At 45.9% G+C, this 72,089-nt stretch overlaps 3 protein-coding genes across 3 annotated transcripts in view; 2 read left to right on the top strand and 1 right to left on the bottom strand.

Annotated features, from left to right (window-relative positions):
- The first annotated feature begins 14,994 nt into the window (after positions 1-14,994).
- Positions 14,995-20,980, top strand: LOC132390515 (gastrula zinc finger protein XlCGF8.2DB-like). The gene has a single exon (XM_059963132.1). The coding sequence runs from the start codon at positions 15,376-15,378 to the stop codon at positions 16,198-16,200; it is 825 nt and encodes a 274-aa protein (XP_059819115.1). The 5' UTR covers positions 14,995-15,375; the 3' UTR covers positions 16,201-20,980.
- Positions 20,981-27,303: 6,323 nt separating this feature from the next.
- On the bottom strand, positions 27,304-46,982 carry LOC132390514 (probable G-protein coupled receptor 139). Its single transcript, XM_059963130.1, has 5 exons — positions 46,368-46,982; positions 32,731-35,809; positions 30,050-30,144; positions 29,571-29,720; positions 27,304-28,479 (listed from the first exon to the last, which is right to left on the bottom strand). Exons 3-5 carry the CDS (start codon positions 30,132-30,134, stop codon positions 27,704-27,706), a joined length of 1,011 nt encoding a protein of 336 aa, XP_059819113.1. The 5' UTR covers positions 30,135-30,144; positions 32,731-35,809; positions 46,368-46,982; the 3' UTR covers positions 27,304-27,703.
- Positions 46,983-61,462: 14,480 nt separating this feature from the next.
- LOC132390512 (nuclear factor 7, brain-like) overlaps positions 61,463-72,089 on the top strand; it is a 14,017-nt gene continuing 3,390 nt past the window's right edge. Inside the window, exons 1-5 of the mRNA XM_059963124.1 lie at positions 61,463-61,917; positions 62,608-62,703; positions 63,119-63,352; positions 64,625-64,647; positions 64,735-64,853. Of these exons, the coding sequence (XP_059819107.1) occupies positions 61,507-61,917; positions 62,608-62,703; positions 63,119-63,352; positions 64,625-64,647; positions 64,735-64,853 (883 nt within the window). The 5' untranslated portion in view covers positions 61,463-61,506. The remainder of the gene's footprint in view (positions 61,918-62,607; positions 62,704-63,118; positions 63,353-64,624; positions 64,648-64,734; positions 64,854-72,089) is intronic.

Genomic DNA, 72,089 nt, shown 5'->3' on the forward strand with positions numbered 1-72,089 from the left:
ACACCTGAACCCAAAGGGGTCCAATATCCTAGCCAGCACATTTAATAGAGCTGTTAGGGAGGGTTTAAACTGATTTGGCGTGGGGATGGGAATCAGAGTGATGGGGCTGAGGAAACGGGAAACAGAAATAAATCGAAGATAGTGTGCAACAGGGCAACAGAGATGTGGGGCAGTGAAAATAGAAAGCAACAAATCCTGGGCTGAGAGTGTTATTTGAATGTACAGAGCATGAGGATTAAAATGGACGATCTTGAAATTCAGCTGCAAATTGGCAAATTGGTCAATCTCTGAAACTTGGATAAAAGGTGGCTGCCGATGGGAGTTGAATGTCCAAGAATACACGGTGTATCAGAATGATAGGTGACTGGGCAGAGAGGGTGGTGTGGCTCTCTGGATAAAAAAATATTAAATCATTGGAAAGAGATGACATAGGATTGTGAGGTGTGACCGTCTAACCATATAACAATTACAGCACGGAAACAGGCCATCTCGGCCCTTCTAGTCCATGCGAACGCTTACACTCACCTAGTCCCACTGGCCCGCACTCAGCCCATAACCCTCCATTCCTTTCCTGTCCATATACCTATCCAATTTTACTTTAAATGACAATACCGAACCTACCTCTACCACTTCTACTGGAAGCTCATTCCATACAGCTACCACTCTCTGAGTAAAGAATTTCCCTCCTTAAGCTTTTGCCCCCAACTCTCAAATCATGTCCACTTGTTTGAATCTCCCCTATTCACAATGGAAAAAGCCTATCCACGTCAACTCAATATATCCCCCTCATTATTTTAAATACCTCTATCAAGTCCCCCCTCAACCTTCTATGCTCCAAAGAATAAAGACCTAACTTGTTCAGCCTTTCCCTATGACTTAGGTGCTGAAACCCAGGTAACATTCTAGTAAATCTTCTCTGTACTCTCTCTATTTTGTTGATATCGTTCCTATAATTCAGTGACCGGAACTGTTCACAATACTCCAAATTCAGCCTTACGAATGCCATGTACAGTTTTAACACTACATCCCAACTCAATGCTCTTATTTATAAAGGCCAGCATAACAAAAGCTTTCTTCACCACCCTATCCACATGATGGGGTCATGGGTCTCTACGGGTTGAGTTACGAAATGGGGAGGGGAATGGCAGTTGTATACAGATCTCCATACAGCAGTCGGGATGTGGATTACAAATTACAGCAGGAGATAGAAAAGGCCTGTCAGAAAGGCAATGATAACATTGATAATCATTGGCAATTTTAACATGAAAGTGAATTGGGAGGACCTCGAGAGAAAGAATTTGTAGAATATCTAAGGGATTTCTTTTTAGAACAGCTGGTTGTTGAGCCCACGAGGGGATCGGCTATGCTGGACTGGGTGATCCCAATATGATCAAATTCACATTGAAATTTGAGAGGGAAAAAATAAAACCAATGTGTCAGTATTTCAGTGGAATAAAGGAAATTGCAATGGATGGGAGGGGAACTGGCTGAAGTCGACTGAAAAGGGACATTTGCAGGAAGGACAGCAGAGCAGAATGGGTGGATTTTCTGCAAATAATGAGGGAAATACAAGACAGATATATTCCAAATAAGAAGAAATTTTCAAAGGGAAGAAGGACACTACTGTGGCTGACAAGTGAAGTCAGAGCCAAAGTAAAAGCAAAAGAGAGGGCAAACAAGGAAGTTCGAGCTAGTGGGAAGACAGCTTCACCAGCTTTTTAAAACTTGCAAAAGAAAACTCAGAAGGTCATTCGGAAGGAAAAGATGAATTATGAGAGGAAGCTGGTGACTAATATCAAAGAAGATACTGAAAGCTTTTTTAAATATATATATATATATAAAGGGTAAAAAGAGTCGAGGGTAGATTTAGGACCAATACAATATATCGCTGGACTTATTGTAATGAGAGTTGCTGAGAAGTAAGAGGAACTGAATGCGTAGCAGACATTCAAGGGTATCAGGGAAGTGAAGTTTGTGCACTGACAATTACGACTCAGAAGGTGCTCTGGAAGTTTAATGGTCTGAGGGTGGATAAATCTCCAGGACCTGATGCAATGCACCCTCCGGTTCTGAAGAAAATAGCTGGAAAGATTGTGGAGGCATTAACAATGATCTTTGAAGAATCAATAAATTCTGGCATTGTACCAGATGACTGGAAAATAGCAAATGTTACTCCGCTATTTAAGAAGGGTCAGAGGCAACAGAAAGGGAACTATAGACCTGTTAGCATGACATCAATGGTTGGCAGTTGATGGAATCGATTGTTAGGGATGAGATTATGGAGTACCTGGAGGCGCATGACAAGATAGGCCAAAGCCAGCATGGTTTCTTGAAAGGAAAATCCTGCCTGGCAAAACTACTGCAATTCTTTGAGGAAATTACAAGCAGGGTAGACAAAGGAGATGCAGTAGACGTGGTGTACTTGGATGTTCAGAAGGCCTTTGACAATGTGCTGCACATGAGGCTGCTGAGCAAGATAAAAGCCCATGGTATGACAGGGAAGTTATTAAAGTGGGTGGAGCATTGGCTGGTCGGCAGAAAACAGAGAGTGGGAATAAAGGGATCCTATTCTGGCTGGCTTCTGTTACCAGTGGAGTTCCACAGGGGTCAGAGTTGGGACCAATGCTTTTTACGATACATGTCAATGATTTTGACTATGATATGAAAGGATTTATGGCTAAATTTGCCGATGATAAAAAGATAGGTGGAGGAGCGGGTAGTGTTGAGGAAACAGAGAGCCTGCAAAGAGACATAGATAGTTTAGGGGAATAGCAAAGAAGTGGTAAATGTAATACGATGTTGGAAAGTGTGTGGTCATGCACTTTGGTGGAAGAAATAAATGGACAGACTATGATTTCAATGGGGAGAGAATTCAAAATGCAGAAATGCAAAGAGACTTGGGAATCCTTGTGCTAGATGCACTAAAGGTGAACCTCCAGGTTGAGCCGGTTGTGAATAAGGCAAAATTCTAGAGGTATAGGATATAAGAGCAGTGATGTGATGTTGTGGCTTTATAAGGCACTCGGGAGACCACACTTGGAGTATTGTGTACAGGATTGGGCTCCTCACTTTGGGTGAATGCTCAGCGAAGATTCACGAGAATGATCCCAGGTATGAAATGGTTATTGCGATGAAATCTTAAGTTTTATTCATTATGGACTGTGCCTTTAAGAATCATGCCTGTAAGAGAGAGAGAGAAGTTCAGTGCAAGTAGAGGGAGTGAGGGGGGAGAGAGAGGGGGAAAGGGGAGAGAGAGAGAGAGAGGGAAAGAACGAGAACACTACATGATACACAGCTGTTGTTCAGTACACCAGCATTTAAACAAGTGTAACTGTCTCTTTCGTGGTACACGCAGATGCACAAAGGTTGGTGGCGTAATTGCCACTGAATTTTTAAGTGCCCACAAGGATGGGGCTGAGGATCGATTAGAAGAATCGACCCATGATTATTAGTGCGTTTGAGGACAACCCTGTGGAATCTACCGGTGTGTCTAACCCTTGCCTGGGTTGGTAGATTATCACTTGAAGATGGCGCTCTTAAGCTGGTCACGTTTGGCTAACTTGGAAGATTTGGAGGACATCGAGGAGGATTGACAACATCTGTTTACTTGGATTACACATCTCTCTCTCTCTCTCTCACTTCAATCCCGTGGACCAAATTGAATTTCCTTACCACACCATCGTAAGACTGTATCATTTACCACCTAAGCTTGAAGAAGTTCGGGGATTTATGCATTTATACCTATATATGCATAACAGCATTACCTCTTGATTTACCTGGTTTAAGTTACTAAATGACGTAGTTACTAATAAAATAGCGTTTTGTTAACAGCAAAACCAGACTCCAGGCATTCCACTGCTGCTGAGACTTTTGTGTTCGTAACAGTTACCGCATGAGGAACGTCCGGCAGCTCTTGAGCTGTATTCCCTGGAGTTCAGGAGAATGACGGAGTTCTCATAGAAACACTCCGAACATTAAAAGGCCTGAACAGATGAGATATGGAAAAGTTATTTCCCATGGTAGGGGAGTCTAGGACAAGAGGGCACGACTTCAGGATTGAAGGACGACCTTTCGGAACTGAGATGCGGAGAAATTACTTTAGTCTGAGGGTTGTAAATCTGTGGAATTTGTTGCCACAAGTGGCTGTGGAGGCCTAGTCATTGGGTGTTTTTAAGGCAGAGATAGATAGTTTCTTGATTAGCCAGGGCATCGAAGGGTATTGAGTGAAAGCAGGGGAATGCGGATGACTGGAAGAATTGGATCAGCCCATGATTGAATGGCGGTGCAGTCTCGATGGGCCAAATGGCCTACTTCTGCTCCTGTATCTTATGGTCTTATGAAGTCTTGCTTCAGTGGTGGGCAAGTGGTTGGAGAAGATCCGGGGAGGCAGGACTTCAAACATTTGGAGAGACATAATCCGATCACGGATAGTCAGCATGGCTTTGTTAAGGGCAGGTCATGCCTTCCGAACCGGATTGAATTCTTTGAAGATGCAACAAAGCACAGTGATGAAGGTAGAGCATTGGATGTAGTGGACGTGGCTTTCAGTAAGACTTTTGATAGGGTTCCTCAAGCAAAGCTCATTGAGAAATGAATGAGGCAAGGATCCAAGGTGACCTTGCTTTGTGGATCCAGAATTGGCTTGCCCACAGAAGGCAAAGGGTGGATGTAGATGTTGTATGAAGGACGGTGACCAGTGCAGTTCAGCAGGGATCTTTTCCGGGACCCCTCCTCTTTGTAACTTTTACAAATGACCTTGATGAGGAAGTAGTGTATAAGATGATGAGAGGCATGATAGTGTGGATAGTCAGAGGCTTTTTCCCAGGTCGGAAATGGTTGCCACAAGAGGACACAGGTCTAAGGTGCTGGGGAGTAGGAACAGAGGAGTTTGTCAGTCATAAGTCTTTTACTCAGAGAGTGGTGAGTGAGTGGAATGGGCTGCTGGCAACGGTGGTGGAGGCAGATATGATAGTGTCTTTTAAGAGACTTTTGGATAGGTACATGGAGCTTAGTAAAATAGAGGGCTAAGTGGGCCGAAAGGCCTGTATCTTGTTGTAGTTTCCTATGTTTCTAGAAGGGTGGGTTTGTAAGTTTGTCGATTACACAAATGTTGGGGTTGTTGTGGATAGTCTGGAGGTTACAGCCGGACATCAATAGGATGCAGAACTGGGCTGGGAAGTGACAGATGGAGTTCAACCCAGTGGTTCCTTTCAGTAGGTGACATTTGAAGACAGAATACAACAATAATGTTAGGACTCTTGACAGGGTGGAGGATCAGTGAGATCTTGGGGTCCGTCTCAATCGTGCACACAAAGCTGCTGGGCAGGTTGACAGTGTTGTTAAGAAGGCCTTCATCAACAATGGGACCGAGTTCAAATGCCAGAGGTAACTTTACAGATATAAGGCCTTAGTTAGACCTCACTTTTGGTACTGTGTTCAGTTCTGGTCCCCTCAATACAGGAAGGACGTGGATACTAGAGACAGAGGGCAGAGGAGATTTACAGAAATAAGGACTGAGTTAGACCTGACTTTTGGTACCGTGTTCAGTTCTGGTCCCTCAATACAGAAAGGATGTTGATACTATAGACAGAGGGCAGAGGAGATTTACAGATATAAGGACTGAGTTAGACCTCACCTTTGGTACTGTGTTCAGTTCTGGTCCCCTCAATACAGGAAGGATGTGGATACTATAGACAGAGTGCAGAGGAGATTTACAAGGATGTTGCATGGATTGAAGAATATGCCTCATGTGAATAGGTTGAGTGAACTTCGGAGCGAAGGAAGATGAGAGGTGACCTGATAGAGGTGAATAAGATGATGAGGGGCATTGATCGTGTGGATAGCAAGAAGCTTTTTCCCAAGAGTGAAATGGCTGAGATGGGTGGGGGGCATAGTTTTATGGTGCTTGGAAGTAGGTACAAGGGTGATGTCAGAGGTATGTTTTTCACACAAAGGGTGGGTACAATAGGAACTTTTCAGAGACTTTTAGATAGGTACATGGGCTATGTGGTAGGGAAATTGTAATTACACTGTGGATTTCTGTCTCTATATGAACTCCTCATCTTCTAACAAGGCATGGATCAGTTATCCTGGCTGACCATTAAATTCTCTGTATTCCTGTCTGTATGAGGATGTTTCTGCGTTCAATCAACCTATGACTTGGCTCAATTTGTCTCTGTCCTTTGGGATTATTTCAAGTCCTGGCCATGCTCCACAACACTACCAAGATCACTTGTCACAACATATAGAATCCCAGAGATTACCTAATTACTCGGATCCCCACCCCAGCTGATTGATAGTGATGAATCCATTAATGTCAATGCCAGCAATCCTGAATGGGAGGGCAGCAGTTATTCTCATTGGAATGTGGCACTTTTGTGATGTGAAAGCCACAAGTCACTTGTCCTCGAGGACAAAGGGGTTACTTACCCAGCGGGAACTAAATCTGACGGAAGGATTTTTTTTGCCATACAGCACTAATTGACAATTTAATTGATTGGAAGGCAGGCTTTTCATCCAAGATTAACTAGAAAATATATTTTTGTTCCGAATTACTAATCCTTGCATGTATACAGCTGGACCTCGGCAGAGTTTGAGAGAGACATTCGCTCTCATTTCCTCCGACTGTAGGGACAACGCTGGCAGAGTCACGCATGGCTGCCGCTTTACCCAGAAGGCCGCACGAACGAGAAACCGGTCTGTCAGCCACCGAACGTTCTCGCGATGCGCATGCGCCGCAGAAATGGCGGCGGCTCCAGCGCTCGTCAGCTCCCCGAGGCCCGGGTACGGATCGTGGGGCTGAGGAAGAGGGACCGGACCGGGGCTGTCCTGGGATGCAGGACCAGTGCGGCAAGAGCTCACAGTAATAGCCCTTCAATCGCGTCTCAGACACCGGAGATTAATTCCCTCCCGGAGACCCCTCCTACCTGCAGCCGGTCCTTGTGAGCCTCACGCCGACTGAGCGCATGCGCGATAGGTAGTACCGCCTCAGACCTCTGCGCATGCGCATTTGAGCAAACGAGAAAATCTGCAGATGCGGAAATCCAAAGCAAAAGAGGGGAAATGCTGGAGGAAATTAAAAGGGGCCGGCAGCAACTATGGAGAGGAGAGAACAGTCGGCGTTTCAGACCGAGACCCTTCTTCAGGACTGGAAAGGAAGGGAGGGAGTAAGAATCTGGGGGAAGGTGAGGTGATAGGGTAAACAGGGAGACGGGGAGGAGTGAAGAGCTGAGAAGTTGATTGGTGAGAGTGATAAAGGGGTGGAGAATTATTATTATTAAATACTATTAATCCAGAGTGGGGAATTCTTTCGTTACAGCAGCAACATTTAAAAACATACTTAGCACTGTGCAGACTTTACTAAAAATAAAGATTTACAATATACACAATAATTATATATTAAATAATAACGCAGAGACTATTGAACTACGATGTGTGTTCTCCTGTTGCAGTAAATGAACGGTTGTATTCTGATTACATTTGGTGGGAAAGAGTTTCTGTAACAATCCTTGTGATGTCGTGGTTTTTCGTGCCTCACAAGTGACCAGGAGACGCAGAAGATTCTTCAAGAAGGGTTAAACTTTAATTTGCAAATCAAAGCTGAGACAGTCATTGAGCTAGTCGCTGATTGCCCACCGATCCCCGGACACAGCATTTTTATATCAATCCCCTGGTCCAGTTTCACACGTACTAAACGTACGTCCCATTGACCCAATCGTGTTCTAATCTACATCTCTTAGCTGCCTCTCGTTAACACACCATTGTCTTCTACATTCTTAAGATTTCATTCTCCTACTAAATTGGGTACATGTGTAGCAAATAGCAAACTCAGAACGGACCAATGTTCTAATCTACATCTCTTTAGCTACCTCTCATTAACACACCATTGTCTTCTGCATTTTTAGGATACATGCATAGCAATTAGTCGTCCTAGGATTATGTGACTTAATTATGTTCGAATCTACATCTCTTTAGCTACTTCTCATTAACACACCATTGTCTTCTACATTCTTAAGATTTCATTCTACTAGGAGAATAGCAAATAGCAAGTTTCAAAACTGACTTCATAGTTTTGGTTACACAGCAAAATTTATACTTTTATACTCCAATAGTGACATCGGAGCTGAGTACATGTACCCAATTTAGTAGGAGAATGAAATCTTAAGAATGTAGAAGACAATGGTGTGTTAATGAGAGGCGAGCGAAGAGATGTAGCTTAGAACATGATTAAATCAATGGGTAGAAACAATAGTGGTGGACGTACTTGTGATACGCAACTGTAGACCGATCGGATATGCTAATGCAACTAAACCAAGAGATTGCTATAAAAATGTTATGTACAAGGATCGGTGGGCAATCAGAGACTAGCTCAATGACTGTCTCAGCTTTGATTTGCAAATTAAAGTTTAACCCTTCTTGAAGAATCTTCTGCGTCTCTTGGTCATTTCTGGGGCAGGAGAAACCACGACATCTCCTACCCTGAACTGCGGTCACTGTCAGACGGGTCAGCAGATGAAGTCTCTCCGGCTGTCTCCTACCCTGACCTGCGGTCACTGTCAGACGGGTCAGCAGATGTGGTCTCTCCGGCTGTCTCCTACCCTGACCAGTCACTGTCAGTCGGGTCAGCAGATGTAGTCTCTCCGGCTGTCTCCCACCCTGACCAGTCACTGTCAGACGGGTCAGCAGATGTGGTCTCTCCGGCTGTCTCCTACCCTGACCAGTCACTGTCAGACAGGACAGCAGATGTAGTCTCTCCGGCTGTCTCCTACCCTGACCAGTCACTGTCAGACGGGTCAGCAGATGTGGTCTCTCCGGCTGTCTCCTACCCTGACCAGTCACTGTCAGACGGGTCAGCAGATGTAGTCTCTCTGGCTGTCTCCTACCCTGACCAGTCACTGTCAGACGGGTCAGCAGATGTGGTCTCTCCGGCTGTCTCCTACCCTGACCAGTCACTGTCAGACGGGTCAGCAGATGTAGTCTCTCTGGCTGTCTCCTACCCTGACCAGTCACTGTCAGACGGGTCAGCAGATGTGGTCTCTCCGGCTGTCTCCTACCCTGACCAGTCACTGTCAGACGGGTCAGCAGATGTGGTCTCTCCGGCTGTCTCCTACCCTGACCAGTCACTGTCAGACATGTCAGCAGATGTATTCTCTCCGGCTGTCTCCTACCCTGACCAGTCACTGTCAGACGGGTCAGCAGATGTAGTCTCTCCGGCTGTCTCCTACCCTGACCAGTCACTGTCAGACGGGTCAGCAGATGTAGTCTCTCCGGCTGTCTCCTACCCTGACCAGTCACTGTCAGACGGGTCAGCAGATGTAGTCTCTCCGGCTGTCTCCTACCCTGACCAGTCACTGTCAGACGGGTCAGCAGATGTAGTCTCTCCGGCTGTCTCCTACCCTGACCAGTCACTGTCAGACGGGTCAGCAGATGTCGTCTCTCCGGCTGTCTCCTACCCTGACCAGTCACTGTCAGACGGGTCAGCAGATGTAGACTCTCCGGCTGTCTCCTACCCTGACCAGTCACTGTCAGACGGGACACTCCAGGCTACTCACACTCTAAGATGGTGCTGCGCTTGTGACAGCTTGTTGCTGCAGCTCCTACGTTTCGCCGTTTTTTTCTGTGTTCTGTGTGTCATTCTGGATTACTGTGTGTCAGGAGTGGACAATCCCATGTGCTGGAGCTTTTGGAAAGCATCTGTTGGACAAGCCACCGGCACCCAATGGGATGTACCCCAGGACACTGTGGGAAGTGAGGGAGCAGATTGCTGAGCCTCTGGCGATGATCTTTACATCATCAATGAGGACGGGAGACGTTTCAGACGATTGGAGGGATGCAGATGCTGTTCCCTTTTCCAAGAAAGAGAGTAGAGATCGCCCAGGAATGTCACAGCTTACAATGGGACATTGATCGGATGCAAAACTGGGCTGAGAAGAGGCAGATGAAGTTCAACCCAGAGAAGTGTGAGGTAGTTCATCTGGTAGGTCAAACATGATGGCAGAACGTAGTATCAATGGTAAGACTCTAGGCAGTGTGGAGGATCAGAGGGATCTTGGGGTCCGGGTTCACAGGACACTCAAAGCTGCTACACAGGTTGTATTTGTGGTAAAGAAGGCACGCGGTGCATGGGTTTAAGAGCTGAGAGGTAATGTTGCACCTATATATGACCCTGGTCAGACCTCACTCTGATTACTCTGCTCATTTCTGGTCGCCTCACTACAGGAAGGATGTGAAAACCATAGAAAGGGTGCAGAGGAGATTTACAAGGATGTTGCCTGGATTGGGGAGCATGCCTTATGAGAATCGGTTGAGTGAACCTGGCTTTTCTCCTTGGAGCGACGGAGGATGAGAGGTGACCTGATGGAGGTGTACAAGATAATGAGAGGCATTGATCATGTGGATAGTCAGAGGCTTTTTCCCAGGGCTGAACTGGCGAGCACGAATGGAGGTATTCTGAAGGTGCTTGGAAGTAGATACAGAGGAGATGTCAGGGACCTGTGTGTTTTTACGCAGAGAGTGGTGAGTGCGTGGAATGGGCTGCCGGCGACCGTGGTGGAGGTGGAAACGGTAGGGTCTTTTCAGAGACTCCTGGACCGGTACATGGAGCTATGGGCAAGCCTAGGACATGTTGGGCTCAGCTTTGTGGGCCGGAGGGCCTGTGTTGTGCTGCAGATTCTCTTTGCTTCTGTGATCTATCATCCACCTGTTGCTGCGAGCTTACCCCTACCGGAATGATGCTGGTGGCATTGTGAGAATCATAATTTTAAATCGCTCTAGTGCCTTCAGTGTAATCCATCCAGTCTTCTGAGCAAGAAATTGCAAAGAATGGGTGCAGACAAATCCACTCTCTCCTGGATCACCGCCTTCCTGACTGATAGAGACCAGTTTGTACCGCCGGGTGGTTCTGTGCCTGAGGTGGAGGTGAGTGTCACTGGAGCCCCACAAGGGACTGTCCTGTCTCCGTTTCTGTACACACTGTACTCCTCAGACTTTCAGTCCAACTCTGAGTCTGGCCAGTTGCAGAAGTTCTTTGATGACTCTGCGGTAGTTGGGTGCATTAGAGATGGGCAGGAGTCGGGATACAGAGGACTGGTGGACAGGATTGTGGAATAGTGAGGGAGGAATCATCTGCTCCTGAATGTGGCCGAAACCAGGGAAATGGTGATTGATTTTAGGGGGAAGAGGACAGTGATGAGTCCTGTACACATTCTGGGAGAAGAGGTCACTGTGGTGGAGGACAATTAGTTGGGTGTTCACCTCGGGTAAAGACATGACTGAAAAACCAACAGAAAGGTTGTTTTCAAGAAGGGGATGAGTAGACTTTGTCTTCTATGAAGCCGAGATGCTTGAATGTGTGAGGCAGGTTGGTGCAGATCGTTTACAAGTCTGTTGTAGCGAGTGCAGTCTTCTTTGCTGCTTTATGTTGGGGGAGCAGCATCGGTGCAAAAAGACAAAATAAACTCATCAGGAGACCTGGATCCATTCTTTGATAAACTTACCGATTATGGACAATCGGTCATATCCTCTCCTTGACTTACCCGACAGGCAGCAGAGTCCCCATCCCTCTTTCCAACAGACTCACTCATTCCCGCCCTCTCAAGCATAGTTAGAGAAATTGTTTCTTACCAAATGCAAGAGTTCATCTTTCTGCGATAGGTGAACACACATCTTAGTTCAATAATCCCTGCATTATTATTTTATGCAATATTATTGCACATTGGTACAGTATTACTGTATATATTACTATTCTCTACTTTCTTATTAGTAAAGTCTGCTCACTGTTAAGTGTATTTCTAAATGTTGCTGCTGTAACGGAATGAATTTCCCACTCAGGGTCAATAAAATATTATTATTTTCCAGCCCTTTATCTCTCTCACTCATTAACTTCTCAGCTCTTTACTCTCCCCGTCTCCCGGTTTACCCGATCACTTCATCTCCCCCCACATTCTGACTCCCTCCCTTCCTTTCCAGTCCTGAAGAAGGGTGTGGGTCTGAAACGCCGACTGTTCTCTCCTCTCCATAGTTGCTTTCTGCCCCCCTGAGTTCCTCCAGGTGTTGCTTTGGATTTCCGCGTCTGCAGATTTTTTATCCGGTTTAAACAAATGCGCATGCGTGGGCGGCACAGCCCGTCATGAACGTTGCGCATGCGCTGAGCAGACGAGAGGCTCTCGGGGATCGGACGCAGGTAGGAGCGGGGCCGCGGGTGGGAGCTTAATCACCGGCGTCTGAACCGCGATTAAAGGAAAATTACTATAAGCTCCGTCCACACTGGTCCCGCACCTCAGGACAGTCCCAGTCCTTTCCGTCTCTCTCAGCCCCACGATTTACCCCAGCCACGGGGAGTTTACGGCGGTTGAGAGCTGGCGGCGCCGCCATTTCTCCGGCGCATGCGCATCGCTGGGTCCTTCGATGGCTGATGGACAGGTTTCTCCGCCGTGGTGTCTTCTGGGTAAGGAGGCAGCCATGGTTGACAGGCCAGCGTTGTCCCCATAGAGATTGTCCCTAACGCAGCGACTTCCAGCCATGCAAATCCGAGGATCAGAACCTCGGAACAAAAATTTAGTGTCCAGTTACTCTCTAAAGAGTCTACCTCCCAGTCAGTGAGAATGTCAATTACTATTGTATAGCATAAAAAATCCACCGGTCAGCTTTAGTTCTCTCTGGGTAAATAACGATATGAAACACCTTTGTCCTCGATGACAGGTGACTTGTAGCTTTCACATCACAAAAGTGCCACACTCCAATGAGAGTAACTACTGCCCACCCCTTCATAGTCATTGGCATTGCCATCGATGGGTTCATCACTGTCACTCAGCTGGGGGGAGGGGATCCCAGTAATTAGAAAATCTCCAGGATCAGACATGTAGTAACAAGTTCACTTTGTCGTGTTGTGGAACATGAACTTGAAATAATACCAAAGGACAGAGACAGACTGAGCCAAGTCATAGGTTGATTGAAGGCAGAAGTAGAGCCCTTTCTCATACAGACAGGAATACAATCAGAGATTTTGTTGGTCAGTCAAGATACTTGATCCATGCCTTGTTAGAAGATGGGGAGTTCACATAGAAACACAGAAACATAAGTCTGCAATTCATTACAGGCCCTTCGGATGACAACCTCATGCCGACGATATAACCAACATCTAGAATCTGCCTAGAGTTTCACTACCAAATATCCCTCTATTATTCCCAGCTCCACGTACCTACTGAACAGTCTCTGAAAAGACCCTTATTGTATCCACCTTTTCCACCGTCGCTGGCAGTGCATTCCATGTACCTGACACTCTCTGTGTGAAAAGAGAGTGAAAAAAAAGCTTACCTCTGGTATCCCCCTTGTACCTACTTCCAAGCACCTTAAAACTATGCCCCCTCATGTTGGCTCGTTCAGCCCTGGGGAGAAACCTCTGGCTATCCACACGATCAATGCCTCTCATCATCTTATACAACTCTCTCAGGTCCCCTCTCATCTTCCATCGCTCCAAAGTTTACTCAGCCTACTCCTGTAAGGCATGCTCTCCAATTCAAGCAACATCCTTGTCAAACTCCTCTGCACCCTATTTAGAGTGTTTTTTCCTGTAGTGAGGTAATCAGAATTGAACACAGTGCTAAAAGTAGGGCCTAACGAAGGCCTTTTATATCTGTAGTAGTACCTCACCACTTTTGAATTCAGTCCCATGGCTGATGAAGGCCTTCTTAAAAACATTGTCCAGCTGCGTAGCAGCTTTGCATGAACTATTGACACAGATCCCACGATCTAGCTGCTCCTCGAAACTGCCAAGAGTCCTATCATTAATATTGTATTCTGTCTTCAAATTGGACCTACCGAAATGAACCACCAGGTTGAACTCCATCTGCTTCCCACAGTCACCTGTGGTATATCTCAACATGAGATGAACTGGGTGATATTCTGATGCCAGAGCTCACATTGAGAGATGATCTTATAGAAACATGCAAAATTATGATTCAGATAGTTAAGGTAGAGGTAGAAAAGTTGTTTCCACTGGTAGTTGAGAGTAGAACTAGAGGACATCACTTTAACTTTCGGGGCATTTGGGATGGAGATGAAGATTTCCCCCAAGAGTTGGGAATCTATAGATTTCTCCGCCCAATAAAGCAGTGGAGGCTACCTCAGTAAATGCATTTGAGACGAGGTTGGATAGATGTTTGCAAAGAAGGGGAATGAAGGGCGATGGGGAAAAGGCAGGTTGGTGGAGACGGGCCAGATGATGTTCTCCTGCTCCTTTTTCTTATGTTCTCACCACAGACCAAAATCTCACCTGAAAAACTGTCCTTCACCTATTGATGTCCTTTCAAATATTTTTACAGGTTTGAAATGGCAGAACACTTGTGCATGGGCTGTCTATTTACGGATATATAAGGATTGGCCAAATATTTTCTTTGCAAGACGGACACATCTATTGTCAATCCTTGGAGATGAAGAATTATCTCATCCCAGCTGGAAATGTGTTTTGTGTCTGAAATGAAGTTTTCTGTTGTAACTCAGTGTTATCCACAGGAACCGGGGTGCTGAGAACACACCAGCATTTGCTCACTGGAGATCAGTTCTTCAACCCATTGATTGTAGAAGGGATTCAAACATCTGACTGTCTGAATTGCCAGATGATTGATCGCAGTGAGATATCATTCTCCTTCTCTCAGTGTGGGAGGGGATTCACTGACAGCCTACCCACAGACACGCCAGTGAGTTCACAGTGGGGAGAGGCCATTCACCTGCTCTGTGTGAGGGAAGGGATTCACTCACAGCCTACCCACAGACACGCCAGTGAGTTCACAGTGGGGAGAGGCCATTCACCTGCTCTGTGTGAGGGAGGGGATTCACTCACAGCCTACCCACAGACACGCCAGTGAGTTCACAGTGGGGAGAGGCCATTCACCTGCTCTGTGTGAGGGAGGGGATTCACTCACAGCCTACCCACAGACTCGCCAGTGAGTTCACAGTGAGGAGAGGCCATTCACCTGCTCTGTGTGAGGGAGGGGATTCACTCACAGCCTACCCGCAGACTCGCCAGTGAGTTCACAGTGGGGAGAGGCCATTCACCTGCTCTGTGTGAGGGAGGGGAACTACTCAGTCAACCAGCCTGAAGATACATCAGCAAGTTCACACCACAGTGAGATGCTCCACCTGTTCTGACAGCAGGAAGCAATTCATTCTGTCGTCGGTGCTAAATATACATCTGAAAATTCCCCAGTGAGAAGACAGTAACCTGTTTACATGGTGGGAAGGTATTCACACACTAAACCATGCCACAGTGACACCAGCAAGTTCATAACGGGGAGAGGCCAATCACCTGCTCTGTGTGCGAAAGGATTCACTGAATCATCTCAACTGAATGAACACCAGTGAGTTCACACTGAAAAGATGTTGTTCACCTGCTTAGACTGTGGGAAGGGATTCACTCGTTCATCCACACTACAGAGACACCAGCGAGTTCACACCGGGGAGAGGCCATTCACTTGCTCTGAATGTGGGAAGGGATTCAGTGACTCATCCAAACTTGTGAGACACTACCGAGTTCACACTGGGGAGAGGCCGTTCACTTGCTCTGAATGTGGGAAAGGATTTGCTCGGTCATCTCAACTGACTGAACATCAGCGAGTTCACACTGGGGAGAAACCGTTCAGCTGCTTTCAATGTGGCAAGGGGTTCACCCAATCAACTCATCTGAAAGTACATCAGCGAATTCACACTGTGGAGAAACCGTTCAGCTGCTCTGAATGTGGGAAGGGATTCACTGATTCATCCCACCTTGTGAAGCACTGCCGAATTCACACTGGGGAGAAGCCATTCACATGCTCTGAATGTGGGAAGGGATTCACTGATTCATTCTCCCTTGTGAAGCACTGCCGTATTCACACTGGGGAGAAGCCATTCACGTGCTGTGAATGTGGGAAGGGATTCACTGACTCATCCCACCTTGTGAAGCACTGCCGAATTCACACTGGGGAGAAGCCATTCACATGCTCTGAATGTGGGAAGGGATTCACTGACTCATCCCACCTTGTGAAGCACTGCCGAATTTACACTGGGGAGAAGCCATTCACATGCTCTGAATGTGGGAAGGGATTCACTCAGTCGTCTCATCTGAATGTACATCAGCGAATTCACACTGGGGAGAAACCGTTCAGCTGCTCTGAATGTAGGAAGGGATTCGCTGATTCATACTCCCTTGTGAAGCACTGCTGAATTCACACTGGGGAGAAGCCATTCACGTGCTGTGAATGTGGGAAGGGGTTCACTGCGTCATCCAACCTGGTGAGGCACTGCCGAACTCACACTGGGGAGAAACCGTTCACCTGCTCAGATTGTGGAAAGGGATTCACTCGGTCATCAGGCTTCAAAGTCCATCAGCGAGTTCACACTGGGCGATGCCAGTCACCTGTTCTGATTGTGGGAATGAATTCGCTCAGACATCTCAACTGACTGAACATCAACTGCTCAGAGTGTGGGAAGGCATTCACACACTGATCCACACTGCAGAGACAGTGGTGGGTTCACACTGTGGGGAGGGTGGTCACCTGCTCAGACTGTGGGAAGGCATTCACACACTGATCCACACTGCAGAGACAGTGGTGGGTTCACACTGTGGTGAGGGTGGTCACCTGCTCTGACTGGGATGGGTTTCAATCAGTCATTCATCCTTGTGTCCCCGTACCGAGCTTTGACCCAACGTGAATTGGAGAGATCAGAAGCTTGAGAGGACGCAATTCACTCAGGTTCACCAATGGTGTATTAAAGGCAGTGGTTCAGGGCAGGTTATTTTTGAGCTTTCAACAGTGGCCACTCCACAGTCAGGATGGATTATCAAGGAAACCTTTATTAGCAGGAGCAAGTGGAGCGGTCACTGATGGAGTGGACAGAGTTGGAGCGGAGACTTTGAGGCTTTAATTCTTTAATTCAGTGGGGAGAGCAGTCAGTCAGAGAAGGCAAAATCATGATGGAGGTAGAATTATTTTTGCCCCTTTACATTTTCTTAGTTGAAACAGTGGAGATGACAGGCAGGGTGCTGGAAAGCTGCTTTGTGGGATGTGGGAAGGCCGGGGACCCTCCTGTGTCCCTGATAACTACACCTGTGAGAAGGGCATCCAGCTTCAGCTCCGAACAATCCACATTACGGAGTTGCAGCTGGAACTGGATGAACTCCAGATCATTCAGGAGGCTGAAGGGGTGATAGGTAGGACATTTGAGAGGTATTTGCACCCAAGGTGCACGGCACAGGGAACTGGGTGACAGTGAGGAAGAAACTGGACTCTCTGTTTCCCCCTGTGCCCATCCCTCTGAACAACACAGGTATCACTTTAGGTACAGTCGGGGATGGTGGGATGACCTGGCAAAGAAAAGTCACAGCAATAGGGTCTCTGGCACTGAGCATGACTCTGAGACTGAGAAGGGAAGGGAGGAGAAGAGGCGAGCTGTGTTGATACGTGGCTTGTTAGCTCAGGGAACTGACAGGATGTACTGTAGGTGAGAATGAAATTCCAGGATGGTGTGTTCCCTCCTGCATGCTGGCATCTGGGTCATCTCAGGTTGAGTGCTCAGCATTCCTCAGGAGGGTGGACAGTGAAGGTCGCGGTCCATGTGGGTAACAATGATATGGTCTGGTAGAGTAACGAGGTTCTGTAAAGGGAGTTGAGGGAGTGAGTTGCTAATTGAAAGGGCAGCTCCTCCAGGCCAGTGATTTCAGGACTGCCATCAGTGTGATGTGGCAGGGATCAGAAGATTATACAGTTTAACACGTTGCTAAAGAGTTGGTTCAGGAGGGAGGGGATAAGATTTTTGGATCATTTGAGCTTGTGAGGATTGCTGTGTACAGAGGAGTGAGGAGTGTGAGTAGGGACAGCACATCACTAACGGAATGTGACTGGGCACACAGGTCTCTCTGTCTCTCACAAACACATCAGTGGAGTGGGAGGGAGGGGAGTGAGAAGGGGAAGGGGAATGAGGAGGATGGAGTTAGGACTCCTTCACAAAGTCTCACACTCACCCAACCCTCCCCCTCTGGAATTGGTCCCATTCCCTCCCCCAGGCTGGGGGTGAGCATTGAGTTACCTTGCCAACAAGAAAAGGAATTGTTCGATAACTTCTGCTTAACACGTTTTGATAACGAATTTACATTGAACTTGAACATTGAAATGTACTGTTGGTAAAACATGTACTGATGGGAAATGGTCTCAGTGAAGGTCCGAGAGTGGAAAACGAACCGGTGTTCAGCCCCACTGCTCCGTGCCAGACAAGAGCCCCTAAATGAGTCTGTCCGAATGTCTTTTATTTCCCTTCTCAACCCCATTCCCTGCCCTCTCCCCATGACCTTTGATGCCTTTACTAATCAAGCACCGATCAACCTCTGCTTTAAATAATGACTTGGCATCTGTGCCGTCACTGGCAAAAAATTCCACAGGCCCCTCATCTACTTAAATGCATGCTGTCTGGTATCGGGTATTTTGACCCGAATATTTAAAATGGCAGCTATCTACTCTATCTATATCTCTTTTAATCTTATCAAGCCGTATCAGGTCACCCTGAGCCTCCTCCACGTCAGAGAAGCAGCCCAAGTTTGTCCGAACTCTCCTTACACAGCAGCTCATGTCTCTAATCCAGACAACATCCTGGTGAACCTCTTCATTGCTGTCCTAAACCCAGCGGAGTAATGGGCTTTAAGTAAATAAATGGTGGGTTGTTGATTAATAAGAGTGTCAAAGGTGACGGGGCAAAGGCAGCAGAATGGGATTTAGAGGGATAATCCAACAGTCGTGATCGAATGGTGGAGAAGACTCAATGGACAGAATGAGTATTTCAGTTCCTATGACTTGTGGTATTGTGGTGAGATGGCGAAGCGGTGGGGAGTAAGGTGAGTGTCAAGTCAAACTTGAGTTGCTAGAAAGCATTGGGACCCAGAGGCAAAAGAAAATAATATTTATATGGTTAAAAGCAAGAACAAGAATTTACTGATAGACCAGACATAACCTACTGCCTGAAACAGTTTGGCGGACCCTGCATCATCACGCCGGCAGTCCGAGAGCAGCGTTGGAATCTGCGGTAAGATGCCGAACTTTAAATAACTTGAGCCCGTTTCATGGAGAAGAGCACCGCTGTCACTGCGTTTGAGGTAACTCCGATACGGGGCCCACCGCGCGCAGGCGCTTCTTGGAGATGACGTGGGGCTTAAGAGCTCGCGAACCTTCGAGAGAGTTCGCCCGGTCGGAGGCCATCCATAACGGTTCAGTAGAGAAACCGAGGTGCAGGTCCGAATTCGTCTTCAAAATCCGAGAGGCAGCCAGTTTTTCACCTTCACCTTAACCTTAACCTAATTACAACTTATGACTGATTACTTATGATATTTTTTATGACTTATGACTAAGTACAAACGGAACTATAAAACTGCCGCAGTTGCGAAAAATATAAGGAAAAGTTGTTTGGTCATTGAGTGGAATCCGGTTAAAAACCTTTAGGTAGGCGCATTCAATCTCTTTCAAGTGGGGAGGCTGCACATGTTCAAACAACAGAACAAGAACTCCGACTTGACAGTGAAAAACTGGTTGACAGTGAAAAGGCAAACTCGAGGAAATCCCCAGATGCTGGAAATTTAAGCAACACACACAACGCTTCTCCTTATAGTTGCTGCCAGGCCTGCTGCGTTCCACCAGCGTTTTGTGTGTGTTGACGGTGAAAACACTGCTTTACAGTGAAAATGCTGCTTGACAGTGGCGGAAAAAAACCTTTTTGACCGGGAAACTGGAGGACCAGGAAACAGAAATCTGGGAGCCTTGAGCTGGAGCAGTAGGAGCAATAACTTGGAATCCTTAAAAAGGAAGAAAATTATATTAAGATAAAACAACATCAAAGCACCATTAAAAAGTTGTACTTGCCCTTTCACCTGTGAACAGCCTGTAGGCGGAATCAAACATGGCTGATCAGGCTATTGGGAAATCAGTTGAACAACTCGAGGTAAAGCGAACGACAGCAAAATGATTACTTTCTCGTCTGGCCAACAGTATTACCAGGGTCGATCAAAACATGTCTGAAGAGGATCTCAGAGTCAGTTTCAATAAACTCACAACAGAAGCCGAGAAAGTCATGGAACCCAATGATGATGTGGAGGCCGGATTCATTGCGGAACGGGAGGCGGAGCTGAACGCAGAGATAGTAGCCGTGTTCACTGAACAGCAAAAAGCCGACCTGGCAAAGACGGCAAATGAGTGTGAGTTGAAACTGAAGGAGATCAGAAGCCTAATCCAGGAGACTCTTTGGAACAACTTTGGAAATGTTGAGCTGGAGAGGATGAATCTGAAAACGTCGCTGTTGTACAACCCGATGTCCACCAGGAGGCGTATGACTTCATGCTTAACCACCTGCAAGGACTGGTACAGACAGCGAAGGAGGTGCATGGTCGGTGGAAATGATGGATCCCGCCAGGTGATCGGAAGCACCTTCTGAGTCGCCTAAAGGGGCTCGAACTCCACATCCCCAAGGAGTTTTCCAAGAAAGAAAGGAGTATGCTGAAAGACTAACCCCAACGGCGTTGGGCCTTTCCTCCTATTTTCCCACGCCAGCCATCAGACTGAAACCGACGGCCCTTTCCAAGTTTACTGGGAGAAAACATGATTTTCACAGATGGAGAAAGGGCTGGGAAGCACTCCAGAGGCAGGGAGAGCCGACCTGTCCAAGAGAGGTGATAGAGATTCAACCACCGGACAGTCTTGACCACAAAATCAGAAGAGACCTTCGCTTCTCTACTTCTCACACTGCAGATGACATCTTCCGTGTTCTCGAAAACCGCTATGGGAATCGAACGAGCATTGCTGTTGAAATTGTGGAGGAGATACAGAAAATGCCAGAAATCGTCAGCCACGGAAAATATTGGAATTAATTCAAACAGTGGAGAAGGCACGTCAAGACTTGAGTGGCCTTGGAGACACGGGTGCTATCAAAAATCCGCTGGTGACAAGTTCAATTGAAAGTAAACTTACAGAAACTCTCAAAAAGGAATGGCTGGTCTATGTCGCTGACAGGGGGAATGCTGTGGCACCAGATAATCGGTTTAACAGTCTCTTGGGATTCCTCAAAGAGCAAGAGAGCGTATATGAGCTGCTCGAGCAACTGAGGGTTGAAGAGCCGTGTAGAAGAGGAACCAGGGCTGAGCCAAGACATGCCAGAGCCAAGTCTACCAAGTCGGGCGACGACCATGCACGGTGTGTCGTCTGCGGTGATGGAAAGCACAAAAGGAAGCTCCACTTTTGCAAACGGTTTCGAGCGCCAAAGCTACGAGAGAAAAAGGCTGCAGTAAGAAAGGTGGCGGCATGCAAGAGGTGTCTCGAGGTTCATGATGACTGTTCATACTGCAAACCCGCCTGTCTGTGTAAAGACCAAGACTGCAAGGATGAGCGTACTCCCGAGCATCATTACTATCTGTGCCCCAATGCTGAAATGAAGAAAAGCAGCGCAGGTCATAAAAAGAGCAGATTCGGTCCAGAGGAAGATAAAGGCAGGAAGAAATATAGAGAGGATCAAGAGGAGTTCTTCAGCAAACTTGCACCGGAATTGGCCAAACAGTGTTGTGATGTATTTTCAAACACCGCATCCTGAGCCTTCAGCACTGTGAAAGATAAGCCGGGCTTTCCGGTGGAAAGTGGATTGTAAGAGATGCCAGTGAATATGATGCTTCTCGAAGTCACAGCTAATGCTGGAAAAAAAATCGGGACGTTAATTGACTTGGCTTCAGACAGCAATTATACAACCCAGAAGGCTGCAAGTAGACTGAACCTCAGGAGTGAGGAAATCACTCTCGTCGTCCATGGGGTTGCGGGGATGAAGTTTCAGGTCGAGACAAAGCGGTACCTTCTAAACGTCACTCCCAAGGTCACTCTCAAATCACAGCAATCGGTTTGTTATTGTCTAGACTCCACAAATATCCACAAACATGTGACTCCGAAGCAACTGCAGACATTCTTCCCAGACATACCGCCTGATGAACTTGTGCGACCCAGAGAAATAGATTTACTAATAAGCCATAGAGAAGGACAGCTGGCGTCTCAGAGAGTCAGAGCTGTTGGGGACCTCGTGCTGTGGGACGGACCCCTGGGGAAGATGGCCAGAGGAGCACATCCTGACCTCTTTGAGGAGCTGTCTGTGTCGGTCCCCATGTCCAAGTCACGGTTTGCAAGGTCAATGAGAGCGGCTGCTCTCCAGTACGAAGAGCTCACCAGCAGAGTCTCAGAGCAACTTCCACCAAACAGACAGGATGGCATCAAGCTCCAGGAGTCAGGTACTTCAACCACCAACCGGGACTTCCTGGAGTGGAGGAAGTGGGATCGTATTGGCGCAGCATCCGAGCCAAGATGCCGGGGTTGCCGCTGCGGAAACTGCCAGCCGGGCGGCAAAGGAATGAATGACTCTTGCTGAAGAGAGGGAACCTGAAGTTGTAAGAAGAGGCTTCACCTACGTCACAAGTGACCGCCACAGCAAGGAACCACATTGCCACGCCAGGTATCCTTGGTTAGAAGATCCAGCTTCCTTGCCAAACAATAAAAGAACAGTCGAGGCTACGTTTCTCCGGACGGAAAAGCGACGAGCCAAAGAACCGAGTGGAAAGCTGCCTACACTGCTCAAGTGAGCGACATGGTTGGTCGAAGGGTTGAAATGAAATTGTCCGAGGACACGGTGTTCAACTGGAACGGGCCAGTTCCAGTCACCTTATTGCTCCGATCCCGCCCTCTGTCACGACCCCAGTGAGACTCGTGTGGAACAGCAGCCAAACGTTCAGAGGCGTGAGCTTGGACGACCTGCTAATGAAAGGTCCAGATGTCCTCAACCAGATTCGATCTGTCCGACTCGGATTTAGGGCTGGAATATACGCTGCTCTGGGTGACATTAAAAAGATGTACAATTCGATTTGGTTGGAAGACCGGGAAGTGCACCTGCATAGATTCCTCTGGCGAGACTCCGAAGACGAGGAGCTGGGAGAATATGCGATCACAAGAGTGAACATCGGAGACAAACCAGCAGGGGGCATTGCGCAGCTAGCAATGCGCGAAACTGCTAACCTCCCTCCTTTCACCCACCTCAAGGAGGACCGGCAGGTGCTCCAACACGACAGATACGTCAATGACATTCTCACATCCCACGACAACCTTGACCAGCTAAAATCCATTACGGCAAATGTGGAGCAGATCGCGAAGGCCGGAGTGTTGAAGCTCAAGCCTTGGGTCTTTTCTGGGCAAAGTAGGAGGAAAGAGTGCAATGACAATCTGGTCCAAGGCAGGAACCATGGTCATGTCAAACTTGAAGGCGACGCTACGTTGTATAAAAACCAACAACCAATCTACCAGGAGTGACCACCTCGCGTGGGTTAATGCGACTCTCTGGTTAATGCGGCCTTCGGAAGATCTCCCTTCGCGTGCTCCTTTGGGCACCGACCCCCGCTGTTCCCGAGCAAGAAGAGCCGTCTGTTCAGGCCCATATCTATAGGTGCCGCGACTTTGGGAGGACACACGCACGACCCTGCCCAGATCAGCTGATCGCAATGGGACGATTGCCGATCGATACCGGACTCCTACGCCTGAGTATCGACCTGGGCAGATGGTGTGGCTTTCATCCAAAGACATCCCTCTCAAAATCGAGCAGAAGAAACTCGCCCCCCGCTTCCTGGAACCTTTAGAAGTCTAAAGTATCATCAACCCCACAGCGGTCCGACTTAAACTACCAAGATCTATGCACGTTTCCCAGTTAAATCCACTTTCCGTCAGCCCCTTGTGTCCTCCGACTGAAACCCCTACACGATCCCGGATCATTGCTAACCATCCGGCGGCTACTAGATGTGAAACTGGGCCCAGTGTTCCTAGGTTTCCAGTTCCTTTATCTTGGACACTTCCCTCATCCAACACTTTCACCGGGACCATCTGGACAATCATGGAGGATCTTGCCTCGAGGCTTCCGTTGAGGGGAAGGGTACTGTCATTGTTCCTTCGGGTAATTCCCCATCTTGCTACTACCTCCTTAATTGGGCCTGATCGCTATGTATCCGTCTGGGGCGGCCAGAATGAGCATAACACTGACCATGGTCGATGCCCTCTGATCCTTTGTATGGAAGGTTTGAGCACATCCGGTGTGGTGTTCAGTAATAAACAAGATCGCTGTGTTGCTGCAACCAGACTCTATTGATAGGAAATCCATACACACCAGAACAAGTGGCCCCACTCTCTGCAAATGAGATAACGGAATGGGCCTTGTAGGCAGCGTCTTCCTCCGAACACATCGAATGCGCGGGTTACACAGTCTTTACGCAGTCACGGTTTACAGTTCTCTTCGACCATAGTTTTCTTTCGGGGTCAGTAGAAACGATCCAATCCCTAGATCTTTTCAACCCCCAAATAACCTGAACTATCATCAAATGACTTCAATACAATCCTCGATACTTCCCAGACAGAATCAACTGGGAACGCGGAGAGCTTTCTGGAGCAGACGTGACCCGGCATAGAATCTGGTTCCTCAACTGCCGTTTCGGCCAGTCTCTCCGCAGTAGAGATACTGCAGGGTGTTTCTTCATTTCAGCTTGGGCCATATCCGCTTCCGCAGCAGCCGACCAAATGGTGATTACACAAGGGTCATCTCGCTGAGCGGAGGTCACTCCCTCTGGAAGCAGCTCAGAGAACTGCTTTGCATCCAGAGTGGTCAGGCTTGTGGAATGGCGCAACCAGAAGTTCCCAAATGACCCACCGCTCAAACCTGCCCCGTGATGGAAAACAGGCACTTTGCTTTAGATCCAGGCTCGGGAACGCCCATCCACTCTCAGTCCATTTCCAGACCTTCATGCACACATGGGAGAAAACAACTGGATCAATGTTCCGGCCGCCCGGCCGGTACTTCAGGCTGAAATCATAGGCAGACAACGCGACGAACCAACGATGAACTTTGGCATCCAACTTTGCCAAGGTCAGGATGTAAGTCAATAGATCGGCTTCACAGACTATCTCAATGTCAGAAACTCTAATTTTTGCGTGAAGCGCCCCCTTTCTGCCCGGGCGTCTCAGGAAACATCTCGCTGGCAGAACCCCAGTTCAGGACGTGCATGTAAATGAATTTAGGGGTGTCGGTAGATTTGGTTGAGTAACAAATATAAAGGTTGTTTCCTGTACGTTGATAATGAATGTACACAGCTTTTTGAAGGTGGTGGAGGCTATTCTGAGAACTGCTTGAAACCATTCTAATGTGCGTGTCAGATTTTTAGCGGGTTTGTGGTGCCCTCTTGGTGATGTGCACATATTTGAGGGTGCGCACCCACATGTTCGCAGATTTAGTGTGCGTTGTCGAACATGGGAACACACGCGGATTTAGTGATGTCCGCTTTCAAATATCGGGGTGCATACGTGGCAGCACGTGATGGTCTTGCACATCAAGATTTCCACACGGGTTTTGGACTGGGTTCGGAGTTTTTACGTCGAGGCAGATTTTCAATGCGACTCATTTTTTGTTCTGAGATAATCTCATGCACATATGGGGTTGTCAGCAGGTCTGTTGTGCGCACTGATTTGGAACGACAATCGTGGTCCTTGGTGGTGCGCATGCGTTTAGGGATGCGCACGAGTTCATGGCTGTATTCCCGAACATGTGGGGGCGCACATACCTGGGGACCAGATTTAGCGGTTTGTCGGCACACGGCTTTGGGTGGGGGGATTTGGATTTGGGGGTGCACGCAGATTTAGGGTTGTGCTGTCGGAGGTAGGACTGCACACGGATTTAAGGTTGCATCCAGATTTGGGGTTTCGGCCCATCTGGAGGTGCAAACAAACAACTGGGTGGCTGGGGATTTTTTTTTAATGTTGATACAGCCATTTTCTAAACTGTTTGAAATGATTCTTGCTCTGAGACAAGATATTATGCATGTGAGGTGTTTGGGGTGCGCACTGATTTGGGGCTGGCACAGATTTTCATTACTTTCGGGCTTTATGGCGATGTTTACCGATTTCGGTGTTCTCACAGATTTTTTGGAGACTGCGGATTTGGAGTTGTGACGGGATTTAATTTCCGATACGTTTATAACCCCTGTACTTTGTCCTTTCAACGGGTGCTTTTGTGGTGCTCTCTTATTTCTGTGTTGTCGAATATGGGATCAGCGTACGCCAGCGGATTTGGATTTACACAAGAATTGTGGGTTGCGTGCGAGTGCTTATTATCGAGTCAGCCGTTTTGTGTACTGTTTGAAAATGATGCTTTGGGATTAGATGATCTGCATGTGGAGCTTTCACCTGGTTGGTGTGCAAAATGATTATGGAGTGCGCTCCTGTTTCAGAATGTGCGCAGATTTGTGGGTGCACACGGATTTGGGTGTTCACACTGATTTGCGGGTTGCTTGCGCATTTGGAGGGGCACACAGATTTGGGGTTGAACATGGATTTGGGGTGTAAACAGATTACGGAATGCGTCGGCCAATATGGGATGCACAGTAATTTGCTGATGTAATTTGCCATATACGGGGTACACACCGATTTGCGGATGTGAGCAATTGTGGTTCATTTGTCGAATGTTGTGGTTCACTTGGATTGGGCGTCCATTCAGAATTGGGTGTGAATGAACGGGTTGACTATTTCGCTGCAAAAGCTGTTGAAGATTCAACTGTAGATAAAGACCTTCCACTTTGCAAATCAGAAGTTTGCAGGGTTAAGAATTAGGGGCTTATGGTAAATCTAGTGGGATACTGGGCACAAGGGGAGGCACCTTTAGAGAACACCTGTGTTCCGTTCATGGGAGAACCGGGTAAAAACAAGAAGGGAAGGAATTATATTGATACGACCTGAATTAGCCCGACGATAACGAATTATTCCTTATGTCGTGTTGGAAAACTCCATACTGGGTCATGTAGTTCTTGTCATTATGAAGCACTTGAAAACACACTATTTCAGGGTGAAGGTGATCAGGTAGACAGAAATGAAATACAGATTTCATTACAATCGTTGGGGGCGGATATCTTTCATTTCAGTCGTGGGAATGAGTTTAATTTGATTCTCTCTATTGGGCTTCACGTGGTACAATCTGTAGGATTTTTGGAGTGTAATTCAGTTTTCATTAGAACAAAGAAGCAGCAAGGGTTTTATTTCCCTATCCTCTACACCATATTCCCGTCCAGTTAGTGGCGGGAACGTGGATTAATTTGGAGTGCCAACCACAATGTATCCAATACCCGCCCTATTTATATGCACGTTAGCCAATCAATCAAGCGGAAGGCGGAAACTAGTGTGTTTGACATGTGATTATCCTACCAGCATCAGACTAGAACACCAGCTGTCTTGTGGGAAAGTCGGTCTGTGAGGTTGGAGGGCGGGAATAGGGATAAATGGACATATTCCCAGACCAATGGATGGCTGGCATTTCAGAGTAGTTCGTTGACTGACATCTGGCGAGACCAGGACAGTGCTTTGCCCCTCCCCAGAAACACACTATCCTAATGTCCCGGACCTGCTGGTCAGTCGGACAGTCGGCCCCGGAATAACAACTGCGAGATCAGGCGGTGAATGTGAGAAGTTTGCCTCCGGACTGGAGAAATTGTGGTCGCGTCCGGCTTGGGCTCAGGACGCAGCTTTATTAATAAAATGAAGCACCGAGGGGACAGAATATTTCACCGTCCTAATTATCTGTTCCCTGAATTTTGACTGAGTCACCGCGTAAATAAACGTGTTGGTGCAGCAGCTGAAATCACTCAGCAAAACCCGACGTAGATAAAGATCCATTCAGAATCATTGAAACTGAATCCTTCCCCTGAGACCTGATAATATATGAAATTTACAACAGTTGTCATCCACAGGAGGATGAAGCTGCCGGAGATGGTGAAGAGTAAAATCACAGACCTCCTCCTGTTCTCCATCTCCGGGTCACTGCAGTTCTCCCCCTTGCTCTGACCCTTCAGCCCCTTACGGACCCGACTGGCCACTAAAATGTGTCTGACTGTCAGAGCGTTGAGCAGCAGGATCCCAGCGAAAGGGAGGAATGGAACTAAAATCGTATCGACCCAGTCATATCCTATCCACCCGGGGTCAGTGAAAACATTGTCCCTGAGATCACAGAACCACGGTACATTGTCGATGATCACCCTGGGTTGCCGTGTGAAGTATCGGGGAACATTTTCCATATAGAACAGTGCGCCGATTGTTGTTAGAACCACAGCCGCAGTTTTCCCGGTGCAATATTTTGTTTTCAGCTTCTGACAGCAAATGGCGACAAACCGGTCAAAGGTGAAAGCGACGGTGAACCAGACAGAACAGTGTGTGGCTGTGAAGCTCAGTACATCGATAACACTGCACACAGGAGTGATGCTCAGAAAACTCCACCTGAAGTAATAGGATTTGATTCGCCCCAGAATGACCGCGGTGAAAATGGTCAGTAGATCCGCCGCTGCCATGGCCACCAGGTAGCGAATGGTGCAGGTAGAGAGGCCGCACTTTCCCCGAGACAGGATCACAATCGCCAATAAATTCACTGCGTGTGGGAAAGGGGGAGAAGAGGAGGGTGAGGGGGAGGGAGACAGGGAGAGGGGAGGTGGGAGGGCGAGGGAGCAGAGAGAGTGAGGGAGAGAGAGATAACAGACAGAGGGCATTACTGAACGCATTCCTCAAGGGATCGGGTTTCAGCTGAAGACCAGGCGTTGTGGAGTCAGTGCACGGCTGCTAACCTAACCTGGGACACTGGTCACACTGTCTCTGACCTGCCTTCTTCAGTGTGGAGATGAGACAATGTGTGGACAATCGTCGGCGATAAAAGCGATCTTCATGAACAACATAGGTCGGTGCTGATCCCGATTCCTGTCCCTGACCTGGCCGGTATCACTGATTTAATCGTGACTGACCTGGCCCCTGGAAACTCGTAAATGATGGGGCCGATAAGGCATGCAGAGGAGAGGAACACACACAAAACACTGGAGGGACTCAGCAGGTCAGGCAGCATTCTGTACATGGAATTGAACAAACTTTGGTATTGGGCCGAGACTTTTCTCCAGGACGAAGAGGTATCCTGGTGAAAATTTACGACGCGTCTCAGAAGGAAAGCAGGAACAACTGAGCAACCTGAGGCTGAGCGGCTCCGTTAATGGATTAATTCCACAGCGCAGTTCAATTCGATAACTCTCGTCAGCAGATCCGTTGGCACTGGTTCAGATGATCAGACCCAATTATTGACCGACAGGCAGTGGGATCCGACTGTGACAGACTCCACAGGGAGATATGAAACACAGGACCAGGGGTTCTCTCTGATCGATAACTCAGAAACAGTGAACTTTACAATGTAAACCCATCCCAGTCACAGCTTGCGGGAGAGCTGCCTGTCCCCACACTGGGACAACTCCGGACAGGGTGTCATTGAAGGTAAGAACAACGTTCGAGTCGATCCCGTGAGTTTGATGAGAGACAGGAGTTTAGTTCCGCTTGTCCTTAAATATGAAAAGTCAGAGTGTTGAACTGACAGGATCAAAATCTCTAACGGATATTTCTACAATGATCATCAAGTTAGAAGCTTGTCAGATTCACATGGTTAACACACAGAAATACCAAACATGAATTGCTCTGCTCACTCACCAGGAACTCCAATGACGGCGATGAACACGTACAGTATTTTCTCCACACTTCTGTACCTATCCAACATTGCAGGCATTTTCTCTGTCCAGTGACCTGTCCGCACTGTCCTACAGGCGATCTCTTGGAATGAAATGTAAAAGCAGCCCATGCCTGCGGTTTTTAATACCATTTAGCGACTCCACAGGGACACATTATAACAGATTTAAAAATAGCTGTTTTAAAATTATTTACAAACCAATTACGTCAGGCAGATGCAATCCCCGTGGTGACAGATTGCGATTGAATAATTAACTAGTGCAATGTGTGGACTGTTTATGTGAATTAGTTTGTCCCAACAAAGGTGACTGAACCTTCAGTGGTTTCTTATCAATTCAATATTCTCCCACTCTAAATATGTACTTCAATGGAGCCATTTGAGAAACATAATACTGAAGTAAATTATGTCATTGTAGCTTGTCAAATTGTATTGAATCACCTACTGTTATCATTCTCCTCGAGAGTATGAACTCTTGGATTAGTTTGTGTTTGGGGGACTCTAACCAAGATGTCAAAAGTCTTGAACATCTTTTCTGTTCTATAAAAGAAAAATATCTTGTTAGTTAAGCAATTTTTAGGATTGCTCTCAAATTATTCCAGTCTTAACAAAATAGTTAATTTCAAATTCCCAAACGTAACGGTACACCAACGAGTAATATTCTCCTGAAATGTAGGCATATATCTCCGAATACAGATGCACGGATTTCCATCTGCTCAACCAGGATTTCACATTGCCAGTGTGGAATTCGGGTGTCTTTAATATCAATTACATGGAAAACAAATAAGGAAACCCTCTCCCTCTCCCCCTCTCTCCCTCTCTCCCTCCCTCCCTCCCTCCCTCCCTCTCTCCCTCTCTCCCTCTCTCCCTCTCTCCCTCTCTCCCTCTCTCTCTCTCTCTCTCTCTCTCTCTCTCTCTCTCTCTCTCTCTCTCTCTCTCTCTCTCTCTCTCTCTCTCTCTCTCTCTCTCTCTCTCTCTCTCTCTCTCACACACAAGACAGTATAAAAATCCATGTTTGTATCATTCTTTCATTCCTTCATTTCATTATTTTTATTATCAGAAAATGTATGCAGTACACAATCCTGTGATTCTTCTTCACCATATAGCCTCGAAACCAAGAAAAAAAATCAACAACTCCTCTTCCGCACGAAATGCTCAAAAACAAATAAAAACGCAACAGAAACATTGTCCCCACTCCCACAGCTGTTTCGTGCCACAAAATAATTGCAAAACTTAAAATAAACAGTGCATTTTCACACATGTTACAAAGAAACGGGGGGGGGGGGGGGTGGGGGGGTGGATACAGCTGCGTGGGGCCCTGACACAAAAATGCATTTTCAACACAAAAGTGATTTCAGGTCATAATAACATTTTTACTTCGATCATCTTATTTTTTGTCTTTCGAAGCCAAAGTCACACGCCTCCCGCCACGTCCTCACTTAGCATACAGCAAAGCACTCTGGGATAATGTAGGGTCTATTGAACACATTAAAAGATTAAATACATTAAAAAATCTCAAGGTTTCGAATGTATCTTAACGGTACTCCCACACGTGAGTGTCACGTAAATTCATCAATAGTAACTGCATCTTCTGTTTCCCAATGTGTTGCATTGAATGTAGCCATGTTTAGGGTGGTTCGAGACTCTCCTGCATTATGAACCATATGTATATATATATATATATACACTACTATTTCTACTTCTACTGGAAGCTCATTCCACACAGTTACCACTCTCTGAGTAAAGAAATACCCCCTAGTGTTACCCTTAAACTTTTGTCTCTTAACTCTCAAATCATGTCCTCTTGTTTTAATCTCCCCTACTCTAAGTGGAAAAAGCCTATCCTCGTCAACTCTATCTATCTCCCTCATAATTTTAAATACCTCTATCAAGTCCCCACTCAAACCTCTATGGTCCGAAGAATAAAGACGTAACTTGTTCAACCTTTCCGTGTAAATTAGGTGCTGAAACCCAGGTAACATTCTAGTAAATATTCTCTGTTCTCTGTCTATTTTCTTGATATCTTTCCTATAATTCGGAGACCAGAACTGTACACAATGCTCCAAATTCGGCCTTACTAATGCATTGCACAATTTTAACATTACTCAATGCTCTGATTTATAAAGGCCAGCATACCAACAGCTTTCTTCACCACCCGATCCACATGAGATTCCACCTTCAGCGAACTATGCACCATTATTCCTTGGTTCTACTGCATTCCTCAATGTCCTGCCATTTATCATTTATGTCCTATTTGGATTATTCCTACCCAAATATAGGATCTCACACTTATCAGCATTAAACTCCATCTGCCATCGTTCAGCCCACTCTTCTAACTGACCGAAATCTCTCCGCAAGCTTTGAAGCAAGCTTTCCACAACGCCATCTACCTTATTATCATCTACAAGAAATTTTATGGGGCGGATTCCTACTTTAGTTTCAGCAAGGGGTCCAGCTGCACCATCCAACCATGTGGTGAACGCACATGTAACTTGGAGACCCCCTGGGTAACTCTGGATTCAAGTCGTGGCTTTTCATCAGCACCATGGGCATTATATTATAGGTAACACAGTTGACCTTCTTGGGGCAATAGACCATCGTTACATGCTGACAAGTCCCAACCCACCTGGGTTGTGGGCAATCAATGTCAAAATAAACTTCATGTCCAGAATTGCATCACTTCTTTGTGGATCCAGTATTCATAACAGGGCGAACGTAGATATTCCAACCACGTCGTTGACTACCCAGCCATTAGGTGGCGTTGTTGAGCTCATCCTGATCGGCCACCCCCACCCCCTTCTCCCTTCATTCTGCCACTGCAAACTTTGTTCTGTTATCGGGTCGTTTTCGAACCCTGTTTCCCCTTATCCTCCTCAGTACCTTTCTCCCTCACTCCCTTTCCCTCATTCGCATCATCCTTCTGAGAGCCCATGCTTCACCATGTGTGGGATTTTAATGGATCAATCATTTCACACACCCTTCTGCTTTCCTCGGTACTGCGCGATACCAAGTTTCTCGGCCAGTTCCTACTCTGTCACGGCGTCAAATTCTGCGTATCCAAAGTAGGACCCAAGACACTCTAGAAAACTGGCCACAACCTTGTCACAAATACAGAAGTTTCCTTACCTTTCCACCGGCTGCAGTTATGCAAAACCTCACTGTCACCTCTATTAGTCCAGCAGCTTCTAATGGTGCCTTCTGAACATCACCCCATGTCCCCTGGGAGGGTGCCTGTTCCTCCGGCAGGGCTGAAGGGAAAGCTAAAGTTAGACAGAGAAGGGTTAGCTTCCCTTCCTCCGTTTCATATAAACCGTGAGTTATCCTGTCTGCTGGAAGCACTGGGAAAGTTTCCGAGAATCATCTCATTCACCACTCCAGCACTCAATTGGGCCACGTCAAAGGGTCAGAATACCGTGTCACACAAGCCCCACACCCCCGGCTCTGGTGTGTCCTGCAGTCCCTCCATTACTACAGGTACCATTGGGGCAATGGGTGTTGAAGGTTCCACCCACTCTCGGAAAAACCTGCTGGGAGGCGGGCCACTTCCCCAGTAATCCTGGCTTTGACACTGTTAGTCCCGGAGTGCAGGGACAAAGGATGGCGGACGTGGCTGTTCCTCATGGAGATCGACTGTAGTGGGTTCCCGTTACGGCCAGCATGGAGGCTACTGTCTGTGCTGGGCTTTGATGAAAAGAACAACAAGGAAGCAGGATGGGGGAGGGAGCAGAAAGAGCCCCATACTGGGTACGGAGCTGGAGAGAGGGGTTGAGCTCGAGGTCAGGAACAGATGGGAGGAATGGACAGGAAAGGAGTGGAGGGTTATGGGCTGAGTGCGGGTAGGTGGGACTAGGTGAGATTAAGGGTTCGGCACGGACTAGGAGGGCCAAGATGGCCTGTTTCCGTGCTGTGATTGTTATATGGTTATATGGGCAGTGACTTGGCCCTGACTTCTGATCCACCAGCTGGACAGTGTAGAGGTTAAGGGTTGAAACACTCTATGAAATTTGGACACTACCTGATCATATCTGACCCACGTCAAAGGCTACGATTACCTCATCAGCGTCTCTTCATACGTTAAATCACCCCAATCTGCATCACCATCATCGTCAGTCCTCGCAGATATCACTCCTCTCCGAGCTGAGAGTTCACTTTGCAGATTTTCCATCTGCTTTAAACACTTGCGATCAGCGCAGCCTTTCCTCTCATCTGCCGATTTCTTCATGACATTCACAACAGCCGTAAATCCCGACCCTGACTTTTCCTTTCTCTAATTCTGTATCCGCCTGTTTATACTCCTCTTCAGTTTTCTCATTTTCTCTTGTTAACGCTTCACACTGAGCCTGAAACTGACTTACGTGGATCAAATTCACCTGATGCTGCTCCGTCAGAATTTCTAACTCTTCCCTACACTTACACAATTCCTCCGCCAGTTTCAGTTTTTTCTCCCTTCACTTCAATTGGATCATCCAACAAACATCACATTACAATATTTTTAATCCCCTGTAATTTCTTTAATTTATTTTCACTAACTACTTTTCACAATTCTTCCTCCACAGTCCCGGACCCTTGGCTGTCAAACTTTTCTAACCACTCCTCATTATCTGACCAGTTCCTTCATAATTAACCATGAAAGTAATCTCTGAAATCCTCTGAATCCTTGGGTTCTGCCTGTCCTTTCCCTTTCACATTTTAATATCCTAACCTACTGTGTGGTTCAACTCGTCACCAGGGTCCCAGACCACTTTTCTTTCTTTTCGAGTTCACCCAGGGCGCGAAAATATGTTCACCGTTCATCAACTGAGATCAGTTTGGAAACTCACCAGGCAACTCGTAATTAATCACAGCTCGCATTTTATTTTTCCTACACAAACAACAAAATAACTACGTTGACCCCAGGCTAACAACTTAAAACATGAATTCCACTGCTCCCTCTGTACTAATACACACCCTGACCACTTCTCAAATTCACAACATTGCAACAGGGGATCCCATTGTATCCAAATGATCGATCATTTCTCCTCCAGCCCCTTCCTTGGGGGTTCTTCCTTGTGATAGTTAGTCTCAGGAGTTATCACACCTTTGCATTTGAAACTCTTTACTTGTTTTGAAACAAGCATGATTTGAAACATTTGAAACAACTCTTATCAGTTCAGAGGACGCATCTCATTCTTGTTGGCTGAAGTCCATCAGGCTGATGACTAACAGATTTCCATTGGATGTAGTCCAAGGGCTACACAACATCATGCCAAAGGTAATTTATTTTGTTCTCCTCCACTATGGTTTCAAACAGACAAACTGTGTCGCTCAGACGCTCAGCAGAAATATCGAGATTCCTTCTGCAGAACTGCCACTGTACGTAATACACACCTTATCTCAGAGTGACTTCAGGTTCAGAGATAACGAGATTCCTTCTGCAGACCTGCCACTGTACATAATCCATACCTTATCTCAGAGAGACTTCAGGTTCAGAGATAAAGAGATTACTTCTGAAAACCTGACAGTGTACATAATAGACAGTTTATGTGAGAGTGATTTCAGGCTTACAATGGGAATACCAGTAACTTCTTGTGTAAAGTTGATCTGATCAGGTTATCCCATAGCAATCAGTTCACAAAATGGGGGTTACAGAGCAGCTTCACAAAATGGCAGCCTCTATTCCTTCGACCTCATGACAAAAACACAGACAATTGATCACTCTACTTCCACTGTCATTGACCCATTCACGTTCGATGTTTTCTTGCATATGTTAATTCATTCAGACAGTGGTGTATTTTGGTGCAGAGCAGTCAGGATGGGATGCTCCTCCAGTCAGATGTGGGAACTCTGGACATCCGACAGTTTTCAGATGAATATTTACAGGAAGTGCACCCAATTACAGCGCCGGACTGACTGGTTCAGGGAGTTGGATGTACTCAGGGTCATTCGGGAGCCTGAAGATACTATCAATGAAACATCTGAAGAGATGGCCACACCCAGAGTACAAGCTTCGGACAGGAGAAGCGTGACCACCAGCAGAGGTAAGGGTCATTAGGAAGACAGTGCAGGGCTGTCCTGTGGGCATTCTCCTCAGCAGAACACCTTGTTGGATACTGCTGAGTGGGTGGCGAGTTGATCCGTTGGGGCATGAAAGTAACAGAAAGGCCGGCAGCACTGCCCACTCTGAAGCTTAATAGGGAAGTGTACATTTTGGCCTTGTGATGATATTCTGGGGAGAGAAAGGAGAAATTAGAACTGATTTCTGCGTCACAGATCCAAACCATTAAACTCCAGTCCCATTAAACGTGAACATTAGCCGAGGATTACCTCCCACGCCCAGTGAACAAAGTGCAGAACTGGGTTTGATAAACAGCAGCAGTAATTGCCGAGTTCGGCATCAACATTCACTTTTGAACTTGATTCAGCAACTGTGATGGTGAAATATCCAGCCTGTAGCCTGTCGCATGTTTAAACAGTTTCCCCAGTGTGAACTCGGTAGTGCGTCACAAGGTGGGATGACTGAGAGAATCTCTTCCCACATTGGGAGCAGGAGAATGGCCTCTCCCCAGTGTGGACTCGTCGGTGTGTCTGTAAGTCGGATGACTGACTGAATCTCTTTCCACAATCAGAACAGGCGTATGGTCTCTCCCCAGTGTGAATACGCTGATGTATCATCAGTTGAGATGACTGAATAAATCCCCTTCCACAGTCTGAGCAGGTGAACGGTCTCTCCCCAGTGTGGACTCGTTGATGCACCTTCAGTTGATATGACCGAATAAACCCTTTCCCACAGTCTGAGCAGATGAACAGCCTCTCCCCAGTGTGAATTCGCTGATGTGTCTTCAGTTCAACTGACCGAGTAAATGCCTTCCCACAGTCTGAGCAGGTGAACGGCCTCTCTCCAGTATGAACTCGCTGGTGAGCCTGTTGCCTGGATGAGTCAGTGAATTTCTTCCCACAGTCTGAGCAGGTGAACGGCCTCTCCCCAGTGTGAATTCTCTGATGCACCTTCAGTACAGATGAATGAGTGAATCCTTTCCCACAGTCTGAGCAGGTGAATGGCCTCTCCCCAGTGTGAATTCGCTGATGTTCCTTCAGTACAGAAGACTGTGTGAATCCTTTCCCACAGACTGAGCAGGTGAACGGCCTCTCCCCATTGTGAACTCGCTGATGTACCTTCAGTTGAGATGACCGAATAAACCCTTTCCCACAGTCTGAACAGGTGAATGGCCTCTCCCCAGTGTGAGTTCGCTGATGTATCTTCAGTTCAGATGACCAAGTGAATCCCTTCCCACAAGTCCGAGCAGGCGAATGGCTTCTCCCCAGTGTGAAGTGACTGGTGTCTCCGCAGTTGCGATGACTGAGTGAATCCCTTCCCACAGTCTGAGCAGGTGAACGGCTTCTCACCAGTGTGAACTCGCTGGTGTGTCAGTAGGCTGGATGACCGAGGGAATCCCTTCCCACAATCAGCGCAGGTGAACGACATCTTATCAGTGTGAACTCGCTGTTGTGCATGCAGGTGAGATGAGTGAGTGAAGAGTGAATCCCTTCCCACAGTTCTTTGTCAATTCATAAATCAAATATCAGATGTAGTAAACCCCTTGCACAATCAATGTAGTTGAAGAACTGATCTCCAGTGAACAAATGCTGGTGTGTTCTCAGCTCCCCGGTTCCAGTGGATTTCAGTGAGTTACAACAGAAAACTTCATTTCAGACACAAAGCACTTTTCCAGCTGTGATGACAAAATTCTTCATCTCCAAGGATCAACAGTGATACATTGTTAAATATCTAGTAACTCCTTAAATATCTGGGCAGAGACAGCAAACTGACATGTTGTTCTGCTTAAAATTCCCGTACACAATTTTTGTCATTTCTAACCTGTAAAAAAGATTTACAAAAGACATCAATAAATGAAAGTCATCATTCAGAGAAGTGTATGGTCATCCACTTTGTTAGAGGCAATAGAGAGGAAATAATGTTGAAGAGTAGGAGAATATAAAAGCAAAGATGTATTGTTGAGTATTTATAAAATGTGGCCTCACTTGGACTGTTGAGAGCAGATTCAGGCCCCTTAAGTAGAACAGATGTACTTACATTGCAGAGCGTTCAAAGGAAATTTACAAAAATATTTCAGGATTTATAGGGCTTGTCTGATGAAGAACATTTGATGGCTCGGGGCCTCTACTCACTGGAGTTCAGAATAATGAAATCTATCGAACATTGAAAAGTCTCTATAGAGTGGATGTGGAGAGTTTGTTGACAAGAGTGGGGGAGTCGAAAACCAGAGGACGCAGCATCAAAATCGAGCTTTGTTCTTTCAGAATGGAGATGAGGAGGAATTTCTTTAACCGGAGCGTGGTGACTCTGTGGGATTTGCTGCTATGAGTTGCTCTGGAGGCCAAGTAATTGGGTCTATTTTCGGGAAGAGGGTGATGGATTCTTGATTAGTCAGGGCAGGAAGGGATATGGGGAGAAGGCAGGAGAGTGCGGCTGAGATGGAAATGGATCAGCTGTAATGAAATGGTGGAGCAGACTCGATGGGCCAAACGACCTCATTCTGCTCCTGTATCTGATTAATTTTCACAGCCGATATATTATGAAATAATTTTAATCTCCTTTCTGAACTCTAACATCACACTGTTACAGCGAGGATCAACCCAAGTTGGGGGAAAAATTCTCCTTCCAACTGCTCATGACGCCGGCAACTGGTCTGTCCATCTAATTCCCCAACAGTTTTCCTGTGTGTGAGAATGGGAATTTCAATCTGTGACTTAGCTTAGGCTGATTCCTTCCATTAGTATTATTCTCTGTCCCATATTATTCCGAGCTGCGCAGTAACTGAAATGTTCCCACACAGACAGCCTTTGCTGCTGCACAGCTGGTGTTTTGTTGATGCCGTGCTGTTTTCATGATGTTTAAACATTTAACTTTCAGACAAATACTCGGTCCATACGTTCTGAGAAAAATAAATTAGAGAAAACATTGGTATTATTTCAAGTTCTGGTCATGTACGACAGCACTACAAAGAGCATGTGATGTTACATGGCAAACCCTGGAGAGTTTCAAATTACTCTGCCCCTCCGCACAGGTGATTGATGGTGGAGAGCCCATCAGAGGCAATGCCAATGAACATGATGGGGAGGGCAGTCCTTGTTCTCATTGGAGTGTGGCATATTTGTGATGAGAACGCTACAGGTCACTTGTTACCCAGGCCAAAGGTAATTGGTATCATTATGTACCCAAAGCGAATGGTACTAAACAAGTTCTCACAGGTAGAAAGGTCCAGATCAAGATGGAACAAAGGTGATTCCCACAAGGACTAAAGCTGTCCATCGTGCGCACGCGCGAAACTCACCGCGACCTTACGCATGCGCATGTGATCGTCTGGTCACGGACGGCGATTTCTGGAACTAACAGGAGAAAGTCTGCAAATGCTGGAAATCCAAAGCGACTCACACAAAACGCTGCAGGAACTCAGCACTTCAGGCAGCATCTATAGAAAATTATAAACAGACGGCGTTTTTTGGCAGAAAGCCTTCTGCAGGGCAGAGAAGCACGGGGGAAGGTGCCAGAAGAGAAATGTGGTGGGGGAGGGGAAGAGGCGAGCTGGAATTTGATGCCGGGTGGGTGGGGAAGGTCAAGAAAGGGTGGGCTGGAGAATAAAGAATCTGATAGGAGGGGAGAGTGGACCAGAGAGAGGGCGTGAGGAGGGTCCCGGGAGGAGTGTAGGAAGGTGAGAAGTACAAGGTCAGAGTGGGGCATAGAGGAGGGTGACGGTAATTTGTTCTCCTGAGTGGAAATCGATGTTCATGCCATCAGATTGGAGGGTACCCAGACAGAATATAATGTGTTGCTCCTCCACGGGGAGAGGAGCTCATCTTGGCACAAGAGGAGTCCACGGATCGACACGGCGGAACAGGACTGGGAATGAAGAATTAAAATGCTTGCTGACTGGTAAGTCAGACTTGTGGAGGATGGTGCGAAGTTGCTCCTAATTGATGACTGCACCCGCAGGGTGGCGGAGCAACAACTTATATTCTGCCTTGGTACGAGTGCACCAGTCTTGTCTGTTTGAATCCAGAGCCCAAGAAAAGCTCTCTTTCGTGTCTCAGTGGTCTTTGACCCCCTGAAGAACTGTTTCTGAGTGACAGCTAAGATCCACCTGCAATTCCTCGGCCCACTTTCCCAACTGGTCTCGATCCCACTGTAACCTTAGACAACCCTCACTTTCTCCACACACCGGTTTAGGTGACATCCACAACCTCACTAATTGTTTGATCTGCATTCTCCAAATAATTAACATACATCATTGTCCAGTTGTAAGCGGATGAATTTACTTTCTCTTTCATCTCCCAGGGGGACGAGACTGCCTGGATCCGGGGTGGGGGGGGTGGGGTGCAGGGAAACACGGGCTTTCAGTGTCTGAGCCGGTGAGGAAGCCGTAAGTGGCCAGCCCACAAGACAAGACAGCAGATCCCCTTGGCAATCAAACCGACCCTCATCAGGCCTTTCACTCCGTGTCCAATCCCCCTCTCAGTGCGAACTCAATCGCCACTGCGACTCCTTCAATGGGGCGACTGAGTCGTGCAGACGGTGTGAAACCACCTCATTTGCGTCGGGACCATTTCCATTCCACCCATACCCAGGCAAAGGAGCTGGTTTTAAATTTGTTTTTACATTGGTTTATTTCTGATTTTAAAAGTTGTCATTTCTGTGTACTGATGTCTGTTTGTCATCCTGAGCAGTTCTGCCTGAAGTTGTTTGGCCTGATTGTTTCTTGGTGAAATTTGACAATGGCGTCTCCCCGGGTTTGGACCTTCATGTCCGTAACCCAACAGGAACCGTCCCTGCTCCCACTCCAGGCTCAGCTGAGAGTGACTGTACTGGCACTGGAGACGGCCCAGTCCCTGACCTCCCAGACTGCACCGTCGGGTAAACCCCGTTACGACTGATACCAGGACATCCCAGAATAAAGGACGAGCCCTTGTCTGGCATCTGCTGGCTCTGACATATCTCTACCCACCCGTACAAGTACAACACTAACACCCCCCGCCCCCAGCGCCGACACCTACCGTCAGTGGGTCCATCACCAGGGACACACATCATGTTCTCTGGCGGCAACAAACCAGCCCGAAGACCCCGGTCTCCGGTTGGCAGCAGCTCATTTGAGGGACCCGCCATTTGGGCTCCACCTCATTCGGGGGCAGACGTTGTGGGTGGGTGAAGCTCATTTCACACTCCTGTGACCCTCTGAGTGAAGAGGTATCCCCTCATGTGCCCCATAAACTCCCCATCTTTCACCCCTAACCCCCTGTCAAGTATCTCTCTGCTGAGACTCACAGAACACAATCCCAACACTGAGTGTTTCTTCATCAAGCAGCTTTATTCTTTATTACCTGCCGGGGGTAAGTTCACCTCCATTCTCACCAGGGATGGGAGGGGACTTCAAACACAGCGTTTACAAAATATTCCTTCTGTCCCCTCATTTCGGTCACATGGAAGAGTAAAATAATCATAATCTGATTATTATTACTCTAATGGTTATTCCATAATGTAAAACCGTATTCTCTCATCCAGATTCCAAAAATGGCTTCCTGAGGGATTATCATTGCGGAAATGTACAATGTAAACCAGTATCCCACCATCGTCCCAGAGTCCCAAATGGCCACCGGCTTCCTGAGGGGTTATCATTGTGGAACTGTTCAATGTAAATCAGTATCCCACCATCGTCCCAGAGTCCCAAATGGCCAGTGGCTTCCTGAGGGGTTATCATTGTGGAACTGTACAATGTAAACCAGTATCCCACCATCGTCCCAGAGTCCCAAATGGCCACTGACTTACTGAGGGGTTATCATTGTGGAACTGCTCTCCCACTTCTCTCATTCTATCTGCTGCCTCTCAAATATAATCCATCAGGTGAGTTACATTTTCAGATTTGTCTGGTGTGTTGGTGCAACACTCTTGTCCAATTAAAGCACACACATCCCAATTTTTATCTAATATAAAGTCTCGGGTGGCTGGAAAACGATGCTGGAGAGGCAGTGATGGGAAACAAAGAAATGGTAGACAGACTGAATAAGTGTGTTGTGTCTGTCTTCACAGAGGAAGACACCAGCAGAATGGTGGGACTTCCGGGTGTCAGGAGCCAGAAGTGTGCAAAGTTACCAGAACCAGAGTGAAGGTTCTTGAGGAACTGGAAGGCCAAGTTAGATAAGTCACGTGACCCAGATGGTGTACACCCCAGCTTTCTGAAAGAGGTGGCTAAAAAGATTGTGGCCCCATTAGTAATGAACATTCAGGAATCACAATGTTCCAGAATGGTTCCTCAAGAATGTAATATTGCCAATGTCACACCACTTTTCAAGAAGGGAGAGAGGCAGAAGAAAGGAAACTATAGGCCAGTTAGTCTGTCCGCAGTGATTGGGAAGATGTTGGAGTCGATTATTAATGATGAGGTCTGAGAGTACCGTGTCACAAGATAAAATAGGCCACAGTCAGCATGGTTTCCTGAAGGGAAAATCTTGCCTGACCAACCTGTAGAAATTATTTTAAGAAATAACAAGCAGGACAGACAAAGGAGAATCGATTGATGTTGTTCACCTGGATTTTCAGACGGCTTCTGACATGATGCCACACACGAAACTGCTTTAACAACCCACGAGCCCATAGTATTACCGGAAAGCTTCCAGCATGGACAAAGCCGTGGCTGACTGAGAGGAAGCAAAGAGTGGGTGTAAAGGGAGCCTTTTGATGAGTGGGTTCCACAGTCGTCAGTGTTGGGACTGATACTCTTTCTGTTAAATGTCACTGATGTGCATGATGAAATTGATGACCTTGCTGCAAAGTTTACAGGTACTATGAAGATGGTTGAGGGTCAGGTCGTTTTGAGGAAATAGAGAGACTATGGAAGGTCATCAACAGATGAGGAGAATGGGCGAAGAAGTGGGAGATGGAATTCAGTGTCAGCAAAGGGTATCAGCATGCACTTTGGTAGAAGAAATGAAAGGGCTGACTATTTTCCAAATACTTCCTAAAGGTCAATTTGCAAATTGAGTCTGTGGTGAAGAAGGCAAATGTAATGTCAGAATTCATTTCAAGAGGAATTGAATATAAACGCAGGGATGTAATGTTGAAATTTTTGTAAGCACTGGTGAGGCCTCACTGGGAGTACTGTGAGCAGTTTTGGACTCATCTGAGAAAAAGATGTGCTGAAACTGGAGAGTATCCAAAAGAGGTTCACGTAAATGATTCCCAAATTAAATATGTTGTCATATGAGGAGTATTTGATGGCTCTGGGCCTGTGTTGAGTGGAATTCAAAAGAATGAGAGCAGACCTAATTGAAATATATCAAATAGTGAAAGGATTTTAAAGTGAATACGGAGAGGATGTTTCCTATTTTGGGACAGTCTAAGACCAAAGGACACAGCCTCAGAATAGAGGGGTGTCTTTAGAATGGAGATGAGGGGGAATTTCTTTAGCCAGAGAGTAATGAATCTATGGATTCTATGGATAGTGAATCATAGGCAGCTGTGGAGGCCAAATCTTCATGTACATTTAAGGCAGAGGTTGATAGTTTCTTGACTGGTCAGGGCATGATGGGCTACCAGAAGAAGGCAGGGGATTGGGGCCAAGAGGGAAATTGGATCCGCTAAAATGAAATGGCGGAGAAGACTCGATGGGCCAAATGGCCTAGTTCTGCTCCTATATCTGATGGTCTTATGGCAATCATCAGCAAGAGCCAGGAGCTAATTATTGACTTCAGGAGGAGGAACCAGGAGATCTGTGAGCCTGTCCTCATCAGAGATCAAAGGCGGAGAGGGTCAGCAACCTTAAATTCCTCAGTGGCATCACTTTCCAGGATGTGTCTTGAGCCCAGCATGGAAGTGTAATTACGAAGAAAGCACAGCAACATCTCCATTTCCTTAGAAGCTTGCAAAGATTCAGCATGACATCTACAACCTTGACTAACTTCTGCAGGTGTGTGTGGAGAATATGTTCAGTGGTTGCATCATGGCCTGGTATGGAAACACCAAAGCCCTTGAAAGGAAAATCCTGCAGAAAGTAGTGGATACGGCCCAGTACATCACGGGTAAAACCCTCCCCACCACTGCGCACATTTCTCTGGTGTGCTGTCATAGGAAAGCTACAACTATCATCAAGGAACCCACCATGTGAAACATGATCTCTTCTCACTGATGCCATCAGGAAGAAAGTGCAGGAGTCTCTGGACCCACACCACCAGGTTCAGGAACTGTTATCACCCTTCAAACATCAAGTTCTTCAAACAGAGGAGATAATCTTACTCAAATTCAATTGCTCCATCACTGAACTGTTCCTATAACCCATGGACACATTCACAGATTCTTCATCACCTGTTCATGGTAATTATTTATTACTTTTTTTTTTCTTTTGTATTTGCACAGTTTGTTGTCTTTTGCACATTGTATTTTGTCTACAATGTTGGGTTCGGGCTTTCATTGATTCAATCATGATTCTTTGAGTTACTGAGTTTGTCCGAAAAAAAAATATCTCAGGATTGAACATGGTGACATGCGTAAAAATCGATAATAAACTTACTTTGTAAATTTTGAATTCTACATTTAAATTACTCTCTCAAACACACATGTGCTTTGTAATTTCTAAAGGTTCAGCATCGACTGGCTAAATGATTTGGCTCTGATCAGAATGATCGTCCCATCACAATGACCCCTCTTCTGAGGTACCCCAGCTACAGGAAAGATTCCTGAATCAAACTGGGATCACTGTTTCAAGCGTGTACGCACACACACAGACACACAGCTGTGATGAAGAGCTTTGAGGGGGTTGGTCCTGACTGGAATCAACTCCTGTCTGTGCATGGACCTGGACCCACTGCAATTTGCCGATCACCACAATCTGTCTACAGCAAATGCAATCTCACAGGCTCTCTTCTCAGCCTTAGATCACCCGGACAAAAGCAATGCACAAGTCAGGCTGCTGATTACAGCTCAGCGTTCAACACAATCAGACCCTCAATTGTAATCAACAAGCTCCAAAACCTGGGCCTCTGCACCTCCTTCTGCAACTGGATCCTCACCAGGAGACCCCAGTCTGTGTGGATCAGAAATAACATCTCCTCCTTGCTGACAATCAACACCGGCACACCTCAACGATGCGTGCTCAACCCACTGCTCTACTCTCTCTGCACCACGTCTGTGTGTCTAGACTCATCTACAAACTTGCTGACAACCCAACTATTGTTGGTGGAATTTCAGATGGTGACGAGGAGGAGTACAGGAGTGAGATAGATCAGCAAGTTGAGTGGTGTCACAGCAACAACCTTGCACTCAGCATCATGAAGACAAAGAATTGATTGTGGATTCAGGAATGGGAAGTCAAGGGAGCACACACCAGTCCTCATTGTGGGATCAGAAGTGAAAAGTGTGAGCAGTTTCCATTTCCTGCATGTCATCATCTCTGAGGAACCATCCTGGGCCCAACATATTGATGCAGTTACAATGAAGGCACAACATCCGCTATATTTCATTCGGAGATTGAGGGGAATCGGTCTGTCACTAAAGACACTTGCAAATTTCTACAGATGTACTGTGGAGAGCATTCTAACTGGTTGCATCACTGCCTGGTGTGGAGAGGCCACTGCACCGGATTGGAAAATCCTGCAGAAAGTTGTAAACTCAGCCAGCTCCTTCATGGGCACCACAGCATCCAGGACACATTCAAAAGATGAGGCCACAAAAAGGTGGCATCCATCATTACGGACCCCCATCACCCAGGACATGCCTTCGGCTCATTGCTACAGGACCGTGAAGAGACACTCAATGTCTCAGGAACAGCTTCTTCCCTCCACCGTCAGATTTCTAAAAGGACAATGAACTCTCGAATACTTCCTCAGTATTTTCCCTCACGTTTGCCACTACATTTCAAATTTAATTTTATAAATACTTGTTCTAATTTATAGTTTTTATTACTATGTATTGCAATGTACTGCAGACACAAAGGAACAAATTTCACCACATATGCGGATGATATTAAACCTGATTCTGATACACCAACACACACAGCTGGGCTCAGAATACAACACTCCCACATTCCTCCCTTTGTGACACCCTGCTTGCTCCATGGCCCCCGGTATGAAGCTCAAACTGTTGCAACACCTGCCCTTTAAATTCATGGCTGAGGCTGTGTTGTGTCTGTTCACTGTTTGAGTTCGATATTAAATGAAGAGCATTGAATGGGAAGTAAGGTTTGAATAGAAGAATAACGATCTCCTCTGAAGGTATATGGGGTCCTGGTGAGAGCGTACATGGAACACTGCACAGGTCTGGTCTCCCTCCCGGAGTCAGCTTGTGGGATGAAGGGAATGAAGGGATTTCCCAGATTGATTTAGGAGGTGAGGTAGTGTCCTTGGAGAGATTATACTAACCGGGCCTGTCTCAGAATTAGAGAAATAAAAGGCCGTCTGACTGAGACAGACAGAGTCTCACAGGGTATTGACAGTGTTGAGGGAGAAATGATGTTTCCTTTGGCTGTGGTGAGGAATGGGGGTCACAGAATCCGAGTACACCTCAGCACGACTGAAATGAGGAGGAATTTCCTCATCCAGAGGGCAGTGAAACTTTGGAATTTTCTCCACAAGGTTTCTAAATTTGAAGGACAAATTTTAGGGCTCTGCGATGCTGGGAACGTTGCGTGAAAGTGGCGCTGAGGTCAAAGATCAGGCATGTTCTGTGTGAAAGGCGGAAAAGACGGAAAGTCTGTTTATTTGTTCCTAAAGTCCGAGTTTACCTTTGCGCCTGGTTCTCCCTTGACCTTCAGCCTGTCCTTTTGCACAGGGGAGCGCTCACACACCGGAGTTCCATCGGCAGCCGCTGCGGGCCAGCTCCCGGATCCCAGCAGCAGGAGATAGGACCGGGAGGAAACTCCGGACAACAGGCCCCGATCCACGGCGGGTAAAGACCGGGCACCCCCTGTGTGATTGAAACATCTCACGGTGTCTCCGCCCGAAACTTCACCTCCACCATCGGAAGGATTCAAAACTCCGGCCGCTGTTGCAGCCTTTACCCGGGGATCTGCTCCCAATCTCGGGTCTCTCACCGGGTCCACTCGTTCCCGGTTCCAAACTTCGGTCCGCCCAGCATCCCACCCACTGACACTCCTCAGCCAATGGAGGCAAGAGTCTCTCAGGGGTGTTCTCTGATTGGCTGTGAGTGTGTCCGAGGACGGGCTGCTGCCGGTTGCTGGATATGTCAGTCAAGGTTTGATATCAGAAACAAAACAAGTTCCCAAAGGCTCAAAGTTCAAAGTAAAATTAGTAAACCCAGATAAGACATTTTCAAAACAGAAAGTAAAATCCACATTAATATAATGATCTATAAATTGACAAACATCAACCCAAAATGTTTTAACATATTCACAATCCCAAAACAAATGAAAAAAATCCTCTGGTTATAAACCACAAAAATAACAGTTAGTTTCAATATCAGAATTAACCCGTCAGATAAACACTATTTGGATAATATCTATGCATAGTTTTAAATAAGCCCCAAATACTCCTCCACCTCAGATTACCCAAGCGACTGTTCCAAAAACTAACAGTGTACATATAAGTCACCACATACAACACCTACAAACATACAGAGCAAAGCTACAGAACGGTAACTATATCTGGATCACTGAAAGATCAGCCAGAGTGCAGAAGACAACAAACTTCGCCAATGCAAATAAACAACGAGAACATGAAATAACGGCAGCGGCTGCCGATAGATGTCCGGTGCTCTCAGCACTCCCTGTTCAACCTGACAGGACAAGAAATAGTGAGGCGCAAAGGTAAACTCGTGTTTCAGAAAATAAGAAATAGAGAAGGTGTGGCCATTCGGCCCCTTGCGCCTCTTCTGCCCTTCACTCAGAACATGCTTGACTTTTGACCTCAGCACCACTTTCCTGCAACTTCCCATCACCGCTGAGCCCCAGGATATGTCCATTCAATTCCGAAACCTTGTGGAGATAATTGCAGTGATTCACTGCACTCTGGGTGAGGAAATTACTCCTCATCTCAGCCCTGCTGAATTGTTCTCGGATTTTGAGTCTGTGCCCGCTGGTTCCACACCTTATGGGAAACATCATTCCAGCCCTTCCGCTGTAAATATCCTGTGAGATTGTATTTCTCTAATTCTGAGACAGGAATGCGATCTGTCTCTGTCAAACCACCTCCTATTTCACTCATTTTGAGACAGTCCCAGTACGATGATTTGTTGTGGGAGCCTCTCGATGGACAGCAGGTGAGTGCAGTTGTCCTGTGTTGTTCCACACCCTGATGGTTGAGGGGTAGTAACTGTTCCTGACCCTGGTGGGGCGAGTCCTGAGGCTCTTGTACCTTCTACCTGATCACAGCAGTGAGAAAAGAGCCTGCCTGTGTGGTGAGCCTGATCACAGCTGCCTGTATCACCGTCCCCTCTGACCTGTCCTATCCGGGACCAAAGAGATTGTGGAGAGTAAATGTGGTACTCTGTCGAGTATCACTGTGATCCGTCCCCTCGGGCCTGTCCTATCCGGGACCAAAGGGATTGTGGAGAATAAATGTGGTACTCTGTCGAGTATCACTGTGATCCGTCCCCTCGGGCCTGTCCTATCCGGGACCAAAGGTATTGTGGAGAGTAAATGTGGAACTCTGTCGAGTATCAGTGTGACAAGTGTCCTCTTCATCTGCACCATACGCACGATCCTGTTACCCGTTCTGGGTTATTCGTCAGGACCCGAACTCCATCTCCTCTCTACCGGATCTCTGTGCTCACTCTCACTTTTCCCCAGTCCCGTTAAAGAGTCAATTGTGCTCCATATTCATCAGAATTTATGTCACCCGGGGCCAGGTCTGACATGGCGAATTGAGATTAGTTAACTTACAGGAGTGGGCAGGCTTGGGTCTGAGAAGGTTTAGAAAAGTCTGCACTGCCAGCAGGACACACTGATCTGTCCAGGGATTTGCCGGCATTGGACTCTCACGTATCCTTAAAACGAGCTATAAAGTATGCAAGGGATTCTCCTTTTTTCTGTAGTTATCGGGTAAATTCACCAAAATCCGCTTCCAGTCGTGCTGTCATTCAAATGGGTTCCCTTACCTCAGCGACCCACCGTGCCAGGGCTTGTATTACATCAGCCCCACTGGTGGCTTCCGGTCACCTTCGGGCGTCTGCCTGGGAAAGGGGAACCCACTCCCTGTCCCTGCCCGAGAGTTTCCATATACAACCCTGAGGAGTGGCACAAGTCCCCTGACAGGGTCAGGAAAGGGGAACCCACTCCCTGTCCCTGCCCGAGAGGTTCCATATATAACCCTGAGGAGTGGCAGAGGACCCCGGGCAGGGTCTGGAAAGGGGAACCCACTCCCTGTCCCTGTCCGAGAGGTTCCATATATAACCCTGTGGAGTGGCACAAGTCCCCGGGCAGGGTCTGGAAAGGGGAACCCACTCTCTGTCCCCGTCCGAGAGGTTCCATATATAACCCTGAGGAGTGGCACAAGTCCCCGGGCAGGGTCTGGAAAGGGGAACCCACTCCCTGTCCCTGTCCGAGAGGTTCCAGATATACCCTGAGGAGTGGCACAAGTCCCCGGGCAGGGTCTGGAAAGGGGAACCCACTCCCTGTCCCTGTCTGAGAGGTTCCATATATAACCCTGAGGAGTGGTACAAGTCCCCGGGCAGGGTCTGGAAAGGGGAACCCATTCCATGTCCCTGACCGAGAGGTTCTATATATAACCCTGAGCAGTAACACAAGTCCCCGGGCAGGGTCTGGAAAGGGGAACCCGCTCCCTGTCCCTGTCCGAGAGGTTCCATATACAACCCTGAGGAGTGGCACAAGTCCCCGGGCAGGGTCCGGAAAGGGGAACCCACTCCCTGTCCCTGCCCGAGAGTTTCCATATACAACCCTGAGGAGTGCAGGCAAGTCCCCGGGCAGGGTCTGGAAAGGGGAACCCACTCCCTGTCCCTGTCCGAGAGGTTCCATATATAACCCTGAGGAGTGGCACAAGTCCCCGGGCAGGGTCTGGAAAGGGGAACCCACTCCCTGTCCCTGTCCGAGAAGTTCCATATATAACCCTGAGTAGTGGCACAAGTCCCCGGGCAGGGTCCGGAAAGGGAAACCCACTTCCTGTCCCTGTCCGACAGTTTCCATATATAACCCTGAGGAGTGGCACAAGACCCCGGGCAGGGTCTGGAAAGGGGAACCCATTCCCTGTCACTGCCCGAGAGTTTCCATATACAACCCTGAGGAGTGGCACAAGTCCCCTGACAGGGTCTGGAAAGGGGAACCCACTCCCTGTCCCTGTCTGAGAGGTTCCATATCTCACCCTGAGGAGTGTTACAAGTCCCCGGGCAGGGTCTGGAAAGGGGAACCCACTCCCTGTCCCTGTCCGAGAGGTTCCATACATAACCCTGAGGAGTGGCACAAGTCCCCGGGCAGGGTCTGGAAAGGGGAACCCACTCCCTGTCCCTGTCCGAGAGGTTCCATACATAACCCTGAGGAGTGGCACAAGTCCCCGGGCAGGGTCTGGAAAGGGGAACCCACTCCCTGTCCCTGTCCGAGAGGTTCTATATATAACCCTGAGCAGTAACACAAGTCCCCGTGCAGGGTCTGCAAAGGGGAACCCACTCCCTGTCCCTGTCCGAGAGGTTCCATATATAACCCTGAGGAGTGGTACAAGTCCCCGGGCGGGGTCTGGAAGGGAGAACTAACTCCCTGTCCCTGCCCGAGTGGTTCTATATGTAACCCTGAGGAGTGCAGGCAAGTCCCCGGTCAGGGTCTGGAAAGGGGAACCCACTCCCTTTTTCAATGAATTCAGGTAATGCCCCTGGTCCGGACGGTTATACTGCCGAATTTTTAAAATCCTTTTCTTCTGTACTTGGTCCTTGGCTTTGTAAAAATTTTAAAGATGCGTTAACTGTAGGTAAATAACCACAAACTTTTTATGATGCCTCCATTTCTCCAATTCTTCAAAAAGATAAAGACCCCACTGAATGTGAATCCTATCGGCCAATATCCTTGCTGAATACGGATTCTAAGATTTTTCCTAAAATTCTTGCCACCAGATTAGAAAATGCATTACCTCAAATTATCTCGGAAGATCAGACCAGATTTATTAAAAACTGTTATTCATCTTTTAACATTAGAAAATTTATTAATATAATTTATAGTTCTTCATCTAAAATACCAGAATGTCATTTTTTTAGATGCTGAAAAAGCGTTTGATAGAGTTGAATGGCTATATTCGTTTTATACATTGCAGAATTTTAATTTTAGCTTGAAATTTATATCATGGATTAAATTAATGTATTATAAACCTTTGGCTTTGTTTCTTACCGATAATCAAAGACCTCCTTTTTTTCAGTTGTCCCGTGGGACCAGGCAAGGTTGCCCTTTAAGTCCTCTATTATTTGACATTGCTTTGGAACCTTTAGCCGTTGCCATTCGTGAATCACCTAATATTTTTGGTATTACCCGTGGGTAAGGGACTTATAATTTATTATTATATGCTGATGATTTGTTACTATACATATCTGACCCTGAGAGATCTATTCCTGCTGTTTCATCCTTGCTTGCTCAGTTTAGTAGCTATTCTGGCTACAAACTGAATTTTAATAAGTGTGAATTATTTCCATTGATTATGCAAGTTCCAATTTATAAACACTTACTGTTTTAAGTTGTCACAGATCATTTTACTTATTTGGGTATTAAAATTACCAAGAAACATAAGGGTTTATTTAAAGTTAATTTTTTACCTTTAATTGATCAAATCAAGCAACTTGTTACCAGGTGGTCCCCATTATCTCTGTCATTGGTCAAATTAATACTATCAAGATGATATTATTACCCAAATTTTTATATTTATTCCAAGCATTACCAATTTTTATTCCTAAATCTTTTTTTGATATTATTGACTCCAAAATATCCTCGTATGTATGGCAGAATATAAATCCTAGATTAAGTAAAAAATATTTACAAAGCCTAAGAAGGAAGGTGGTTTTGCTTTGCTAAACCTGAGATTTTACAATTGGGCAGTTAATATTCAATATTTAATATTTTGGACACAAGAATTGGTCGTAGTACCTTGCCCACAATGGGTAAATTTGGAGTGTAAATCTGTACAAGACTTCTCATTGTTTTCTATTTTAGGATCTTCGCTTCCTTTTGCTTTATCTAAACCAAATAAACAAATAGCTAATCCTATAGCTAAACATATATTAAGAATATGGTTTCAGTTTCATAAATTCTTTGGCTTGAATAATCAAGCCCTATTATATCTAAATTCTTTTTCCAGCCCTCTTTTATGGACTAAGCCTTTGTGTTATGGAAAACAAAAGCTACAACATGTTTTCGTGATCTATTTTTAGATAACAGTTTTATGTCCTTTGAACAGCTATCCAGACTAAAACTCTTTTTTTTTCAGATACCAGCAAGTTAGAAATTTCTTGAATGTGAGTATTTTCTGCAATTATGTCCAATGGATATTATAGAAAAAATTCTGGCTCTGAATCCTTGCCAGAAGGGTTAAGTAGCCATCATTTATCATATGATCATGAAAATACAGCCAGGAGTATCAGAAATAATTAAGAAGGAATGGGAAAAAGAACTTCACTCTCTTATACCCACAGAGCAGTGGGAGAAAATTTTACAATTAGTCAACTCTTCTTCTATTTGTGCTAAACATGCCTAATACAATTTAAGGTTGTTCATAGGGGTCACATGTCCAAGGATAAACTCGCTCAATTTTATTCTTATGTTAATCCAACCAGTGACAGATGTCAGTCTGAAGTCACTTCATTGACCCACATGTTCTGGTCTTGCCCCTATTTTCAAAATTACTGGAAAGATATTTTTGGTATTATTTCAACAGTTCTGAATATCAAATTGCAACCGCATCCTATTACTGCAATTTTAGGTTTACCAATGGTGGATAATAGTCGTTTATCCCCCCCCCCCAGCTTGGCGGATAATTGCATTTGTTACATTAATGGCGAGAAGATCTATCCTACTGAATTGGAAATAAATTAGTCCTCCAACTATATTTCAGTGGTTTTCTCAAACTATTTCTTGTTTGAGTTTAGAAAAAATTACAAGTGTTGTCTTTGACCCTTCAGTTAAATATGAAGAAACTTGGAGACCATTTATTCAACATTTTCATATAAGCTAAACTGACTTTTCCTAAACCTTACTTTTAATATCCTTAATTATTTGGATGGAGGTGCGGAGTTATTGACGCTACTGTGTATAATTGATATAATGCAATGGCCCATGTCGGTTAGGATTTTTTCCTTTTTTTTGGGGGGGGGAGGGTTCCTTATTTTATCCATTTTTTGTAACCACTATGAGTTTGGGAGGTTAATATCATGTATTTATATTTATACCTTAACCTATTATGTACTCTCAAGCTCATGTATTCATGTTTCATTTATGTCTGTTTAAAATCAATAAAAAGATTTAAAAAGAAAGGACTACTCTGAGGAAAAGGTGGAATAGGCGCAACGGGCCGAGTGGCCTGCTCCTGTTTCCTTTTTCTAAAGTCCGAGTTTACCTTTGCGCCTGGTTCTCCCTGGGCCTTCAGCCTGTCCTTTTGCACAGGGGAGCGCTCACACACCGGAGCTCCATCGGCAGCCGCTGCGGGCCAGCTCCCGGATCCCAGCAGCAGGAGACAGGACCGGGAGGAAACTCCGGACAACAGGCCCCGATCCACGGCGGGGAAAGACCGGGCACCCCCTGTGTGGCAGAAACATCTCACGGAATCTCCGCCCGAATCTTCACCTCCGCCATCGGAAGGATTCAAAACTCCGGCCGCTGTTGCAGCCTTTACCCGGGGAGCTGCTCCCAATCTCGGGTCTCTGACCGGGTCCACTCGTTCCCGGTTCCAAACTTCGGTCCGCCCACTGACACTCCTCAGCCAATGGAGGCCAGAGTCTCCCAGCGGTGGTCTCTGATTGGCTGTGAGTGTGTCCGAGGGCGGGCTGTTACCGGGAACCGGAGATGTCAGTCACCGTTTGTTCTCAGACTCAAAGCAAGTTCCCCGAGGCTCAAAGTTCAAAGTAAATTTTATAATTACTTTTTAATATTTTAAATTTTTATTGAACACAAAGACAGAAACACTAAACATATGCTAACAAAGCCAGGGAATCACATAAAAGCAGCAACGAATATATAACCATTAACTTTAAATATACAAATAAACAAGGAAATCCGCTCTAAATACTGTTGGACAGAAGGGACTGTATCTAAGAGGAGTCACAAAACAAGAACGTTTACAGAGATAACACAAAATATTGACAGATTTGTACAGTCTTTACAGGTTTCTGGTTAAGGGAAGTGTTCAGAGTATAAACGTATAGTTTGAAGTCTGAGGTAAAAATCTAAATGAAGGTTTCTTATTGCTGTGTTTGCATTTATGGATATAAAATTTGCTGTAAATTAACAAAAGATTTATGATAGAGAAATGATCCCTGTGAGATTTGGTATTACTAGTAAACCCAATAAGACATTTTCAAAACAAAAAGTAAAATCCACATTAATAAATTAATCTATAAATTGACAAACATCAAACCAAAATGTTTTAACATATTCACAATCCCAAAACAGATGAAATAAATCCTCTGGATATCAACCACAAAAAGAACAGTTAGTCTCAATATCAGAATTAACCCTTGTCAAATAAACATTATTTGGATAATATCTATGTATAATTTAAAATAAGCCCCAAATACTCCTCCACCTCAGATTCCCCAAGTGACGATTCCAAAAACTAACAGAGTACATATAAGTCGCCACAAACAACTCCTGCAAACATGCAGAGCAAAGCTACAGAATGGTAACTATATCTGGATCACTGAAAGATCAACCAGAGTGCAGAAGACAACAAACTTCGCCAATGCAAATAAACAATGAGAACATGAAATAACCGCAGCGGCTGCCGATAGATGTCCGGTGCTCTCAGCTCTCCCTGTTCAATCTGACAGGACAAGAAACAGTGAGGCACAAAGGTAACCGAGTGTTTCAGAAAACAAGAAATCGCGAAGGCGTGGCCATTCGGCCCCTTGCGCTACCACTGTCCTTCAACTCAGAACATGCTTGACTTTTGACCTCAGCACCACTTTCCTGCAACTTTCCATCACCGCTGAGCCCCAGGATATGTCTATTCAATTTCGAAACCTTGTGGAGATAATTGCAGTGATTCAGTGCACTCTGGGTGAGGACATTTCTCCTAACCTCAGTCCTGCTCAGTTCTCCTCGTATTCTGAGTTTGTGAGTGCTGGTTCCACACCTTCTGGGAAACATCATTCCAGCACATCCACTTTAAATATCTTGTGAGATTATATTTCTCTAATTCTGAGACAGGAATACAATCTGTCTCAGGTAAACCACCTCTTGTTTCACTCATTTTGAGACAGTCCCAGTACGATCATTTGTTGTGGGAGCAACTCTATGGACATCAAGTGAGTGCAGTTATCCTGTGTTGTTCCACAGCCTGATGGTTGAGGGGTAGTAACTGTTCCTGACCCTGGTGGGGCGAGTCCTGAGGCTCCTGTACCTTCTACCTGATTACAGCAGTGAGAAAAGAGCCTGCCTGTATGGTGAGCCTGATCAGAGCCGCCTGTATCACCGTCCCCTCTGGCCTGCCCTATCCGGGACCAAAGGGATTGTGGAGAGTAAATGTGGTACTCTGTCGAGTATCACTGTGATCTGTCCCCTCTGGCCTGCCCTATCCGGGATCGAAGGAATTGTGGATAGTAAATGTGGTACACTATCGAGTATCACTGTCACCCAGAATCACTTCCTGCCCCTTATTATTCTTGTCTGTGATTCCAGTGCGACAGTCTCCAGCCTAATGTCCCCTCTTTCTACAAACTCCTTTTCTGTCCTTAGCCAAGTGTCCTCTTCATCTGCACCATCCGCACGATCCTGCCACCCGTTCTGGGTTCTTCGTAGGGACCCGAACTCCATCTCCTCACTACCAGTTCTCTGTGCACACTCTCGCTTTTCCACAGTCCCTTTAAAGAGTCAATTGCGCTCCCTATTCATCAGAATTTATGTCACCCGGGGCCAGGTCTGACACAGCGAATTGATATTAGTTTACTTAATGGAGTGGGCAGGCTTGGGCCTGAGACAGTTTAAAAAAGTCTGCACTGCCAGCTGGACACACTGATCTGTCCAGGGATTTGCCGGCATTGGACTCTCACGTATCCTTAAAACGAGCTATAAAGTACGCAAGGGATTCTCCTTTTCTCTGCAGTTATCAGATAAATTCTCAAAATCCGCATGCAGTCGGGCTGTCATTCAAATGGGTTCCCTTACCTCAGTGACCCACCGTGCCAGGGCCTGTATTACATCAGCCCCTCTGGTGGCTCCCGGTCACCATCGAGCGTCTGCCTGTGAAAGGGGAACCCACTCCCTGTCCGTGTCCGAGAGGTTCCATATATAACCCTGAGGAGTGGCACAAGTCCCCGGGCAGGGTCTGGAAAGGGGAACCCACTCCCGTTTTCAATGAATTCAGGTAAAGCCCCTCGTCCAGACGGTTATACTGCTGAATATTTTTAAATCCTTTTCTTCTATACTCGCTCCTTGGCTTTGTAAAATTTTTAAAGATGCGTTAACTGTAGGTAAATAACCACAATCTTTTTATGATGCCTCCATTAATCCAATTGTTAAAAAAGATAAAGACCCCTCTGAATTTGCAACCTATTGGCCAATATCCTTGCTGAATACGGATTCTAAGATTTTTACCAAAATTTTGGCCACTACATGAGAAAATGTATTATCTCAAATTATCTCTGAAGATCAGACCGGAATTATTAAAATCTGTTATACATCTTTTAACATTAGAAAATAAATTAAAATAATTTATACTTCTTCATCTAAAATACTAGAATGTCATTTCTTTAGGTGCTGAAAAAGCGTTTGATAGATTTGAATGGCTATATTTAGTTAATACATTGCAGAATTTTAATTTTAGCTTGAAATTTATATCATGGATTAAATTAATGTATTATAAACCTTTGGCTTCACTTCTTACCAATAATCAAAGATCTCCTTTTTTTCAGTTGTCCCGTGGTACGAGGCAAGGCTGCCCTTTAAGTGCTCTATTATTTGACATTGCTTTGGAACCTTTAGCCATTGCCATTCGTGAATCACCTAATATTTTTGGTATTACCCGTGGGTAAGGGACTTATAAGATATTATTATATGCTAATCATTTGCTACTATACATGTCTGACCCTGAGAGATCTATTCCTGCTGTTTCATCCTTGCTTGCTCAGTTTAGTAGCTTTTCTGGCTACAAACTGAATTTTAATAAGTGTGAATTATTTCCATTAAATATGCAAGTTCCAATTTATAAACACTTACTGTTTTAAGTTGTCACAGATCATTTTACTTATTTGGGTATTAAAATTACCAAGAAACATAAGGGTTTATTTAAAGTTAATTTTTTACCTTTAATTGAACAAATCAAGCAACTCGTTACCAGGTGGTCCCCATTATCTCCGTAATTGGTTGGTTGAATTAATACTATCAAGATAATAGTATTACCCAAATTTTTATATTTATTCCAAGCATTAACAATTTTTATTCCTAAATCTTCTTTTGATATTATTGACTCCAAAATACCCTCGTATGTCTGGCAGAATAAAAATCCTAGATTAAGTAAAATATATTTACAGAAGCCTAAGAAGGAAGGTGGTTTTGCTTTGCCAAACCTGAGATTTTACTATTGGACAGTTAATATTCAATATTTAATATTTTGGACACGAGAATTGGTTTAGTACCTTGCCCACAATGGGTAAATTTGGAGTGTAAATCTGTACAAGACTTCTCATTGTTTTCTATTTTAGGATCTTTGCCTCCTTTTGCTTTATCTAAACCAAATAAACAAATAACTAATCCTGTAGTTAAACATACACTAAGAATATGGTTTCAATTTCGTAAATTCTTCAGCTTGAATAAGTTTATCTTATCAACCCCTATTATATCTAACTTTTTGTCCAGCCCTCTTTTATGGACTAAGCCTTTGTGTTATGGAAAACAAAACGTATAACATGTTTTCGTGATCTATTTTTAGATAACAGTTTTATGTCCTTTGAACAGCTATCCAGCCTAAAACTCATTTTTTTTTTTTAGATACTTGCAAGTTAGCAATTTCTTGAATGTTAGTCTTTTCTGAAATTATGTCCAATGGACATTACAGAAAAAAATTCTGGCTCTGAATCCTTGTCAGAAGGGTTTAGTAGCTATTATTTATAATATGATCATGAAAATACAGCCAGGAGTATCAGAAACAATTAAGAAGGAATGGGAAAAAGAACTTCATAGTCTTATACCCACAGGGCAGTGGGAGAACATTTTACAATTAATCAATTCTTCTTTTATTTGTGCTAAACATGCCTAATACAATTTCAGGTTGTTCATAGGGCTCACATGTCCAAGGATAAACTCGCTCGATTTTATTCTTATGTTAATCCAGCCTGTCACAGATGTCATTCTGAAGTCGCTTTATTGACCCACATGTTCTGGTCTTGCCCCTGTTTGCAACCACATCCTATTACTGCAATTTTCGGTTTACCAATGGTGGATAATAGTCGTTTATCACCTCCCCCCCAGCCCGGCAGATGATTGCATTTGTTACATTAATGGCTAGAAGTTCTATCCTATTGAATTGGAAAGAAATTAATCCTCCAACTATATTTCAGTGGTTTTCTCAAACTATTTCTTGTTCAAGTTTAGAAAAAAATTACAAGTGTTGTCTTTGACCCTTCAGTTAAATATGAAGAAACTTGGAGACCATTTATTCAACATTTTCATATAAACTAAACTGACTTTTCCTGAACCTGACTTTTATTGCCCTTAATTATTTGGGTGGAGGTGCGGAGTTATTGACGCTACTGTGTATAATCGATATAATGCAATGGCCCATGTCGGTTAGGATTTTTTCTTTTTTTTTGGGGGGGGGAGGTTTTTTAATTTTCTCCACTTTTTGTAACCACTATGAGCTTGGGAGGTTAATATCATCGATTTGTATTTATACCTGAACTCAAACTCTTTGTATTCATGTTTCATTTATGTTTGTTTAAAATCAATAAAAAGATTTAAAAAGGACTATTCTGAGGAAAGGGTAGAATAGGCGCAACGGGCCGAATGGCCAGACATGCTCCTGTTGGTTATTTTCTAAAGTACGAGTTTACCTTTGCCCCTTGTTCTCCCTTGGTTTTCAGCCGTTCGGATTGCACAGGGGAGCGGTGAGAGCTCCGGAGATCCACCGGCAGCCGCTGCGGGGCAGCTCCCGTCTCCCAGCAGGAAGGGACGGGTCTGGGAGACAACTCCAGACAACAGGCCCCGATCCTCGGCGGGGAAAGGCCGGGCGCCTCCGTGTAGCTGAAACATCTCACGGAATCTCCGCCGGTCGCTTCAGCTCTGCCTTCGAAAGGATTCACGACCCGCCGGTGGTGCAGCCGAAACCCGAGGCGCAGCTCCCGGTCTCCGGCCCACTCGGTCCCGGTCCAAACAGCGTCCCGCCCACTGCCACCCCTCAGCCAATGGGAGCATCCCTCTCCCAGCGGCGATCGCTGATTGGCTGTGTGTGTGAGAGGACGGGCTACTGCTGGGAGCTGGAGATGTCAGTCACAGTTTGTTCTCAGAATTAAAGGAAAATCCCCGAAACTCAAATTTCAAAATAAATTTTATTATCAGAGTCCAGATAAGTCACCACATACAATCCCGAGAAACGTTTTCCTGCGGACATACTTGGAAAAAATATAGAATAGTAACCATAACAGAAGCAGGCAGTGAAAGATCAGCCAGAGTGCTGAAGAGAACCAAATACAGAGAAACAGCGATAAATAACAAGAGTATGAAATAACCGCAGCGGCTGCTGATGGATCTCCGTAGCTCTCACCGCCCCCCTGTGCAATCCGACAGACTGAAGACCAAGGGGAAAGGTAAACTCGTGATTTAGAAAATAAGAAACAGGAGAAGGCGTGGCCATTCGGCCCATTGCACTATTCTTCCCCTCACTCAGAACATGGCTGATCTTTGACCCCAGCGCCACTTTCCTGCAACGTTCCCAACATCGCCGAGCCCCTAAATATGTCCGTTTAATTTAGAAGTCTTGTGGAGAAAATTCCAAATATTCACACACTGTGTTGGGGAAATTTCTCCTCATCTCAGTCCTGCTGAGGTGACCTCAGATTTTGAGTCTGTGATCCCTGGTTCCACTGCCCAACCAGGGGAAACATCATTCCTGCCCCTACCCTGTAAATACACTGTGACACTGTGTCTGTCTCAATCAGGAAGCTTCTCCATGTGAACCTTGTGTTCATGAAACTGGTGACAGTTCTTTCAGACCAGCAGCTTTGACCACAAGAACACCAGACAGTGGTCAGCACGGAATGTCCTGCAGTTACTGCAGGAGAAGGACTGGATGGACACAGTGGAGTGGTTCCCGGAGCAGACAGTCCAGACCATATGGCAGAATGCCTCATCACCAGGTCTTACCAACTGCCGGCGAGAGGGCCCCTCCCAGTCTGGTCCTCACTGCATGCCCGGAGATCACTCCCACAGCACGCTGCCCCGAGATTACTGCAGTGGAGACGAGACGGTCACTCACCTCTTTGCGGACTGTGGGCTGGCGAAAGATTCATGGGCCTTTGTCACAGCAGCTGCGTGACAGAAGGCTCACTGATCCTCGGGCTGTTCCCAGGACGCGCAAGAAAACGGACAGCGAGTGCTGCTGGAAGATCATCAACTCGGGGAAAGACCCCCGAAACTTGTTGGCCTGCCATCACATCGAGATGTCCGGAGAGCAGGTGTTACCAACCTGGGGTCCAGGGTTTCTGGTATTGGTCTTTGGCATAAAAATGTTTGGGAACCTCTGTCGTACAGGAATGCTGCAGACCGGCACATTCCAGACTACAGGGACACCAGTGGAACTATCGTGTCCCTCTACTGCTCGACTGGGAGAGGCCGTGTTGGCTGAGGAAGCCTCTCAATTATTGTACACCACCCCAGGGGGCACATGAGCGACAACAGACAACAGAATACCCCATAGACAACGAAGGTAAATTCATTGGGTAAAGGTATTGGCACGTTTTATCATTCTGAATATTTTATTTAAATCTTATTTTGATGCAAAAAAAAGTATCAACATCTGATCTGTATTCAGAGTGAAGGAGACCAGGCCTTCTATTGGAAACGGGACAGACATGGGTCAAGTCATTAAGGTTTTCTCACGAAGGGCTGTTGAAATCAGGACCTTGCCGAAAAATTAACATTTTCCACCCTGTGACGTAAAATGTCCAGTCCTGTGCTTTTTCCTGCAACCACGGGTCGGTCATCACCACTGCATCTCTCTCCTCACAGCACAATATTTTCTCCACATCCCCAGTTTAATGGCATGTTTTCACTGTTTACTTATCCACCGTTTTACACTCCACTCTGACTCTCTTAGACCTGGAGAAAGATACAAAAAAACGAGCTGCTGGAGGAGCTCAGCGGGTCGGGCAGCATCTGTGGAGGGAAATGGACAATCGACATTTCGGGTTGAGACAGTTCAGATGAAGGATCTCGATCCGGAAAGGTCCTTCCGATCGGAGCGATGGGGCCTTTGGACAGTCAGCTAACGTTTTTTGTTGCTCTACGTGTTTACGAGATGGGGTTGCTGGGCATATGGCCAACTCACCTACGCTTGTCGCCGGGCTTAGACAGTCCATTAGGCGTTTCCTTACCTTTTCTCTGTTTAATTTATTTTTGATCCCACACTAACATTCAAATAGCCATGAACATATACAGCAGCAGAATGTTCATTCCCTGAGACTGCAGCGCGCGTAGTGGACAATCCCGGTACTGCAGGGGATCTGCAGCTCCCGGAAGTGAAAGTATTCTGAATCAGGAAGTGCTGGGAGTTAACATGGCTTCGAAAGGACCGGTCGAGAGTTTAACAGAGGAGGCGATTTGTCCCATCTGCCTGGATTTCTTCACCGATCCGGTTATACTGGAGTGTGGACACAACTTCTGTCGCTCTTGTATCACACGGTATTGGGAAAGGGAGCAGAGAAACTCCTGCCCGGAATGTAGAGAGGTGTTTGCTGACCGTACCCTCAGGGTGAATCGGGCCTTAGCAAATCTGGCTGAAAAAGCTCGAAATCTAAACCTGAATCGGAAAGGGAAGGAAAGTGAACGTCACTGCGAGGAACATGAGGAAGAACTGAAGCTGTTTTGCGAAACGGACAAGACACTGATCTGTCTGATCTGTAGAGACGCGCAGGAACACCGAGAGCACCGCTTCAAGCCGATTAAAGAAGCTGTTAAAATCTACAAGGTAGAAACTAACGTCAGTTTAATACTTAACATATTTCCTTTCTCCTACATACCATCACACGATGCTCCATAACCAGAACATCATTCTCTGCAACTTCCGCCATCTCCAACGGGATTCTAGCATCTCTCCGTCCCACAGCCCAACTCCGCACCCCGCAACTCTCCGCTCTTTATACGGATCGCTCCCCGTACTGTATCGCCCTGATCCACTCGCTCCTCCCCACTGATCTCCCTCCTGGCACCGACACCTGCAAGCGGGACAAGTGCTACACCCGACCTCTAACCTCCTCCCTCGTCACCATTCAGGGCCGCAAACAGCCCAGTCCCTCCCGTTTCTTCCATGGTCGATTGTCCTCTCGGATTAGATTCCTTCTTCTCCAGTCCTTTACCTCTTCCACCTGTCCCCTCCCAGCTTCTCACTTCATCACCCTCCCCCACGTTCCCCCTCACGTTGTCTCACCCGTCACCTGTCAGCTGGTTCTCGTCCCCAATCTTTTCATTCTGGCTTCTGTCCCATTCCTTCCCAGTCCTAATGAAGGTTCTCATCCCGAAACACCGACTGTTTATTTCCCCTGAATAGATGCTGCATGACTCACTGAGTTCCTCCGGCATTTTGTGCGATAATCGGGTTTGATCACCTGTTTCTTTTGATGCATCTTTGTTTCTATTTCCTTCACACTCTGACTTCCAGGATCAGCTAAAATCTTCCTTAGACTCTCTCACAAAAAAGAAATCAGACTTCCAGGAAAAGGAGCAGCAACAGAAAGAGAAGATTTCCGGAGTTCGGGTGAGGCTTCCTGAGCGGAATTTCTGATATTACTGTCGAGTTTTGCTCCATTTAATGCAGAATAGCCGGGTATCGCAGGTCCAGTGACCTGGGTTCGATCCTGACCTCTGCTGCTGTCTGTGTGGAGTTTGCATGCTCCCCCTGTAACCATGACCGTTTCAGACACATTCCAAGGACATGCTGGATGAATGGTTAATTACAATTAACCCTGTGAAGGTGGGGAGGGTGTATGTGAATCTGCTGGGAGTTAATGGGTCACTGAGGGAGAATAATTTCAGGAAAATGTCAGGGAAAGGATTTGACGGGAATGTCTCAGAAGTAGTATGGACCCCAATGGACCGAATGGTCAATTTTATGTCATAAGGAAATACAACACAGCAATGTAGTAAACTAATCTTCGCCTTTCATTCGACAGAAACAGTCACACAGCAATCAGACCCACATCACATCCCAGTTTGCTGAACTGCGACAGATTATCACTGAGAAAGAGCAGAGCTTACTCAGGGATCTCAGGGAAGAAGAGAAGAGGATTCTCAAACCAATGGAGAAAAATCTTCTGGCTCTTCAAGAGAATATAAGGATTATTCAGGAGGAAATCACTAAGTTAAAGGAACAGATGGATCAAAAAGACAGTGTGATGTTTCTCAAGGTGAGGGATGATATTTCAATTTAATTCTGTCAAATTGAACTAAATGAACAGTGGTACATTTGAAATAAACACAGCACAGCGGCCAATTCTACCAAATCAATTGCCACTGCGGGTGACCTTACACAGAGTGTTCTCCTTTCATGAGGAACCTCCAGTCAGTCCGCTAATGACATTCTAAATATCGGAGATTGATATTCGATCCTTTATTAGCAATATACAATATTAAGCATAATTAATTTCAGCATAATTTCAACATAATTAAATTGTAAATTAAACTGCAATTAATTGGTCAACAAAAGATATGGCATCTGCCAGTCCCAGGATCAAAACAGCCCAGAACAAAGTTCGAATACGTAACTTATTCCCTTCACTTTTACCACGTCCCCACTCACGTGACTGGTTATCGTAATAAACACATAACACAGAATACAATGCAGACAGAAAACAGACGTGTTGCTCCTGCACACAGCATTTACAAATGGCAGTAAACTGTTTCTCACCAGACAATTGGTGCAACTATTCAGGGTTGCTGTTGGCCAAAACTGGTCTTCCAGAACTTCTGTACATCCCAGGACAGAATGCAATCTTTGCTGAAATGATTTACTCTGATCATAACACAGAGCTGCTGATAGTGTCCTTAATTACCGCATTAAATATCCTCCAAAACTCCCATTAACACCCAGTTCCAGTCACAGGCTGTGACTATGCCTGGTGCGGTGGGTGTGAGGGTCTCTCTGTCAATCAGAGAACAAAGAATATGACCCACACATCAGACTTATCCTCCATATCCGGTTTCCATCAGATTAGATAAACTTTTACTGCTCTACTTTTTCGGATTGGTTTTACATCGGATTGTGTCCCATTCTCCGCTCATTCCGCCCATTCCAAAAAACTTACCCCTGACATCTCGTCTGTACTACTTGCAAGCATTTTAAAACTGTCCTCTCGTGTTAGCCATGAATGAGATACTTTTTACCAACTGCACACAATCAAATCCATCACTAATCTTAAATTGTTCCATTTTATCATTCTGACGTCTTATCCAGATGGTAATGCACAGCCTGTCCTGTCTTTCCTGTAAGTTTCATCCTCTCAGTAATGGTCTAATTTTCAGCAACTTTCCCTGTAATTTTCCCCGTGGTTCTGTATTGCTGGTGTGTATTTGTGACTGTGGGAGTGGGAATTTTCAACACCTTGTAATGATTTGGATGAAATTCAGGATGTGGACATTAAGTCCAAGTCTAATCAGATTTGTGTTTTTATCTATTTCAGAAGGAAGCTCATCGGAACAGGAGGTAGGACAGGCTCTGTACTGAAACCCTGAATGGATTTGTAAAATAGTTCAAAATCCCACTTTATCACCAGCATTTTAATATTTACAGAATCAGTGACAATGTCCAGGAATTGTCAGTGACAGATGAGGCCCTACCGGTTGAAAAATTCGATCGCTTCTATTTGTTGAACACAGTGCTGAGTGAAACACTTGATGCCATTAACCGAGGTAAAACTTACAAAGATTCATTTTTCCTTGTTCATGAAACACAATTAATTTATAAGCTGAAGCAAAGATTGTCTGTAATAATGGGCTGAAGGGGAACTGAAGTTTATTCCACATCAACCCCACTGACTGGGAGGCATCACTGTCACATGGTGAGCTGGAGATGTCAGACCCCTGGACACACCAGCGCAGGGTCACAATACAACCAATACACGGGACTGGCAGATGAACCATTGTGTCCTGATCCCAGACACACTGAACTAACACACCAAGACATGAATTTGAATCTGACCACAGGAGCTGGGAATTTAATACTGACTTGATGATATTGTAGGGAATAAAAGCGGGTATCAGTGTGGTTACTGGGATTGTCAGGAAAATACGCAAGTCCTTCGTGCACAGTGAGTGCAGACTCTGACTGACACAGGTCTTCACACTGCTGGATCCACAACTCTCACTGTTGTTAAGGGAGAGAATAGGGGAGCAGTAGTGACAGGGGACTCAATCGTCAGGAGACAGACAGGAGTATCTATGAATCTGTATGGGGCCCCCGATTGGTATCTTGCCCCCTAGGTGCCAAGGTCAGGGATGTCTCCGATCGTGTCTGCAGGATTTTGGAGAGGGAGGGTGAAGAGTCAGCTATCTTGTTGCATTTTGGGACCAATTACATAGGAAGTAAAAACAAAAGGGTCCTGAAAAGAATCTGGCTAGCTTGGTAGAAAACTCAGAAGCAGTACCTCCAGGGCTGTAATTTCTGGATTGCTGCCTGTGCCACGTGCTGGTGGGAGTAGAAACAGGATAATTTGACAGATAAACATGGCTGAGAAGATGGTGCTGGGGACAGGGCTTCAGGTTCTTGCATCATCGGGATCTGTTCTGGTGGAGGAATGACCTGCTCAAAAGGGATGGGTCGCACCTGGATCCGAGGGAGAACAATATTCTCGGTGAGAGAGGTTTCATAGAGCTGTTGGGGAGGGTTTAAACTAATTTGGTGGGGTTTAGAACTGGAGTGAAGAGATAGGACTGATGGTAAAAATGCAAAGATAGCACGCAGTCAGACTGTCAGGGCGGACAGATGAGAGGAAAAAATTGCAGCCAGTAGGGCGAGTATCAGTGTATCAGTGATGCAGAATTAAAAAGGGTAGCAGATACCGTACACAAAGTGTTATATCTCAATGTTTGAAGTATGAGAAATAAGGTGGATGATCTTGTTGCACTATTTCAGATTGACAGGTATGATGTTGTGGCCATCACGGAATCGTGGCTGAAGGATGGTTGTAGTTGGGAGCTGAATGTTCAAGATTACACAATGTATCGGAGGAAGGAAGGAAGGCTGATGGGGTGGTGTGGCTCTGCTGGTAAATCAGCAGCGAGATGTGACATAGGATTGGGAGATGTTGAATCTTGTGGGTCGAGGTAAGGAACGACAAAAGTAAAAATGACACTGACACCAGTCATATACAGGCCTCCCAACAGTCAGTGGCATGAGGCCCACAGATTACAACTGGAAATAGAAAAGGCTGATGAAAAGGACAATGTTATGAGAATCATGGGAGATTTCAACATGCAGGTCAATTGGGAAATCAGGTTGGTAAAGGATCTCAAGAGAGTGAGTTTGTTGAATGCAATGTGATGGCTTTCTGGAGCAGTTTGTCGTTGAGCCTACTCGGGGAACAGCTCTACTGGATTGGGTGTTATGTATTGAACCAGAGGTGAGTAGTGAAAAGAAACCTCAGGAGGCAGTGCTCACAACATGACTGAGTTCAACTTGAAATCTGATAAGGAGACAGTAAAGTCTGACATTGTAGTATTTCAGAGAAATGAAAGAAATTACAGTGGTTTGAGAGAGGAGTTGGCCAAAGCAAATTGGAAGGAGATGCTGGCAGGGATGAGAGCAGAGCAGAAATGGTGTCAGTTTCTGGGGAAATGAGGATAGATGTATTCCAAAAATAAATAAATACTCAAAATGCAAAATAGTACAACCATGGCTGACAAGTTAATGTAAAGGCAAAAGAGAGGGCATACAACTAAACAAAAATTAGTAGGCAGAGAGAGGATTGGGAAGCTTTTAAATATCTACAGAGAGGAACTAAAAGGATGATTGGGTGGGAAAAAATAAAGAAGAAATTGATTTGAATTGAATTGACTTTATTACTTACATCCTTCATATACATGAGGATTAAAAATCTTTACGTTATTTCTCCATCTAAATGTGCAATGATCTCCAATCATCCTTCAGGCCCTTTTTACACACATGTCTTTGTAAAACAAGTTAGCAAACAATATCAAATTGTTTTTCAAGTATTATAAAAAAATAAAACAGAGATAAGAGTGGATATATGACCGCTAGAAAATGAGGCCGGATATATAATAACAGAGGATAAAGAGATGGCAGATAAACCAAATATTTTGCACCAGTATTCACCGTGGAAGACACTAGCACTGTGCCCGGTGTTGAAGAGTGCGAGGGAAGAGAAGTGAGTGAAGTTACTGTTACAAGGGAGAAGCTGCTCAAAAAGCTGAAAGACCTAAAGGTACATAAGTCACCCAGACCAGATGAACTGCACCCTAGTGTTCTGAAAGAGGTAGCAGTAGAACTCATGGAGGCATTCCAAATAATCTTTCAAAATCATTGGACCCTGGCATGGTGCCAGAGGACTGGAAAATGGCAAATGTCACTTGACTCTTTAAGTAAGGAGGAAGGCAGCAGAAAGGAAATTATTGACCAGTTTGCCTCACCTCTGGTTGGGAAGAAATTGGAGTCAATTGTTAAATGTGAGGCTATGGAATACTTGGTGACACTGGACAAGATAGGACAAGTCAGCATGGCTTCGTTAAGGGAATATCCTGCCTGACAAACCCATTGGGATTCTTTGAGGAGATTACAAGCAGGATAGATAAAGGGGATGCAGTGGATGTTGTATATTTGGAATCTTGGAAGGCCTTTGACAAAGTGCCACACATGAAGGTAGTAACCAGGTTAAGAGGCCATGGTATTACAGAAAAGTTACAGGCATGGTTAGAACATTGGCTGATTGGTAGGAAACAGCGAATGAGAGTAAAGGGATCCTTTTCTGGTTGGCTGCCAGTGAGTCGTGTTCCACAGGGGTCAGTGTTAGGACACCTTTATTTTATGCTGTATATCAAGATTTAGCCGATAGAGTAGACAATAAGATGTAGGAGCAGAAATAGGCCATTCGGCCCATTGAGTCTGCTCCAACATTCAGTCATGGGCAGACCCAATTCCTCCAGACATCCACACTCCCCTGCTTTCACCCCATGAAAGGTACATAAGGTACATAGCCCTGGCTAAATGAGAACCGATATATCTCTGCCTTAAATATGCCTTGGCCTCCATAGCCGCATGTCGCAACAAATTCCACAGATTTTCCACACACTGACTAAAGTAATTTCTCCGCATTTCAGTTCTAAAAGGACGTCCTTCAATCATGAATTCATACCCTCTTGTATTAGAATACATGGCTTTGTTTCCAGGTTTTGCAGATGATACGAAGATTGGCGGAGTGTTGAGGAAACAGTTAGGCTGGACAAGGTCTTGGATGAGGAGAATGGGAAAGAATGTGGCAAATGATATACAATGTTGGAAAATACATGGTCCTGCACTTTGGTCGTAGAAATAATGTGCAGATTGTTTTCAAAAAATCAAAAAATCTGAGACGAAATTGGACTTAGCAGTCATTCTGCAGAACTCCCTAAATGTTAACTTGCAGGTAGAGTCAGTGGTGAGGAAGGCAAATCCAATGTTAGCATTCAGTCCAAGGGGTTTAGATAGCATTCAATTCATGAGCAGGGATGTGATGCTGAGGCTTTATAAGGCACTGGTGAGGCCTCACCTTGAGTATTGTGAACAGTTTTGGGCTCCTCATCTAAGAAAAGATGTGCTGGCATTGCAGAAGGTTCATTTCATAAGGATGACTCCAGGAATGAAAGGGTTATCATACGAGGAAAGTTTGATAGCTCTGTGTCTGTACTCGCTGGAATTTAGAAAGATGAAGGGGGATCTCATTGAAACCTTTCGAATGTTGAAAGTCCTAGACAGAGTAGATGTGGAAAGGATGTTTCCCATGGTGGTGGAGTTTAGGACAAGAGGGCACAGAGGGGTGTCTATTTAAAACATGTGGAGAAATTTGTGCCAGCAGCTGGTGAATTTGTGGAACTTGTTTTGTGTGTATTAAGGCAGAGCATGATAGGTTCTAGATTGGACACAGTATCAAAGGTTACGGGGAGAAGGTCAGGTAGTGGGGCTGAGGAGGGAAAAAAGGATCAGCCATGATTGAATGGCGGAGCAGACTCGATGGGCAAATGGCCTAATTCTGCTCCTATGTCTTATGGTGATCAGACCACTACATTGAAGCATTGTGAGAATGAGCTCGGACACACCAACAAGCATTGACATGGGTCAAGATTTCATCTCGGGAGAAGCACACACAGCATAACCGGCCTGGCAAAGCTCCCTCACACACATACACAGGAAGGACTGGCAGATTGTAGTCAGAGCCTCAGCAATGTACGTTGTTATTTCCCTCAGTAACCTGGAAACCAATCTCTTCAGAGACAGTCATTTATTCATTTAAACAACTCAATCACGTGTGACACATTGTCAACACACACCAGACATGTGATGACACATTGAAACATACAAATTCTTCAATGTGCACACTCTCCTTCAATGTGTATACACACCACACGGATATTTACCACAATCAACACACACACACACACACACATATACTATCAGAGTGTGACACACGGCCACAGAAATAGGCACAAATTCCCATTTAGGATTGAAACCTGCCGTCCTTACCCAGTCTGTCTGTTCTGTGGCACTGAGCTGCCCTCTGACGTGACGTCACATCAACACTTCACAGACAGACTCCGGGGTGAGATTCCTCAGGAGGATGATCTGGGAGGGTTTGATGGATGTTGAACCCACGGCCCAATTCATCAATCTGCAAGACTAAGATGTCTTCTTGAGCATGGCCCATTTGTGTGTGTTTGCCCCCTCCCATCCCTCTAATCCCTCTAACCATTTCCCATCTGTGTACCTGCCCAAATTTATTTTAAAATATTTTTATTTTTACCTGTTTCTACAGCGTTGGAGGGCAAATTCCGTTTACCGACCTCCCTCTCTGTGAGAATGTTACCCGATAGACCACTCAGAAAAATTTCCCGTCTCACTTTCAATCCGAGGCCTCTGGTTCTGTACTCCTATTTCTTGGAAATGGAAACGTTATTTAAGCTCCTTAGAATTATTTACCTTGATAAGGGGTCATACCTGAACATCCTACACTACAGCTGAATAGCCCAAGCTTACTCACTCTCTGCTTTTAACCCAAGCCCCCAGTCCTGGTAACATCCTCCTGAAGCCTCCTGTCCAGTGTAATGACATCCTCCCCATATTCGGGAACCGGAAATGCAGACAATGCTCCAAGTGTGGTCTATCATCGACATCAAAGGCCTTGCTGAATTTCATGTGGACAGTGTGGAATAGGCTGATGAATACAGGACTGAAGGTGTTTTTTTAGATTGGGACAAGAAGGGCGGCGTGGGAGCTAAATTCTGAAGGAAGACAGTGTAAAAAAAAAACTTTGCATACAAGAACGGCGAGACTGCGCAGGACAGCGCGGAGAGTTTAAAAAGATGGCCACCCTATACAGCGGGCAGCGGAGTGGGTGGCAGCAGAGTGTAGGGCTTTGGCTCAACGGGCTTAGGCGGTAACGGGAAGAGGCGAGAGCGAGGCACCGACTCTTTTTCTCCCCTTGGCAAATCAGCCCGGACGGACGGGGGAACAGCAGGGCACATTAGCTAACCGTTTAAAAAGTTCATCTGCTTAGCGAAGTAAGTGGGTGAGTAGACCTATCTTTCTTTGTTTCATTCCTGTAGAATTAGGTAGCATGTCTGCAGGGTTAGTGCTTTGTTCAGGGTGTCAGATGTGGGAATCCTGGGAGACCTCCAGCCTCCCTGATAGACACATCTGCACCAGGTACACAGAGATTCAGCTCCTCGGAGACCGTGTTAGGGATCTGGAGCTGCAGCTTGATGACCTACTGCTTATTATAGAAAATGAAGAGGTGATAGACAGGAGCTACAGGGAGGTAGTCATCCCTAGGCTACAGGGGTCAGAAAACTGGGTGACTGTCAGGAGAGGGATGGGAAATGCCCAGATAGTGGAGAGCACCCCTGTGGCTGCCCCCCTCAGCAACAAGTATATCGTTTCGGATGCTGTTGAGGGGGATGACCTGACAGGGGACGGCCACGTTGACCGGGTCTCTGGCACTGAGCCTGGCGCTGTTGTGCAGGAGGGAAGGAGGGAGAAGAGGAATGCGGTAGTCATATAGGGGATTCCATAGTCAGGGGATTCTGTGCGCCTGATAGAGATACCCGCATGGTGGGCTGCCTCCCAGGTGCCAGGGTACAGAATATCCTGAAGGGAGAGGGCGAGCAGCCAGCTGTCTTGGTACATGTTGGTACCAATGACATAGAGAGGAAAAGGTCCTGAAGAGAGATTTCCGGGAATTAGGAATGAGGCTGAGAAGCAGGACCTCCAGGGTAGTCATCTCATTGGGATCTCTTCTGGGGGAAGTACTACTTATTCAAAAAGGACGGGTTACACCTGAACCCGAAGGGGATCAATATCATCGCGGGAATGTTTAATAGAGCTGTTAGGGAGGGTTTAAACTAATTTGGCAGGGGGGTGGTAAACCGGAATGATAGAGTGGAGGAGAGGGAATCTATAAATCTAAGATAGTGAGCAGTAAAGATGTCAGGAAGGACAGGCAGGTGATGGGGCAAATTTGCAGCCACTGGGATGAGTTGCAGTGCAATCAAAGCAAAAATTACCAAATACTGGACTTAAGGTGTTATACTTAAATACACACAGCATAAGGCATAAGGTGGATGATCTTGTCGTACAGCTACAGATTGGCAGGTATAATTTTGTGGCCATCACTGAGACGTGGCTAAAGGATGCATGTCTGTGAGAGCTGAACGTCCAAGGATACACGGTGTATCGGAAGGATAGGCAGGTAGGCAGAGGGGGTGGCGTGGCTTTATTGGTATGAAATGATATTAAATCATTAGAAAGAGGTGACATAGGATCGGAAGGTGCAGAATCTTTATGGGTTGAGCTAAGAAATCGCAGGGGTAAAAGGGCCCTGATGGCAGTTATCTACAGGCCTCCTAACAGCTGCAGTGATGTGGATTACAAATTACAACAGA

Source organism: Hypanus sabinus, unplaced genomic scaffold (genome assembly GCF_030144855.1).
Source record: "Hypanus sabinus isolate sHypSab1 unplaced genomic scaffold, sHypSab1.hap1 scaffold_936, whole genome shotgun sequence".
NCBI classification, from domain to species: Eukaryota; Metazoa; Chordata; class Chondrichthyes; order Myliobatiformes; family Dasyatidae; genus Hypanus; species Hypanus sabinus.

Coding starts and splice junctions, on each gene's coding strand:
- LOC132390515 (XM_059963132.1), top strand. CDS start 15,376: ATGTTGTTCACCTGCTTAGACTGTGGGAAGGGATTCACTCGTTCATCC.
- LOC132390514 (XM_059963130.1), bottom strand. CDS start 30,134: ATGTTCAAGACTTTTGACATCTTGGTTAGAGTCCCCCAAACACAAACT. Junction 29,721..30,049: donor TCTCGAGGAGAATGATAACA/GTAGGTGATTCA, acceptor TAAAAACCGCAG/GCATGGGCTGCTTTTACATT. Junction 28,480..29,570: donor CGCCGTCATTGGAGTTCCTG/GTGAGTGAGCAG, acceptor TCCCACACGCAG/TGAATTTATTGGCGATTGTG.